Genomic DNA, 72,089 nt, shown 5'->3' with positions numbered 1-72,089 from the left:
AACATCACTAACCCTTAAGCATAACATGCTTCTTTATGTTGCATGTTAGAAGCTCTTTCTAATTCACAAAATCCTATGTTGGGATATGTTGAGTCAAAATAGGTTCTTAACCCGTAGAGTAAAATTGCATTTGGGTTCCCCGCATTTAACGCTTTAAAGAAAACACGGCGTAACTTAAAGTCTCCCCAATGTGATATACCCCACCTATCAAATGAAAGCCTTTTATAAACTAAGGCATTTCTGGAAAGTCTTTCAAATGTTTGACAAGTTAATTTCGCCATAACTAAATGTGCTGATGAATTCTGACCGACTCTAGACAAGATTTCCTCAATCATATCCTCTGGTAGGTCTTCTAAAATATTTGGTTGTCTACCCTTAACGTCCATTTTGTTTTTATACTGTAAAATAGACAAGGATTAGATTCGTAATAACAAACAATACATTCAAATTTTACATAGAACATAAAAGTACAAGCACACTACAATACATTTATTACACAACATGCTCACACCCCTCTAATCTGAATCACTGGTTTCTTCTTCTTCAGACTTGGTTCTTTTTCCTAATTTTCTAGGGATATATGATGTTCCTCTAATACGAGCCGTCATTTTCCACATTGGTTTAGAAAAACCTGGTGGTTTAGAGGTTCCCGGGTTATTGTCACGATATTGAAAATACGGGTGTTGTGTAGTGACCCAAACTTTTCCTTGTTTATATATATTAATTGAGATTGATATTTACATGACTAAATGTCTCCAACGTGTTAAGCAATCAAACTTGTTAAGACTTAATTAAATGAAATAAGTTTCATATAGACAATTGATCACCCATGTTGACCGGCGATTCACGAACGTTACAAAATTGTAAAAACTATATGTTGTGGTATATATATAGACATATATATATGGTTGACATACGATTATGATGATTAAGTATCGCACTATGTATATTAACAATGTGTGATATACATAAGAAATGAGATTACTAAGTTAAGAAACTCGAAATGATATATATATAACGATTATCGTTATGATAACGTCTACTAAATACATATGTATCATATTAAGATATTGATACACTATATTTAACATGATAAAATGATATTTAAATATATCATTAAGTGTGTTAACAATGAACTACATATGTAAAAACAAGACTACTAACACAAGAATTACGAAACGAGACTTATATGTAACGATTATCGTTGTAACGATATTTTAATGTATATATCATATTAGGAGATATTCATACATCATAATATTATGATAATATAATAATTTAACATCTCATTTGATATAATAAACATTGGGTTAACAACATTAATTGAGATCGTTAACTTAAAGGTTTCAAAACAACACTTACATGTAACGATTAATGAAGACTTAACGACTCCAATAGAATGTATATACATGTTGTGTTTTGATATGTATTCTTACACTTTTGAAAGACTTCAAGACACATATCAAAATACTTCTACTTAACAAAAATGCTTACAATTACATCCTCGTTCAGTTTCATCAACAATTCTACTCGTATGCACCCGTATTCGTACTCGTACAATACACAGCGTTTAGATGTATGTACTATTGGTATATACACTCCAATGATCAGCTCTTAGCAGTCCATGTGAGTCAACTAACACATGTGGGAACCATCATTTGGCAACTAGCATGAAATATCTCATAAAATTACAAAAATATGAGTAATCATTCATGACTTATTTACATGAAAACAAAATTACACATCCTTTATATCTAATCCATATACCAACGACCAAAAACACCTACAAATACTTTCATTCTTCAATTTTATTCATCTAAGTGATCTCTCTCAAGTTCTATCTTCAAGTTCTAAGTGTTCTTCATAAATTCCATAAGTATAGTTTCATAAAAATCAAGAATACTTCCAAGTTTGCAAGTCTACTTCCAAGCTTTCTAATCCATTCCAAGTAATCATCTAAGATCAAGGAACCTTTGTTATTTACAGTAGGTTATCTTTCTAATTCAAGGTAATATTCATATTCTAACTTTGATTCAATTTCTACAACTATAACAATCTTATTTCGAGTGAAAATCTTACTTGAACAGTTTTCGTGTCATGATTCTGTTTCAAGAACTTCCAAGCCATCCAAGGATCCTTTGAAGTTAGATCCATTTTTCTCATTTCTAGTGGTTTTATCCATAAAACTTGAGGTAGTAATGATGTTCATAACATTATTCGATTCATACATATAAAGCTATCTTATTCGAAGGTTTAAACTTGTAATCACTAGAACATAGTTTAGTTAATTCTAAACTTGTTCGCAAACAAAAGTTAATCCTTCTAACTTGACTTTTAAAATCAACTAAACACATGTTCTATATCTGCATGATATGCTAACTTAATGATTTAAAACCTGGAAACACGATGAACACCATAAAATCGGATATACGCTGTCGTAGTGAAACCGGGGGCTGTTTTGGTTTGGATAATTAAAAACTATGATAAACTTTGATTTAAAAGTTGTTCTTCTGGGAAAATTATTTTTCTTATGAACATGAAACTATATCCAAAAATCATGGTTAAACTCAAAGTGGAAGTATGTTTTCCAAAATGGTCATCTAGACGTCGTTCTTTCGACTGAAATGACTACCTTTACAAAAATGACTTGTAACCTGTAATTCCGAATATAAACTATAATTTTTATGTATAGATTCATAAAGTTAAGTTCATTATGAAATCATAGCAATGTGATTCACTCAAAACGGATTTAAAATGAAGAAGTTATGGGTAAAACAAGATTGGTTATTTTTGTTTGTTGTAACTACGTGAAAATTGGTAACAAATCTATATTAATCATATCCTAGCTAACTTATATTGTATTATACATATATTCTAATATATTATGTAATCTTGGGATACCATAGACACGTATGCAAATGTTTTGACATATCATATCGACCCATCTATATATATATTATTTGGAACAACCATAGACACTCTATATGCAGTAATGTTGGAGTTAGCTATACAGGGTTGAGGTTGATTCTAAAAATATATATAGTTTGAGTTGTGATCTAGCCTGAGACATGTATAGACTGGGTCGTGGATTGATTCAAGATAATATATATCAATTTATTTCTGTACATCTAATTATGGACAACTAGTTGTAGGTTACTAACAAGGACAGCTGACTTAATAAACTTAAAACAGTAAAACGTATTAAAAATGTTGTAAATATATTTTGAACATACTTTGATATATATGTACATATTTGTTATAGGTTCGTGAATCGACCAGTGGCCAAGTCTTACTTCCCGACGAAGTAAAAATCTGTGAAAGTGAGTTATAGTCCCACTGTTAAAATCTAATATTTTTAGGATGAGAATACATGCAGGTTTTATAAATGATTTACAAAATAGACACAAGTACGTGAAACTACATTCTATGGTTGAATTATCGAAATCGAATATGCCCCTTTTTATTAAGTCTGGTAATCTAAGAATTAGGGAACAGACACCCTAATTGACGCGAATCCTAAAGATAGATCTATTGGGCCTAACAAACCCCATCCAAAGTACCGGATGCTTTAGTACTTCGAAATTTATATCATATCCGAAGGGTGTCCCGGAATGATGGGGATATTCTTATATATGCATCTTGTTAATGTCGGTTACCAGGTGTTCACCATATGAATGATTTTTATCTCTATGTATGGGATGTATATTGAAATATGAAATCTTGTGGTCTATTATTATGATTTGATAATATATAGGTTAAACCTATAACTCACCAACATTTTTGTTGACGTTTTAAGCATGTTTATTCTCAGGTGATTATTAAGAGCTTCCGCTGTTGCATACTAAAATAAGGACAAGATTTGGAGTCCATGCTTGTATGATATTATGTAAAAACAGCATTCAAGAAACTTATTTTTGATGTAATATATTCTTATTGTAAACCATTATGTAATGATCGTGTGTAAACGGTATATTTTAGATTATCATTATTTGATAATCTACGTAATGCTTTTAAACCTTTATCGATAAAATAAAGGTTATGGTTGTTTTAAAAATGAATGCAGTCTTTGAAAAACGTCTCATATAGAGGTCAAAACCTCGCGACGAAATCAATTAATATGGAACGTTTATAATCAATATGAACGGGACATTTCAGTTGGTATCAGAGCGTTGGTCTTAGAGAACCAGAAAATTGAATTAGTGTGTCTTACCGAGTTCGTTAGGATGCATTAGTAAGTCTGGACTTCGACCGTGTTTTTCTACGAAAACGATTGCTTAACATTTTTTTTGGTGGAAACTATATATTATTAACATGTAAATATTATGTGATATATTAATTTCTTAACGTGTTTGATATTGTGTGATAGATGTCTACCTCTAGTACAAATCCCATTGATTAACCTAATAATAATGAAGAGTCGAATATATTTTGGGAAGATTTACAAATTCCCGAAGAGGAACCGGAAGAAGAGGAACCAAAAGAGGAGGAACCGGAAGAAGAGGAACCAGAAGAGGATGAATCGGAAGAGGAGGAACTAGAAGAAGAAGAGGTTCCGGAGGAAGAAATATTGATACCTATAGTAAATCAATTAAATAAAAGAAAATCCTCAACCAACGGACCAAAGTTAATAATGGTCAATGGTGTTTCCGCCGAGGAAGCAAAATATTGGAAAGATTACCAATTTTTTGATGAATCAGATCCCGATGAGGATTCCGATGATGTTATAGAAATTACCTCGACCCAATTTAATAAAGCGAAAGAAAATAATAAGGGAAAAGGTATAAAAATAGAGAAACCCGATTCCAACCCCGATGAACTTTATATGTATCGACAACATCCGTATTTCCTAAAATGTAACAATGACCCGGGAACCTCTAAACCACAAGGTTTTTCTAAACCATTATGGAAAACGACGGCTCATATTAGAGGAACACCATATATTCCTAGAAAATTAGAAAAATGAACCAAGTCCGAAGAAGAAGAAACCAGTGATTCAGATTAGAATGTTGTAATCATGTTGTGTATTATATGTATTTTAGTGTGCTTATACTTTTATGTTCTATGTAAAAATTGCTTGTATTGTTTGTTAATTATCTTTTACGAATCTAATCCTTGTCTATTTTACAGTATAAAAATAAAATGGACGTTAAGGGTAGACAATCGAATATTTTAGAAGACCTACCAGAGGATATGATTGAGGAAATCTTGTCTAGAGTCGGTCAGAATTCATCAGCACATTTATTTATGGCGAAATTAACTTGTCAAACATTTGAAAGACTTTCCAGAAATGCCTTAGTTTATAAAAGGCTTTCCTTTGATAGGTGGGTATATCACATTGGGGAGACCGTAAGTTACGCCGTATTTTCTTTAAAGCGTTAAATGCGGGGAACCCAAATACAATTTTACGCTACGGGTTAAGAACCTATTTTGACTCAACATATCTCAGCATAGGATTTCGTGAATTAGAAAGAGCTTCTAACATGCAACATAAAGAAGCATGTTATGCTTACGGGCTAGTGATGTTCGCTTCTTACCAAAGTGAGAAAAAGAACATCGGATTGCAACTTTTAAATAAAACCTTCCCAGAAGTGACGGATTCAGTAGTTGGGGTGAGAAACAAGGCTTTTAGATTATTACGGGGCTGTTGGACATTATGAATCCCTCGTCCTTTTGACGACATTACAACATGCTGCCTAGCTAATGGTCATAATGGTTATTTTCCACAAGACTAAGGATGGGAAGTCATCTTAATAAAACCAAAATGCATGACTTGTTTCTGGACTTATGAATTACGTGTCTTTATTTCCTTTGCTGAACAACTTGCGTATTAACTAGATTTATCTTCAAAACTGTCATGTATCATAGTGTACTATATTTCATGTTATATGTAATATAGCGAAGTTGTAAGTTTGAAGAATATTTGTATGTGATATATTATTATAATCAGTTTTTCATAAGGAATTGTAGTACTTAAATTGTATATTAGCTACTAAGTATGAACTTAACGGGTAGGTAGTACCCGAATTAAAAATTATAAAATGCTAATATGAAGAAAAAGCTTTTATAAATGAGTTCATATTATGCTACGAGATACTATTGACTACTCTTAATATTCTGTATGATTAAATTGTTTCATTTGACTATTTTGAAGGAAATGGCACCGACTACTCGACACACCTTGAATATGAGCGAAGAGGAATTTAATGCCTTTCTTGCTTCAAACATAGCCGCAGTACAGGACGTGCTACATACCAACAATAACTCTGAATCTAGCAATGCAGCTAACGGCGCAAGAAATCGTGTAGGATGCTCCTACAAAGAATTCACTGCCTGCAAACCTTTGGAATTTGATGGAACCGAAGGACCAATTGGATTAAAACGGTGGACCGAGAAAGTCGAATCGGTGTTTGCCATAAGTAAGTGTACTGAAGGAGACAAAGTGAGTACGCCATGCATACCTTCACAGGTATTGCGTTAACATGGTGGAATACCTATCTAGAGCAAGTGGGACAAGATGCTGCTTACGCACTACTGTGGTCAGCATTCAAGCACTTGATGAACGAGAAGTACCGTCCCAGAACCGAGGTCAATAAGCTCAAGTCAGAACTTAGAGGGTTATGAACACAGGGATTCGATATTACTTCGTACGAAAGACGATTCACATAATTGTGCCTATTGTGTCCGAGAGCGTTCGAAGATGAGAAAGAGAAGATCGACGCGTTTGTGAAAGGGTTGCCGGAGAGAATCCAAGAAGATATAAGTTCACACTAGTCTGCCTCCATACAAAAGTCATGTAGAATGGCTCACAAACTAGTGAACTAGATTGAGGGAAGAATTAAAGAACAGGCGGCCGAAGAGGCCAACGTGAAGTTAGTCAAAAGAAAGTGGGAGGAAAACGGTGATAAGAGTCACCAAAACAACAACAACTATCCCAACAATCGTAACATCAATCGCAACTACAACAAACGGCACAACAACAACAACAACAACAACAACAACAACAACAACAACTACAACAATCATCCTAACAACAATAACAACCGCAACAACAACAACAATCAGAAGCAGCTATGCCAAAGGTGTGAAAAGTATCACTCGAGGTTTTGCACCAAATTTTGCAACAAGTGTAAAAGAAATGGTCATAGCACGACGAAGTGTGAGGTCTACGGACCAGGGGTTAACAGAACGACAGGAATAAATGGTGTCGGAACGAGTAATGGCGGAGCAAGTAGTGTCAGAGCAAGTTATTCCAATATAGTTTGTTATAAATGTGGAAAACTGGGCCACATTATTAGAAATTTCCCGAACCAGGAGAACACGAATGGACAAGACCGCGGAAGAATTTTCAATTTTAATGCGGCAGAGGCACAGGAAGACCCGGAGCTTGTTACGGGTACGTTTCTTATTGACAATAAATCTGCTTACGTTTTATTTGATTCGGGTGCGGGTAGAAGTTATATGAGTAGAGATTTTTGTGCTAAATTAAGTTGTCCATTGACACCGTTGGATAGTAAATTTTTACTCGAATTAGCAAACGGTAAATTAATTTCAGCAGATTATATATGTCGGAATTGAGAAATTAAATTGGATAGCGAAATATTTAAGATTCATATGATACTAGTAGAGTTAGGGAGTTTTGATGTAATAGTTAGCATGGACTGGCTGAAGGAGATGAAAGCAGAGATCGTATGTTACAAAAATGTAATTCGCATTGTACGAGAAGAAGGAGAACCCTTAATGGTGTACGGAGAAAAGGGCAACATGAAGCTACATCTTATTTGTAATTTGAAGGCACAAAAACTAATAAGAAAAGGTTGCTATGCTGTTCTAGCACACGTCGAGAAAGTACAAACTGAAGAAAAGAGCATCAGTGATGTTCCCGTCGCAAAAGAATTTTCCGATGTATTTCTGAAAGAATTACCGGGATTACCCCCACATCGATCCGTTGAATTTCAAATAGACCTTGTACCAGGAGCTGCACCAATAGCTCGTGTTTAACGACCCGTCATAGTACACTTGACGACCATCGTTATCTTGGTCCCACAGCTTGATCATAACTCTATATGAATTTAATAAATAACCTTGCATTCTTTGTTTAAAAATGATTTCCTATAAAGCAAATCTACCAAAATATGTAAGTTTAGAAAAACCATACATTATTACTTAACCAAAAGTTGACCAAAACAAAGTCAACAGCATCCACTATTAAATGTATCAAAATAAAATGCAAGTTATTGTTTAACAAAAGCTGCCATCATAAATATGCAGACTCTCTAAGCACAGCGAAAGCAATCAATCATGAACCTGAGAATAAAACATGCAAGTAACTGTCAACAAAAATGTTGAGTGAATTATAGGTTTAATATTGCAAACAATATTTAATTTAAACCATAAGAATTTTTGTTTGAAAACATAAAAACCCCTTTTTGGACCACAAAATTATATGCTAGAAAACATATAAAAACATTATTTCATTTACCGTGAGCCACCTGGTACCCACTTAACCATTTATTTACCCTTGCCAAACACAATAATTAATATACACCGAACAAGTGTATCTACAACAAATTACGAAGTACTAAACATTCCGATTATAAATTGCTAGCACGATTAGCTCAAAATGGGGTTGTCAAACCCGATAGATCTATCCGTAGGATTCACATTCACTAATAGAAACCAGTGATTACAGTTACCAGACTAGGGAATATTTTGTTCAACTCACAATGAATAATTTAAACCAACTTCCACTTGTGTCCAAAATATAAAATAAATTGCATGTAATCTCATCCCAAAAGATTTAAAATAGAAAATGGGACTATAACTCACCTTAATAGCAAAAGAAGTAACCATACAAATAAGCGAACAGCAATCGAAGTAAAGTGATCAAGAATGATCACAATGCCGACCTATAAATAAAGCAGGTCGATATAAATAACTAACTTTGGTCAAGTCTTAGTATGATAGCTATTGTACATGTTGCAAGTAGACATAGAACAATACTCAACATGCAGCGGTTTGATCGGAACAGTGTACGGACACACACTTTCTATTTTTAGAAAGTTTCTATTTTTAGCAGGTTTCCATTTTTGGAAAGTTTCAATTTTTAGAAAGTTTCTATTTTTGGAAAGTTTCCAAATTTAGAAAGTTTCTATTTTTAGAAAGTTTTAAGTTAGGAAAGTTTCCTTATTTAGAAAGTCAACAAAAGTCAACTAAAAGTCAAAGTCAACCGAAAGTCAACTCAAAAGTCAACCTCGGTCAAACATAGTCAACATTCATTTTAAAAGTATAAGTTATAATAGTAATATAAGTTATAATGTTAATTAAAGTTAAATATGTATAATTATGTCATAACATAAGTTTAATTAAACTAAAATGAATTATTAAAGTTGACATAAGTTTAAATGATATATTTAATATAACCTAAGTATTTAATTAATTACTTAAATATTAGTCATAATATAAGTATTATTAATTAATAATAAAATTTAAATCATATCATAAGTATTATTAATTAATAATGAATTATTAATCATATCATAAGTTTCTAATTATAATTATTAAATCATAAGTATTTAATAATTAAATTATAATTAAATAATAACTAAGCCTTATAATAATTAAATAATTAATTAATACTTATTATAAGTCTTATTATAATAATTTCATAATATAAGTTTAATACTTATCATAAGTATTTTCCATTAATAATAAAAGTATTATTAATCATAAGTTTAATTAAAATGTTAATTAAATCATAAGTAATAATTAAATGATATAATAAATATATATCATAAGTCTTAAATAATAATAATTACTTTTTTTATCATAAGTAATTAAATGATAATGAAATCCATTATTTTTATCATAAGTTTAATAATTAATCACAAGTTTTAAATCAAAAATTCATCGGGTCGTATCTTGAGCCCCGGGTGTCGGTTATCAGCCATGACACCACTTGAAACTTTAATTCAATCAAAATCGTGTTTTAGACGTAACGGGTGATTCGTGGCTCGGATTTAGATGACCCGAACATGAAAGTTCGTCCCACCATTAATCTTAACACACTAACAAACCCTAAAGTCACCAAATATGGTCACAAAGTTGGACCAAACCTGGTTCATACCAAAATCACATTTCAATCTTAACAAAATACCACTTTGATCATATTTAGGGCTCCGGGAATCGAAACGACATGAATCCGGAGTCTAAAATTAATGTCTTGATAAGAGGAACTCATCTAGATACTTTATTTTAACTTTTTTATCAGTCACAATATCAGAAGTACACGAAATAGCTGCTGTCCCAATTTTATCAAACTGAAAACATGTGTTTATGAGTAATTCTATGCATACAAACATCATTACAACAACAAGTAATCATCATACTATTAATATATAATCAAAATACAGAAATATAAAGAAAAAATCAAAAGTTATAGGGTTAGGGTTTATACCTTAATCAATAATCAAGAGGTGTAATCGCGTAGAGAAGAACGCGTAGAATCCGTTTATGCTAATGAATTGATGATCCAAGCTTGATTTTGTTGTAAAATGATGGTGATGGTGGTGGTATAGGTGACGGCTCACAAAGGGAGAAAGGGAGGAGATGGGAGAAAAATTATAAAGGCTAGGTTATGTGATAAAATGTAAAATGAAAGTGAAATCTCAAAAATGAAAAACAAGGAGGCTATACCCCCTCCCATTTTCGGCCGATGGGTATGGGGTGGGCCCCATTTGTGGGCCAATTTTCATTATGATAAGTTCCTAGTGGCCCGAATGCCCGAACGAAACCCGAAACTCGAAAACACGGCTATGCGATTAAATATTCGGAGAGATAACAAATACGCGACGAAAAATAAATATAAATACTATATATAATCATATGATATTAAAATATCATATTTAAAATAATTAGGACTTAAAAATCCTAAAAGCTCGACCGTTGGTTTGAAAACCGAAAAGATTCGCCGGATAGAAATTCGCGACATGTAGAACCGTGCAATTTAAAAATATGAATACAAATATTCATTTAACAAATAATAAAATATATTATTACAAAAAATAATAATATAGGTCATAGAAATGACGTGGCACTAATAACAGTTAACGGTCGTTAAATAGTTAACGGTAAAAGATAACGGAAAAAGTAGGGTCGTTACAGTACCTTCCCGTTACGGAAATTTCGTCCCGAAATTTAAGCAGGTGCAGGGGCTGACTCGACATCTGAGAATAAATGCGGGTACTTCTGCCTCATCTGGTCTTCACGCTCCCAAGTGAACCCGGGACCGCGTCTGGCGTTCCATCTAACTCGAACAATAGGAATTCTGTTCTGCTTGAGAGTCTTAACATCTCCACCCATAATTTCAACAGGTTCCTCAATAAAATGTAGTTGCTTAACAACATGAAGCTCCTCCAGAGAAATAGTCTTATCGGCCTCGACCAAACACTTCTTTAAATTCGATACATGAAAAACGTCATGAACATCACTGAGTTCTTGTGGCAACTTCAAACGATAAGCCACGGGTCTAACTCTCTCAATATTCTCAAACGGTCCAACAAAATGAGGACTCAACTTTCCCCTTTTACCGAAACGTATTACACCCTTTCAAGGTGATACCCTCAACATAACACGATCACCAACCTGAAATTCAATATCGTTCCTTCTCTTATTAGCATAACTCTTTCGCCGACTTCTGGCGGTTCTCAACATTTCCTTAATCTGTACGATCTTCTCGGTAGTCTCATGAATAATTCCTGGACTTGTGAGTTGAGCATCCCCAACCTCATTCCAACAGACAGGAGACCTACACTTTCTACCATACAGAGCTTCAAATGGTGCGGCTTTAATACTTGCATGATAACTTATTGTTATAAGAAAATTTAGCCAACGGCAAGTTTCTATCCTAACCATTATCAAAATCAATTATGCATGCCCTCAACATGCCTTCCAACGTTTGGATGGTCCTTTCAATGTGACCATCTGACTGTGGATGATAAACGGTGCTCATATCCAATTTAGTTCCCAAAGCATCTTGTAAGGACTGCCAAAACCTCGATGTAAATAAACTATCTCGGTCCAAAATATTCAATACGGGAACACCATGTCTCGAAACCATCTCCTTCAAATATAAACGAGTAAGCTTCTTTATTGAATCTGTTTCCTTAATTGGCAAGAAATGAGTTGACTTAGTGAGTCGGTCAACAATCACCCAAATGGTATCATAACCACCCACAACTCTCGGTAACTTCGTAATAAGGTCCATCGTAATACCTTCCCACTTCCACTTGGGAATTTCAGGTTGCGCCAAATGTCCTGACGGTTCTAATGTTCAACTTTAACCTTAGCACAGGTCAAACACTTAGCCAAATACGTAGCCACATCAGCCTTCAAATGAGGCCGCCAATACAACTCCTTAAGATCATGATACATCTTTCCTGAACCAGGATGAATAGAGTACCTAGACTTATGAGCCTCATCCAAAACAAGTTATCGCAGATCACCAAACTCCAGAACCCAAAGACGTCCCACAAAATACCGAGTACCATCGGTTCGTACCCCAAACTGTTTACTCAAGCCTCGGACCTTCCCGTTACGAAATTCTCCTCCTTCAAGGCTTCTTGTTGTACCTCAAGAATCTACCTAGTGAGGGTAGTTCAAATGGTCATACTCAAGGCTCTAAACCTACGAAGTTTAACTCTCTCTTTTCGACTTAAAGCATTGGCCACAACATTGGACCTTCCCGGATGATAGAGGAGTTCACAATAATACTCGTTCAATAACTCAATCCATCTTTGCTGTCTCAAATTAGCTGTTTTTGATCAAAAACATGTTGAAGACTTTTGTGATCAGTGTACACTGTATTTTTGACCTCATAATGATAATGTCTCCAAATCTTAACCACAAACACAATAGCTCCCAACTCTAAATCATGGGTTGTATAATTCTGCTCGTGAATCTTCAACTGACGCGACGCGTACGCAATAACTTTCTTTCGTTGCATCAAAACATAACTAAAGCCCTGATGCGATGCATCACAATAGACGACAAAATCATCATTACCCTCAGGTAGCGACAATTTCGGAGCCGTAGTCAACTTCTTCCTCAGAGTTTGAAAAGCAGTCTCTTGTTCATCCTTTCCCTCATACTTTTTCCCCTTGTGCGTTAAAGTAGTCAGAGGTTTTGCTATACAAGAGAAATCTTGAATAAACCTTCTATAGTAGTCCGCCAAACCTAGGAACTGACGAATCTGAGTAGGTGTTTTTAGAATTTCCCACTTCTCAATCGCCTCATTCTTAGCAGGATCAACTTAAATTCCCTTCTTACCAACAACGTGTCCAAGGAATTGAAATTCTTTCAACCAGAACACGCACTTAGAGAACTTAGCGTACAGCTCTTTCGTCCTCAACAAATCAAGGACCGACTTCAAATGTTCTTCGTGTTCTTGATCACTCTTGGAATAGATAAGAATATCAACGATGAAAACGAATACGAACTTATCCAGATAAGGTCTACACACACGATTCATGAGGTCCATGAACACAGCAAGTGCGTTAGTCAATCCGGACGGCATAACAAGAAATTCGCAGTGAACATAACGGGTACGGAAAGCGGTTTTCGGAATATCAGTTTCTTTAGCCCGCAGTTGGTGATAACTGGAACGAAGATCGATCTTAGAATAAACAGATGAACCTTGAAGCTAATCGAACAGATCATCGATTCTAGGAAGAGGGTAACAGTTTTTAACAGTGAGCTTGCTTAATTCATGATAATCCATACACGAACGAAACGAACCATCTTTCTTCTTAACAAACAGGACAGGAGCTCCCCAAAGGGACGAACTGGGATGAATGAAATATAGTTGCAACAATGAAGGAAGAAATATATGGAGTAGTCACATCGGTGGCATAGATATTTAGGGCAATTCTCTCAAAGGGGATAACGAGGATCATGGACTTCAAAGTAAATTTTCATTACATTTCCGAAAGGAAGACGTACGAAAGGTGTGATATTTTAACAAGAGTGAACTTCCTCGCACAATGAGCGAGTCAATCTAGGATTCATCCTTATTCTTAAATTTATATGCGGATGGAAAGAAATGTGAATCGTGGACTATAAAGAATAGTCAACTCCAGGTGAGATGAATCTCCAAAAATGATTCCGTGCACCTCAAAGTATTGAATCATGGGATTGATGTTTACGAGGGTATTGCGGATAACAACGAATTTTGAGAGTAGAAACTCCTCATACGGTCTAGTGTAATATATATCCATGATACCCACTATACAACAGTTGGGGTAGAAACCCACCTAGCGCCTTTTCTACAATAGGGTGACCACCGAGTGTTCCCCAGAAAATTGATTTATCGATCCGCATTTCGGCCATGCCCAACCATAAGAGTGAAAATTTTATGAGCGCAAAGACTTTCCAACAAATTTTACAAACCGGCATCCAAATTGGTGCAAGAGTTTTTATCAATGAACTTAATGGTAAGTTTCATCCTTAAACGGAGGCTGAGAAGAACTGTGATCCAAACACTCTGTAGAGTAATGCGAAAATTTGATAAAATCAATCAAAGGAGTTTTGAAAAAGCTTTAAATGTTTGATGTGACAACATAAACGGAATGAAGTTCTTAGTAAATTTAGAAGTATGTACAACGTGTACCATTTTTTTTATAAAACAAATTGACTAAATCAAACAGCTCAATAAATGAGTGGTTTTAAAATAATTTTGAAGGTATGATTTAGTATATACTAGCCAAAATAGGTAAAGGTAAATTTATTCATTTGAATCCATGCGTACATATGCGATTTTATAAATTGTATACATGACAAAATGTTTCATTACTTCTATTTGCCCATAAATCCCGTGAGAACCGCCCAATTAAACGAATGTGTAAAACTCCCGATGATAAACTGAGTATATGTAATTCAGAGGTTACAAGTTGAAGTAAGATCGTGGAAGATCGAGTAGAGGACTTGAATCATCGTGCGACATTTGACCAACAAATGTTACGAGGTCATGAAAACCAATGAGTTAAATATTGTTTTGACTATTATCAGGACATAAGTCCTTGGGCCAAAACTCTTCCTGAGCGAAGCTGTTGCTAACAAGCGAGTTATAAATGATAAAAGCATGGGATAAAACGAGTTTCCCGTATCTCAACAATTAAGAAAATGAGTATCTTCCCTACCCATGTAATACATCGAAATTTCTGAATGAGTAGTGTAAAAATTTTCTTTGGCTCGCTTTCTATTCCTCATGTCACAATATTGGGACTTCTTTATGAATTAATGTAATATAATCACGTTGGCCTAACTCCATTATATTTCACTAATTCATAGTTCCATTCCAATAGCACTACATGAGGTCAGGACACGCGATCAACCTCGAATTTCCACACAATTTCTCTAAAACGATTTCTTAAACAATGTGCTAAGGATAGCACAAGAGACAAAACATCCAAGGTAATGAATAGCAATAACGATGACATAGAAATGTCTTCGAAGTATTAAGAATCTCTAAAAGTCAAGAATGACGTTTTCCGGTTCAAAAACCAAAGCACATAGGTACAACGGCACAAAGGCATGTAATATAACAAGAATGTTATATACCTAAACATAATAGCTGACATTGAAATGTCGAGCCTTTAGAAGTCAAGAATGTCATCTCGCGTAATATAACTCAAACGTCATATACATAACCATAATAGATGACATAGAAATGTCGGAAATTTCAAAAGTCCAGAATGGCATCCCTCGGTTTCGCTACCCGAGGTGTTCATATAAGGATAAGTTCGCAAGAGTTGAAGAATACGTTTAAATTGGAATGAGAGTTCCTCCTGGATTAGGAACATAATAGAGATGTATGTATGATAACAATATACATACCAATACGATACAAGTAATCACATATTATAATATATTATAGGCCGGGTTGTAGACTAGACTCACTAATGCACCCTATTGACTCGGGTAACGACATCAATGCAGCCTAATTCCCTTCAACCAGAGCTCTGATACCAACTTTAATGACCCGTCATAGTACACTTGACGACCATCATTATCTTGGTCCCACAGCTTGATCATAACTCTATATAAATTTAATAAATAACCTTGCATTCTTTGTTTAAAAATGATTTCCTATAAAGGAAATCTACCAAAATATGTAAGTTTAGAAAAACCATACATTATTACTTAACTAAAAGTTGACCAAAACAAAGTCAACAGCATCCACTATTAAATGTATCAAAATAGAATGCAAGTTATTGTTTAACAAAAGCTGCCATCATAAATATGCAGACTCTCTAAGCACAGCGGAAGCAATCAATCATGAACCTGAGAATAAAACATACGAGTAACTGTCAACAAAAATGTTGAGTGAATTATAGGTTTAATATTGCAAACAATATTTAATTTAAACCATAAGAATTTATGTTTGAAAACATAAAAACCCCTTTTTGGACCACAAAATTATATGCTAGAAAACATATAAAAACATTATTCCATTTACCGTGAGCCACCTGGTAACCACTTAACCATTTATTTACCCTTGCCAAATACAATAATTAATATACACCGAACAAGTGTATCTACAACAAATTACGAAGTACTAAACATTCCGATTATAAATTGCTAGCGCGACTAGCTCGAAATGGGGTTGTCAAACCCGATAGATCTATCCGTAGGATTCGCGTTCACTAGTAGAAACCAGTGATTACAGTTACCAGACTAGGAAATATTTTTTTTCCACTCACAATGAATAATTTAAATCAACTTCCACTTGTGTCCAAAATATAAAATAAATTTCATGTATTCTCATCCCAAAAGATTTAAAATAGAAAATGGGACTATAACTCACCTTAATAGCAAATGAAGTAACCATACAAATAAGCGAACAGCAATTAAAGTAAAGTGATCAAGAATGATCACAACGCCGACCTATAAATAAAGCAGGTCGATATAAATAACTAACTTAGGTCAAGTCTTAGTATGATAGCTATTGTACATGTTGCAAGTAGACATATGACAATACTCAACATACAGCGGTTTGATCGGAACAGCGTACGGACACACACTTTCTATTTTTAGAAAGTTTCTATTTTTAGCAGGTTTGCATTTTTGGAAATTTTCTATTTTTGGAAAGTTTCTATTTTTGGAAAGTTTCTATTTTTGGAAAGTTTCCAAATTTAGAAAGTTTCTATTTTTAGAAAGTTTTAAGTTAGGAAAGTTTCCTTATGTAGAAAGTCAACAAAAGTCAACTGAAAGTCAAAGTCAACCGAAAGTTAACTCAAAAGTCAACCTCGATCAAACATAGTCAACATTCATTTTGAAAGTATAAGTTATAATAATAATATAAGTTATAATGTTAATTAAAGTTAAATATGTATAATTATGTCATAACATAAGTTTAATTAAATTAAAATGAATTATTAAAGTTGACATAAGTTTAAATGATATATTTAATATAACCTAAATATTTAATTAATTACTTAAATATTAGTCATAATATAAGTATTATTAATTAATAATAAAATTTAAATCATATCATAAGTATTATTAATTAATAATGAATTATTAATCATATCATAATTTTCTAATTATAATTATTAAATCATAAGTATTTAATAATTAAATTATAATTAAATAATAACTAAGCCTTATAATAATTAAATAATACTTATTATAAGTCTTATTATAATAATTTCATAATATAAGTTTAATACTTATCATAAGTATTTTCCATTAATAATAAAAGTATTATTAATCATAAGTTTAATTAAAATGTTAATTAAATCATAAGTAATAATTAAATGATATAATAAATATATATCATAAGTCTTAAATAATAATAATTACTTTTTTTTATCATAAGTAATTAAATGATAATAAAATCCATTATTTTTATCATAAGTTTAATAATTAATCACAAGTTTTAAATCAAAAATTCATCGGGTCGTATCTTGAGCCCCGGGTGTCAATTTTCGGCAAGCCTTACATATATCTCCGCCTAATCAAATCACCCGAAACTTCGGTACACTCAAGAACACACTAATAACAGTCCACAAGTCGTGGTTATCAGCCATGAAACCACTTGAAACTTTAATTCAATCAAAATCGTGTTTTAGACTTTACGGGTGATTCGTGGCTCGGATTTAGTTGACCCGAACATGAAAGTTCGTCCCACCATTAATCCTAACACACTAACACACCCTGAAGTCACTAAATATGGTCACAAAGTCGGACCAAACCTGGTTCATACGAAAATCACATTTCAATCTTAACAAAATACCACTTTGATCATATTTAGGGCTCCGGGAATCGAAACGACATGAATCCGGAGTCTAAAATTAATGTCTTGATGAGAGGAACTCATCTAGATACTTTATTTTAACTTTTATATCAGTCACAATATCATAAGTACACGAAATAGCTGCTGTCCCAATTTTATCAAACCGAAAACATGTGTTTATGAGTAATTCTATGCATACAAACATCATTACAATAACAAGTAATCATCATACTATTAATATATAATCAAAATACAGAAATATAAAGAAAAAATCAAAAGTTCTAGGGTTAGGGTTTATACCCTAATCAATAATCAAGAGGTGTAATCGCATAGAGAAGAACGCGTAGAATCCGTTTATGCTAATGAATTGATGATCCAAGCTTGATTTTGTTGTAAAATGATGGTGATGGTGGTCGTATAGGTGACGACTCACAAAGGGAGAAAGGGAGGAGATGGGAGAAAAATTATAAAGGCTAGGTTATGTGATAAAATGTAAAATGAAAGTGAAATCTCAAAAATGAAAAACAAGGAGGCTATACCCCCTCCCATTTTATGCTGATGGGTATGGGGTGGGCCCCATTTGTGGGCCAATTTGCATTATGATAAGTTCCTAGTAGCCCGAATGCCCGAACAAAACCCAAAACGCGAAAACACGGCTACGCGATTAAATATTCGGAGAGATAACAAATACGCGACGAAAAATAAATATAAATACTATATATAATCATATGATATTAAAATATCATATTTAAAATAATTAGGACTTAAAAATCCTAAAAGCTCGACCGTTGGTTTGAAAACCGAAAAGATTCGCCGGATAGAAATCCGTGACACGTAGAAACGTGCAATTTAAAAATATGAATACAAATATTCATTTAACAAATAATAAAATATATTATTACAAAAAATAATAATATAGGTCATAGAAATGACGTGACACGAATAACAGTTAACGGTCGTTAAATAGTTAACGGTAAAAGATAACGGAAAAAGTTGGTTCGTTACATCGTGCTCCATACAGACTCGCACCCAGCGAAATGAAAGAATTACAAAGTCAGTTACAGGAACTTTTAGAGCGTGGTTTCATTCGACCAAGTACATCGCCATGGGGAGCTCCTGTTCTGTTTGTGAAGAAGAAAGATGGTACATTCAGGTTGTGTATCGACTACCGAGAGTTGAACAAACTTACCATCAAGAACCGCTACCCACTACCGAGAAGCGACAACTTATTTGATCAACTACAAGGCTCGTTTGTTTATTCGGAGATCGATTTACGTTCTGGATATCATCAAATGTGAGTAAAGGAGGATGATATTCTAAAAAATGCTTTTAGGACACGTTATGGTCATTACGAGTTTATGGTTATGCCATTTGGATTGACTAACGCACCAGCTGTGTTCATGGACCTTATGAACCGAGTGTGTGGGCCATATCTTGACAAGTTTGTCATTGTTTTCATCGATGACATACTTATTTACTCAAAGAATGATCAAGAGCACGAAGAACATTTGAGAAAAGTGCTAGAAGTATTGAGGAAAGAAAAACTGTACGCTAAGTTTTCAAAGTGTGCATTTTGGTTGGAAGAAGTTCAATTCCTCGGTCACATAGTGAACAAAGAAGGTATCCAGGTGGACCCGGCAAAGATCGAAACCGTTGAAAAGTGAGAAACCCCGAAAACTCCGAAACACATACGCCAGTTTTTAGGACTAGCTGGTTACTACAGAAGGTTCATCCAAGACTTTTCCAGAATAGCAAAACCCTTAACTGCATTAATGCATAAAGGGAAGAAATTTTAATGGAAAGATGAGCAAGAGAAAGCGTTTCAATTGTTAAAGAAAAAGTTAACTACGCCACCTATATTGTCATTACCTGAAGGGAATGATGATTTTGTGATATATTGTGACGCCTCAAAGCAAGGTCTCGGTTGTGTATTAATGCAACGAACGAAAGTAATTGCTTATGCATCTAGACAATTGAAGATTCACGAACAGAATTATACGACGCATGATTTGGAATTAGGCACGGTTGTTTTTGCATTAAATACTTGGAGGCACTACTTATATGGGGTCAAAAGTATTATATATACCGACCACAAAAGTCTTCAACACATATTTAATCAGAAACAACTGAATATCAGGCAGCGTAGGTGGATTGAATTGTTGAATGATTCCGACTTTCAGATTCGTTACTACCCGGGGAAGGCAAATGTGGTAGCCAACGCCTTGAGCAAAAAGGACAGAGAACCCATTCGAGTAAAAGCTATGAATATAATGATTCACACTAACCTTACTACTCAAATAAAGGAGGTGCAACAAGGAGTTTTAAAAGAGGGAAATTTAAAGGATGAAATACCCAAAGGATCGGAGAAGCATCTTAATATTCGGGAAGATGGAACCCGGTATAGGGCTGAAAGAATTTGGGTACCAAAATTTGGAGATATGAGAGAAATGGTACTTAGAGAAGCTTATAAAACCAGATACTCAATACTTCCTAGAACGGGGAAGATGTACAAGGATCTCAAGAAACATTTTTGGTGGCCAGGTGTGAAAGCCGATGTTGCTAAATACATAGGGGAATGTTTGACGTGTTCTAAGATCAAAGCGGAGCGTCAGAAACCATCAGGTCTACTTCAACAACCCGAAATCCCGAAATGGAATTGGGAAAACATTACCATGGATTTCATCACTAAATTGCCAAGGACTGCAAGTGGTTTTGATACTATTTGGGTAATAGTTGATCATCTCACCAAATCAGCACACTTCCTGCCAATAAGAGAAGATGACAAGATGGAGAAGTTAGCACGACTGTATTTGAAGGAAGTCATCTCCAGACATGGAATACCAATTTCTATTATCTCTGATAGGGATGGCAGATTTATTTCAAGATTCTGGCAGACATTACAGCAAGCATTAGGAACTCGTCTAGACATGAGTACTGCCTATCATCCACAAACTGATGGGCAAAGCAAAAGTACGATACAAACGCTTGAAGACATGCTACGAGCATGTGTTATTGATTTCGTAAACAGTTGGGATCGACACCTACCGTTAGCAGAATTTTCCTACAACAATAGTTATCTTTCTAGTATTGAGATGGCGCCGTTTGAGGCACTTTATGGTAGAAAGTGCAGGTCTCCGATTTGTTGGAATGAAGTGGGGGATAGACAGATTACGGGTCCGGAGATAATACAAGAAACTACCGAGAAAATCATCCAAATTCAACAACGATTGAAAACTGCCCAGAGTCGACAAAAGAGCTACGCGGACAGTAAAAGAAAAGATATAGAGTTTGAAATTGGAGAAATGGTCATGCTTAAGGTTTCACCTTGGAAAGGCGTTGTTTAATTTGGTAAACGGGGGAAACAAAATCCAAGGTACATTGGACCATTCAAGATTATAGATCGTGTCGGACCAGTAGCTTACCAACTGGAGCAACCTCAACAACTCGCGACTGTACAAAACACTTTCCATGTCTCGAATTTGAAGAAATGTTTTGCTAAAGAAGATCTCACTATTCCGTTGTACGAAATCCAAATCAATGAAAAACTTCAATTCATTGAAGAACCCGTCGAAATAATGGATCGTGAGGTTAAGAGACTTAAGCAAAACAAGATACCAATTGTTAAGATTCGATGGAATGCTCGTAGAGGACCTGAGTTCACCTGGGAGCGTGAAGATCAGATGAAGAATAAATACCAGCATCTATTTCCAGAATATTCGTCAACACCTTCAACAGCTTAAAATTTCGGGACGAAATTTATTTAACGGGTAGGTACTGTAGCGACCCGAACTTTTCCATGTTTATATATATTAATTGAGATTGATATTTACATGACTAAATATTTCCAACATGTTAAGCAATCAAACTTGTTAAGACTTGATTAAATGAAATAAGTTTCATATAGACAATTGATCACCCATGTTGACCGGCGATTCACGAACGTTACAAAATTATAAAAACTACATGTTGTGGTATATATATAGACATATATATATGGTTGACATAAGATTATGATGATTAAGTATCACACTAATTATATTAACAATGTGTGATATACATAAGAAATGAGATTATAAGTTAAGAAACTCGAAATGATATATATAATGATTATCGTTATGATAACGTCTACTAAATACATATGTATCATATTAAGATATTGATACACTATATTTAACATGATAAAATGATATTTAAATATATCATTAAGTGTGTTAACAATGAACTACATATGTAAAAACAAGACTACTAACCCAAGAATTACGAAACGAGACTTATATGTAACGATTGTCGTTGTAACGATATTTTAATGTATATATCATATTAAGAGATATTCATACATCATAATATCATGATAATATAATAATTTAACATCTAATTTGATATAATAAACATTGGGTTAACAACATTAATTGAGATCGTTAACTTAAAGGTTTCAAAACAATACTTACATGTAACGACTAACGAAGACTTAACGACTCCATTAGAATGTATATACATGTTGTGTTTTGATATGTATTCTTACACTTTTGAAAGACTTCAAGACACATATCAAAATACTTCTACTTAACAAAAATGCTTACAATTACATCCTCGTTCAGTTTCATCAACAATTCTACTCGTATGCACCCGTATTCGTACTCGTACAATACACAGCTTTTAGATGTATGTACTATTAGTATATACACTCTAATGATCAGCTTTTAGCAGCCCATGTGAGTCACCTAACACATTTGGGAACCATCATTTGGCAACTAGCATGAAATATCTCATAAAATTACAAAAATATGAGTAATCATTCATGACTTATTTACATGAAAACAAAATTACACATCCTCTATATCTAATCCATATACCAACGACCAAAAACACCTACAAACACTTTCATTCTTAAATTTTCTTCATCTAAGTGATCTCTCTCAAGTTCTATCTTCAAGTTCTAAGTGTTCTTCATAAATTTCATAAGTATAGTTTCATAAAAATCAAGAATACTTCCAAGTTTGCAAGTTTACTTCCAAGCTTTCTAATCCATTCCAAGTAATCATCTAAGATCAAGGAAACTTTGTTATTTACAGTAGGTTATCTTTCTAATTCAAGGTAATATTCATATTCAAACTTTGATTCAATTTCTACAACTATAACAATCTTATTTCGAGTGAAAATCTTACTTGAACTGTTTTCGTGTCATGATTCTGTTTCAAGAACTTCCAAGCCATCCAAGGATCCTTTAAAGCTAGATCCATTTTTCTCATTTCTAGTGGTTTTATCCATAAAACTTGAGGTAGTAATGATGTTCATAACATCATTCGATTCATACATATAAAGCTATCTTATTCGAAGGTTTAAACTTGTACTCACTAGAACATAGTTTAGTTAATTCTAAACTTGTTCGCAAACAAAAGTTAATTATTCTAACTTGACTTTTAAAATAAACTAAACACATGTTCTATATCTATATGATATGCTAACTTAATGATTTAAAACCTGGAAACACGATGAACACCATAAAATCGGATATACGCTGTCGTAGTGAAACCGGGGGCTGTTTTGGTTTGGATAATTAAAAACTATGATACACTTTGATTTAAAAGTTATTCTTCTAGGAAAATGATTTTTATTATGAACATGAAACTATATCCAAAAATCATGGTTAAATTCAAAATGGAAGTATGTTTTCCAAAATGGTCATCTAGACGTCGTTCTTTCGACTGAAATGACTACCTTTATAAAAACGACTTTTAACCTATAAATCCTACTATAAACTATAATTTTTCTGTATAGATTCATAAAGTTAAGTTCATTATGAAACCATAGCAATTTGATTCACTCAAAACGGATTTAAAATGAAGAAGTTATGGGTAAAACAAGATTGGTTATTTTTGCTTGTTGTAACTGCGTGAAAATTGGTAACAAATCTATATTAATCATATCCTAGCTAACTTATATTGTATTATACATGTATTCTAATATATTATGTAATCTTGGGATACCATAGACACGTATGCAAATGTTTTGACAAATCATATCGACCCATCTATATATATTATTTGGAACAACCATAGACACTCTATATGCAGTAATGTTGGAGTTAGCTATACAGGGTTGAGGTTGATTCCAAAAATATATATAGTTTGAGTTGTGATCTAGCCTGAGACATGTATACACTGGGTCGTGGATTGATTCAAGATAATATATATTGATTTATTTCTGTACATCTAATTATGGACAACTAGTTGTAGGTTACTAACAAGGACAGCTGACTTAATAAACTTAAAACAGTAAAATGTATTAAAAATATTGTAAATATATTTTGAACATACTTTGATATATATCTACATATTTGTTATAGGTTCGTGAATCGACCAGTGGCCAAGTCTTACTTCCCAACGAAGTGAAAATCTCTGAAAGTGAGTTATAGTCCCACTGTTAAAATCTAATATTTTTAGGATGAGAATACATGCAGATTTTATAAATGATTTACAAAATAGACACAAGTACGTGAAACTACATTCTATGGTTGAATTATCGAAATCGAATATGCCCCTTTTTATTAAGTCTAGTAATCTAAGAATTAGGGAACAGATACCCTAATTGACGTGAATCCTAAAGATAGATCTATTGGGCCTAACAAACCCCATCCAAAGTACCGGATGCTTTAGTACTTCGAAATTTATATCATATCCGAAGGGTGTCCCGGAATGATGGGGATATTCTTATATATGCATCTTGTTAATGTCGGTTACCAGGTGTTCACTATATGAATGATTTTTATCTCTATGTATGGGATGTATATTGAAATATGAAATCTTGTGGTATATTATTATGATTTGATAATATATAAGTTAAACCTATAACTCACCAACATTTTTGTTGACGTTTTAAGCATGTTTATTCTCAGGTGATTATTAAGAGCTTCCGCTGTTGCATACTAAAATAAGGACAAGATTTGGAGTCCATGCTTGTATGATATTATGTAAAAACTGCATTCAAGAAACTTATTTTTGATGTAATATATTCTTATTGTAAACCATTATGTAATGGTCGTGTGTAAATGGTATATTTTAGATTATCATTATTTGATAATCTACGTAATGCTTTTAAACCTTTATCGATAAAATAAAGGTTATGGTTGTTTTAAAATGAATGCAGTCTTTGAAAAACGTCTCATATAGAGGTCAAAACCAAATCAATTAATATGGAACGTTTATAATCAATATGAACGGGACATTTCATGTTGACGGTACATATAAAGTTCATCGGGGTCGGAATCAGATTTCTCTATTTTGATGCCTTTTCCCTTATTATTTTCTTTTGCCTCATTAAATTGGGTCAGGGTAATTTCTTTAACATCATCGGAATCCTCATCAGGATCCGATTCATCGAAAAATTGGTAATTTTCCCAATATTTTGCTTTCTTAGCGGAAACACTATTGACCATTATTAACTTTGGTCCATTGGTTGAGGATTTTCTTTTATTTGACCGATTTTCTGTGGTTCCTACTATTCCCCCCTTCGGAACCTCTTCTTCTTCCAGTTCCTCTTCTTCTGGTTCCTCTTCTTCCGGTTCCACTTCTTCCGGTTTCGTTTCCTCTTCTTTCGGTTCTTCGGAAACTTGTGAATCTTGCCAATATATATTCGACTCTTCGTTATTATTAGATGAGTCAATGGGATTTGTGCTAGAGTTAGACATCTATCAAACAATATCAAACATATTAAGAGATTAATATATCACATAATATTTACATGTTAATAATATATAGTTTCCAACAAAAATGTTAAGCAATCATTTTTAAAGAAAACACAGTCGAAGTCCAGACTCATTAATGCATCCTAACAAACTCGATAAGACACACTAATGTAAATTTTCTGGTTCTCTAAGACCAATGCTCGAATACCAACTGAAATGTCCCGTTCATATTGATTATAAACGTTCCATATTAATTGATTTCGTTGCGAGGTTTTGACCTCTATATGAGACTTTTTCAAAGACTGCATTCATTTTTAAAACAACCATAACCTTTATTTTATCAATAAAGGTTTTAAAAGCATTACGTAGATTATCAAATAATGATAATCTAAAATATATTATTTACACATGACCATTACATAATGGTTTACAATAGAAATATATTACATCGACATATGTTTCTTGAATGCAGTTTTTACACAATATCATACAAACATGGACTCCAAATCTTGTCCTTATTTTAGTATGCAACAGCGGAAGCTCTTAGTATTCACCAGAGAATAAACATGCTTTAAACGTCAATAAAAATGTTGGTGAGTTATAGGTTTAACCTATATATATCAAATCGTAACAATAGACCACAAGATTTCATATTTCAATACACATCCCATACATAGAGATAAAAATCATTCATATGGTGAACACCTGGTAACCGACATTAACAAGATGCATATATAAGAATATCCCCATCATTCCGGGACACCCTTCGGATATGATATAAATTTCAAAGTACTAAAGCATCCGGTACTTTGGATGGGGTTTGTTAGGCCCAATAGATCTATCTTTAGGATTCGCGTCAATTAGGGTATCTGTTCCCTAATTCTTAGATTACCAGACTTAATAAAAAGGGGCATATTTGATTTCGATAATTCAACCATAGAATGTAGTTCCACGTACTTGTGTCTATTTTGTAAATCATTTATAAAACCTGCATGTATTCTCATCCCAAAAATATTAGATTTTAAAAGTGGGACTATAACTCACTTTCACAGATATTTCCTTCCTCGAAAATAAGACTTGGCCACGGATCGATTCACGAACCTATACAAATATGTTCATATATATCAAAGTATGATCAAAATATAATTACAACCATTTTTAATATGTTTTAAAGATTTGAGTTTATTAAGTCAGCTGTCCTCGTTAATAACCTACAACTAGTTGTCCACAGTTAGATGTACATAAATAAATCGATATATATTATCTTGAATCAATCCATGACCCAGTGTATACATGTCTCAGGCTAGATCACAACAGAAAGTATATATACTTTTGGAATCAACCTCAACCCTGTATAGCTAACTCCAACATTACTGCATATAGAGTGTCTATGGTTGTTCCAAATAATATATATACATGGGTCGATATGATATGTCAAAACATTTGCATACGTGTCTATGGTATCCCAAGATTACATTATATATTAGAATACATGTATAATACAATATAAGTTAGCTAGGATATGATTTGTATAGATTTGTTAAACATTTCCCGTAGCTAAAAAGATCAAAAATATCCAATCTTGTTTTACCCATAACTTATTCATTTTTAATCCATTTTGAGTGAATCAAATTGATATGGTTTCATATTGAACTCTAATTTAAGAATCCAAACAGAAAAAGTATAGGTTTATTGTCAGAAATTTAAGTTACATGTCAATTACTAAAGAGGTAGTCATTTCCGTCGAAAGAACGACATCTTGATGACCATTTTGAAAAACATACTTTCACTTTGAGTTTAACCAAGATTTTTGGATATAGTTTCATGTTCATATGAAAAATCATTTTCCTAGAAGAACAACTTTTAAATCAAAGTTTATCATAGTTTTTAATTATCCAAACCAAAACAGCCCCCGGTTTCACTACGACGGCGTATATCCGATTTTATGGTATTCATCGTGTTTCCAGGTTTTAAATCATTAAGTTAGCATATCATATAGATATAGAACATGTTTTTAGTTGATTTTAAAAGTCAAGTTAGAAGGATTAACTTTTGTTTGCGAACAAGTTTAGAATTAACTAAACTATGTTCTAGTGATTACAAGTTTAAACCTTCGAATAAGATAGCTTTATATGTATGAATTGAATGATGTTATGAACATCATTACTACCTCAAGTTTTCTGGATAAAACTACTGGAAATGAGAAAAATGGATCTAGCTTCAAAGGATCCTTGGATGGCTTGAAAGTTCTTGAAGCAGAATCATGACACGAAAACAGTTCAAGTAAGATTTTCACTCGAAATAAGATTGTTATAGTTGTAGAAATTGAATCAAAGTTTGAATATGAATATTACCTTGAATTAGAAAGATAACCTACTATAAATAACAAAGGTTCCTTGATCTTAGATGATTACTTGGAATGGATTAGAAAGCTTGGAAGTAGACTTGCAAACTTGGAAGTATTCTTGATTTTTATGAAACTATACTTATGGAATTTATGAAGAACACTTAGAACTTGAAGATGAAACTTGAGAGAGATCAATTATATGAAGCAAATTGAAGAATGAAAGTGTTTGTAGGTGTTTTTGGTCATTGGTATATGGATTAGATATAAAGGATATGTAATTTTGTTTTCATGTAAATAAGTCATGAATGATTACTAATATTTTTGTAATTTTATGAGATATTTCATGCTAGTTGCCAAATGATGGTTCCCACATGTGTTAGGTGACTCACATGGGCTGCTAAGAGCTGATCATTGGAGTGTATATACCAATAGTACATACATCTAAAAGCTGTGTATTGTACGAGTACGAATACGGGTGCATACGAGTAGAATTGTTGTTGAAACTGAACGAGGATGTAATTGTAAGCATTTTTGTTAAGTAGAAGTACTTTGATATATGTATTAAAGTCTTTCAAAAGTGTAAGTATACATATCAAAACACAACATGTATATACATTCTAATGGAGTCGTTAAGTCTTCGTTAGTCGTTACATGTAAGTGTTGTTTTGAAACCTTTAAGTTAACGATCTCAATTAATGTTATTAACCCAATGTTTATTATATCAAATGAGATGTTAAATTATTATGTTATCATGATATTATGATGTATGAATATCTCTTAATATGATATATACATTAAAATATCGTTACAACGATAATCGTTACATATAAGTCTCGTTTCGTAATTCTTGAGTTAGTAGTCTTGTTTTTACATATGTAGTTCATTGTTAACACACTTAATGATATATTTAAATATCATTTTATCATGTTAAATATGGTGTATCAATATCTTAATATGATACATATGTATTTAGTAGACATTATCATAACGATAATCGTTATATATATCATTTCGAGTTTCTTAACTGAGTAATCTCATTTCTTATGTATATCACACATTGTTAATATACTTAATGAGATACTTACTCATAATATTCTCATGTCAACCATATATATGTCTATATATACCACAACATGTAGTTTTTACAAATTTGTAACGTTCGTGAATCGCCGGTCAACTTGGGTGATCAATTGTCTATATGAAACTTATTTCATTTAATCAAGTCTTAACAAGTTTGATTGCTTAACACATTGGAAACATTTAGTTATGTAAATATCAATCTCAATTAATATATATAAACATGGAAAAGTTCGGGTCACTACAGCATACTTAACTTTATCCTCTTCTGCGCAGTTGCTGATTGCGAACACGGCTTCAACCTTCTCTGTCCACCACTTTAGTCCAACAGGTCCTTCAGTTTCTTCAAACTCATTGGGTTTGTAGGCCATAAAAGCTTTGTAGGAACATCCTACCCGGTTGCCATTGTTTCCTCCACTGCTGGAACCCGATTGGTTATTGTTGTTCATTGCATTCACCACTGCAGCCATATTTGCAGCAAAAGCTTGAAGTTCTTCTGTGTTCAATTGTTGATGTCTAGTAGCTGGAGGAGCCATTTCCTTCAAAAATAGCCGAATGAGTTAATCATATAGAATTTTTAGAAGTAGCCAAAAAGTATTTTGTAGCTTAATATGAACTTATTATTATAAAAGACTTTTCTTCATATTAGCATTTTATAACTATAATAATGTTCATAATTAGCAGCTAACACACAAATTAACTACTAAAATTCTAATATGAAAAACTATGGTAAGTTATTACGTTACTACGTAATAATAAGTTATAGTAATAATAATAAACCTTCCATGCTTATTCTTATTATTATACAATCATAAGGAAAATTACATTGCGGATTTTCTTACAAACTTAAACACACAATATAATACATATTATACAATGCATGGAATACAGGATAGCTGCCGATGGTTCAAAAATGGCGAGATTTCTTAGATGTTGACGTTGTTTCTTTCTCGGCCAAACGTTTGGATTTTCGTTTGGATAGTTCTTTTTCCAATTCCTCCCAATTGGTTCTTTCGGCTAATTGTTTGGGAGCAAAACCAACAGTCGTTATACGAGCTGTCATTTTATAAACTGGTCTTTTAGGTGGTTCAGGTGGATGATCACAAACATTTTGGGTCATAATAGGTTCATCGGGTTTGGGATCGGGTATAACAGCCAAAGATTTTCCCAAATCACGTTGTGGTTCGGTAATTTCCACAACTTCTTCAGGATCCTTTTCTTCGGGTTCCTCCTCTGGATCTTCTTCCGGATCCTCTTTCGGAACCTCTTCTAGCAATTGTGAATCTTCCCAATTTTCCCAACAATTTTCCACTTTAATGGTATCACCAAAAGTTAACTTTTCTGTTGGTTCATAAGTCGTATGCTTTGACTCAGCCTCCGAATCACTTGATAAGTAAATGAAATCTGAATCACTAGAGATGCTTATATGATTGGATGAAGTCATCTATCACATAATAGCAGGCACGTTAAGAGAATGATATATCTTATAATATTTATATGTTAATAATCTTATGTTTCCAACAATTATATTAAGTAATCATTTTTATAACAATTACGATCGAAGTCCAGACTCACTAATGTATCAAAAATTAGTTAGACACACTAATGAAAAAATTTCTGATTCTCTAAGACCAACGCTCGGATACCAACTGAAATGCCCCGTTCATATTAATTATAAACGTTTCATATTAATTGGTTTCTTTGCGATGTTTTGACCTCTATATGAGACGTTTTTCAAATCTTGCATTCGTTTTTACAAAAACAACCATAACCTTTATTATTGAATAAAGGTCTTAATGACATAATTTAGATTGTCTATCAAAGACAATCTCCTCAAATAAATAAGTTTTTACACAACCCATTACAATATGATCAATTATATTACAACAAATACTCTGAATGCAAGTTTAAACAATATAAACAATTATGCCGACTCCAAATCTTGACCTTGGGTTGGCATACGACAGCGGAAGCATTTTTAATATTCACCTGAGAATAAACATACTTAAAACGTCAACAAAATGTTGGTGAGTCAGAGGTTTAATTTCTATATAATAATCATAACATTTAATAAGCCACAAGATTTCATTTAATTAAATGCGCAGGATTATTACAACTGCAAAAATCATTCATACGATGAGTCGCCTGGTAACCGACCTTAACATAGAGCGCTTAAGTTATCTGGCATCATACATTCCACTATTCAAACGTATGACAAGAACCCTTCGAAGTACTAAAGCATTTCCACTATTCAAAAATGGGGGTGGTTGGTGCCCGTAGATCTATCTTTAGGATTCGCGTTAATTAGTGTTTTTCACTAATTCTTAGGTTACCAAGCATAATAATAATAAGTACAGATATCCGGTATAATAAAACAATCATAGAATGTAGTTCCATGAACTTGTGCTTATTTTGTAAAACATTTATAAATTTTTGCATGTATTCTCATCCCAAAATAATTTAGATAGTAAAAATGGGACTATAACTCACTTGTGATGATTTCCGAATAGATGGTGATAAGACTTGTCCTTTTGACAAATTCACGAACCTAATAATAATATTCTTGTGTTAAGATATATATATATATATATATATATATATATATATATATATATATATATATATATATATATATATATATAATTAATATTTCATACTTATGATACTTGTGATAATTTTAATTGTCCATTGTTAGTAGTCTAACGTTCGTAGTCCAATATTCCAATATTCCAACAGTATAAATATATATATAAATATAAATGCATATATTGTGTTAGAATTCACTAACACTATAATATATTGTCTTAATATAATAAGACACATAATATGTATATTGTCTGAAGCAATCCGCGACCCATTGTATACATGTCTCAGGCTCGATCACAACTCAAAGTATATAATATTTTGGAATCCACTTCGACCCACAGCTAACTCGAGATTACTGCCAATGGTGTCTAATAGTTCGTTCCAATAATATATATAGAAGAAGTCAAAATGATATGTCAAAACTTTGTATACGAATCCATGGTGATCAAGTCATATATATATATGGTGCCTTACGATCTTTATTAAGACTATAATATATTGTCGTAGAACTTAATCACGACTATTATAAATTGTATTTCCATAAGTTCGGGAACAAGACATGTATAAATACATGTAGGATACAAGGTAAGTTAGCTAGAATAAGGTTAGCATCCATTTTTATTAATAAAACTGTAGCTAAAAACAAACAAAAATATCCAATTTTTTTTTACCCATAATTTCTTCGTTACAAATCCGTTTTGAGTGATTCGACTTGCCATGGTTTTGTATCGAACCATTATTTATTAATCTAAACAGAAAAAGTATATGTTTATAGTCGAAAATACAGCTTAGGTGTCAAATACAAGAAGATAGTCATATCCGTCGTAAGAACGACATCTTGATGACTCTTTTGAAAAACATACTTCCAATTAGAGTTTAACCATGGATTTTGGATATATTTCATATCCATATAAAATAAGATTTTTCACCAAAGGAAATCTTTTAATTCAAAGTTTAAGATAGGTTTTTAAAATCAAACCCAAAACAGCCCCCGTTCGACTAAGACGGCGTATATTCGATTTTAAGGTGTTCTTCGTGTTTACAAGTTTTATATCCTTATGTTAGCTTGACATACTATCATAATACATGTGTTAAAGTGTTTTAAAAGTCAAGTTAGAAGGATTAAGTTTATTTGCAAACAAGTTTAGAAATAATCTAAACTATGTTCTTGTTGTTATTAGTTATAACTCAAAATAAGATAGCTATATGAATACGAACCGAATAAGATTATGAATAAGGTTACTACCTCAAATCAAATGAGTAAAGTTGCTGGAGAAATAAGGAGAATATCTTGAGTTCAAAGATACCCTTGATGGCTTGGAATTCTTGAAGTGTTCTTGATCAAGCTTTGTTATGATGATTATAACTTGGATTATGAGACCAATACTTGCTGAATTGAATGGAGGTTTGAGAGAGTGTTTGAGTATGTGTTTAGAGAGTAAAATGATGTAGTTAATTGGAATGAAATGGATGGTTATTTAACCTAGATGTTGGCATCAAAATGGGGGCAACAACATGACTCCATGGTTTGTAATTTTATGTATTTAGTCATACTAGTTTCCAAGCCATGGTTCCCACAAGTCTACAGCATGTTTATACATGTCTCACAACTGATTGAGGGCTGCTAAGATTAATGATTTGGTATGTATATACCCATAGTAAATAAGTATAGAAGCTGGGTATGATACGGGTATAAATACCGTATGAATACGAATAGGATTCTTGATAAAATTGAATGAGAAAATGAGTATAGCTATCTTTATTGAGTATAAATATATTGATATATATTATTAAGTCTTTCAAAAGTGTATTAATACAGATTAATACATATACATATACATACATTTTAATTTAGAAGTTATTACAACGTTAATCGTTATATATATGTATATAGTCTTGAAGTCTTTAAGTTAGTAATCTCATTTTATATATATAACCAATTGTTATTATATATAATGAGATACTTAAATATCATTTTAACAAATCATAAGTATATATATATCCATATATACATCATTATATAATTATTTCAATTTATGACGTTCGTGAATCGTCAGACAAACTGGGTGGCCAAATGTTTGTATAAAATTCATTGCAAATAACCAATTCTTAATGAGTTTGATTGCTTAACATATTGGAAACATTAATTATGTAAATATTAAACTTCAATATATTAGCGAAAAAATCCGGGTCGTTACATAAATGAAAAGTTCTCAATTTTTCGCTAGCTTTCCAACGACATGCATATCATATACCTTATCTTAATAGCATATGTATTTAATTCAAGATTCGACATAACCTATCTAATGACAATAACGAACGTATAAGCGTGCATAATCCTATATACTCAAGCACTAGTCAGGGATACACTAATAATATATAAAAGTTAAGTTATGAGGGCTCACGTATCAATATTGAGATTCAATATTGCAGGAAAAGTACGTAGACGCAACGGGGATGATAAACACTATTTTGACTCACGAGCAATACTCCCGAACCATAACCATAACCTCCATAGCTATAACCCATAATTTTCTTAGCTCTATCTCGCTCGAAAAATAATTTCGAAATCACTCGGATAGTACTCCGTCATAATATTTTATGTATACTAATAATATCTTGAAATAATACGGAGTAAATATATATATGTAAATCGATTGAGAGAGTTTAGAAAAAAATATTTTCAAGTTTCTATGAAATAATGAAACCTATTGAATTCTATTTATAATAGATTTTTGAATTATTAAAGTGAATTATTAAAGTATGAATTATTAAAGTGAATTATTAAAGTATGAATTATTAAAGTGAATTATTAAAGTATGAATTATTAAAGTGAATTATTAAAGTTAAAGTAAAGTAAAAAATAAAGTAAAGGTAAAGTTTAAGTATAGTAAAAGTATAAAACTATGTACGTATAATACGCATATAAGCATATATAATGTTAATTTAAATCGTTACATATATTTAATAAAATAAAATATAAATATCGTTATCTTTATCTTTATCATACTAGTTAAGTAATGAGTTGTCAAAAGTGGTTCTAGATATTTATAAAAGTTATATACGTTTTAATTATAAAGTTCTTTTTAAACTGAAAACGTTTTTGTACGTTTGAAACTAAATCAAATAAATATGATAATTTTGTTTTCCAAAACTAAATATATTTAAGAATCATTTTGTTTAAAGGTTAAAATAATGGAAATCGTTATATCATAAAACGTTTTAGAAAAGTAGAATCATATATATTCATAATAGGTTTCAAGTTTTTAAATTACAGTCTGTTGGTGAAGCATGAGATAAAGTCCAAAGGTTAAATAAACGTATGAAATCATCTTAATGAATAATGTCGAGTTACTTAACTTGTCGATATCCAACATCTAAGTTATTTACACTCCACGTTCTTACTTATAAATCACTTTACCATTTTCCGAATGTTGTCAAAAAGAATAGATTTCTTAAATCACAGTGGACCTCATATCACAATGTATCTGATAAATCAATCATTTGATATTATCTTCTAATTCCATCGATAAACATATTGAAACAAATATGTTCGTGTAAAGTATTATACGTTTAATACTTTATTAATATTCTTAAGTTATAATATATATTCATATATATACATATCTATTTATATATAACGGTTCGTGAATCGTCGAAATTTGGTCGAGGTTATAATGAATGTATACAGTTTAAAATTCTTGAGATTTAACTTAACAAACTTTGCTTATCGTGTCGGAATAATATAAAGATAAAGTTTAAATTTGGTTGGAAATTTTTGGGTTTTCACAGTACCTACCCGTTAAAGAAATTTCGTCCCGAAATTTGAATGGGATGGTCATGGCGGACAATAAGTATGTTTTCATGACGTATACGAGTTAGAAATTAGAGTTTTATTATCATCAAGTAATATAGATAAAGTAATTTGATTTTTGTGAAGAGTACGAGTGAAGTTATCACAAAAGAATGAAATGAGTAAATGCACGTTCTTTTTAACCAATGACATAGTCACGATTGATTTCCAGAATTCAAGGAATTTAGAAAAAATCTTCGTAATAAGATTTGGTTCTTCAGTAATTAAGGAAGTTAGGATCCGCTTTGATTAAATGCGATAATCTGTTTTGATTGCTCTGTCTGATATTTTACTATATATCTACCCCCTTCATTTCCTTATTTCCACAACTCACACCTTTTATTCTTTCTCCCTCAATTCATACTTTATAGCATTCGCTAATATGCTCCATCCAGTTCTGATTCTTGATATACTCCTAACTTTCATATCTGTCATTCTTCTTTTTCATCTGCCGCCGGAAGAATCTATTTACTTCTACCATACTCTTGGTTTTATAGTGTTTTTAGTTCTCCCGTGTCTTTATATTGCTATATGCATCGATATATATGGTTTGAAATTTCTGGGTTGTTGTTGGATTTTATATCTTCCCTTATACTTCAAAGTCCCTGCTTCTGTCTTCTATAATCATTGTCATCCACAGTTAATACTCCCTTCTATTTGCTGCGATTTATACTCCAATTTCTATTTTGGAGCTTTGTCCTTTCGTTTCTTCGTCTTGCGATTAAGCATCGCTTGTAATGGTCCAGAATTCGCAGATATAAATTTTGGAATGAATATTGTTAATGTTCTAAGAAGAAAATGGTAATAGCACGGTCTTGATTTGTTAAATTACCAGAATACCCTAGAAAAGATCGAATCATCAAGAAATATTTTCTTGATATTTTAGAGGTTAAATAGAATACAAGAGTCGTGTAACATGGCACATGCTGATGTTATGATCTGTAAATCATCACGTTCCATTTAGAAACTAAGCATGACTTACTGTAATATAATCAAGTTGATCAAGTGTCATTATATTATACTAACTCACACTTCAGTTCCCAACACTACTTCAAAACATTCATACTTTATACTCGAAGGTTTCAGAATTTAGAAACTAAAACAGTTTAATTTATGATGTGATACAGATAATGCGAAGGGATAAATGATTTCACATAAGAATGGTTATGAAAATATATCTTCAGAAATATGGAGGATATTTATAACGGAAGATACGATGATATCTTAGAATATTTAAGATAAGAGGATGATGAAGAATATTGTCTGCAAGGGTTTTAGAGCAAGGAGCAAGGTATTTGTTAAGGATTTCAGCAGACACTAAATCATTTGGATTCTTTGAAGGTAGATTTCGTCCTTGTGATTTATCCACAGCGTCTTTCATACTTTGCTCAATCCGTTTTCCAGTTCCAAACCTTCTCTTTTTCTGAGCTTTGCCAACCCACTATTTTTTATCATCAAACCTTTTACTGTTAAGGTCATTTACAGTTCTTGCTGCTTCATCAGCATTTTTCAAAATTTCGAGAACTAGTTCGCAGTTTAGGGTCTTTTTCAGAAACTTCACATTCGCAGTATGTAAGTCCAGGAGATAGACGTTATATGTATAACTGTTGGCGTCGACATGCTGCGAGATTTTAAAATACTGATCGCTAATTCCCAATGATTCGACATGCTGGGGATATTCTTATATATGCATCTTGTTAATGTCGGTTACCAGGTGTTCACCATATGAATGATTTTTATCTATATGTATGGGATGTGTATTGAAATATGAAATCTTGTGGTCTATTGTTACGATTTGATATATATATATATATAGGTTAAACCTATAACTCACCAACATTTTTTTATTGACATTTTAAGCATGTTTATTCTCAGGTGACTATTAAGAGCTTCCACTGTCGCATACTTAAATAAGGACAAGATTTGGAGTCCATACTTGTATGATATTGTGTAAAAACTGCATTCAAGAAACTTATTTCGTTGTAACATATTTGTATTGTAAACCATTATGTAATAGTCGTGTGTAAACAGGATATTTTAGATTATCATTATTTGATAATCTATGTAAAGCTTTTTAAACCTTTATTGATGAAATAAAGGTTATGGTTTGTTTTAAAATGAATGCAGTCTTTGAAAAACGTCTCATATAGAGGTCAAAACTGTAACAACCCTCACTTTTCGACTTCTAAATTACTGAATTAATCCTAGGGTTATATGTCTGACTATATGTATTAAGAGTTGTTATATACAATTAAATATTGACCGAATAGTAATTTTTAGTCAACAATGTACGCTTAAATAAATAATATATTATTACTTTATATAATTTGACATAATTTAACTAAGTATATAAACTTTGTATCACTTTTATTATTTAGTTAATGTATTATATATTTAACTATATAATAAATCCAATTATATATAAATGTAATAATATTTACAAACTTACTAAAACTATAGTTTAATAATTAAAATCATAATTATTATTAAAAATACAAAATACGTAATTATTTATTATTTTTATACAAAATTTTTATTTATTAATTAAATAAAACAAAAATAAAAAATAAAATATTATTGACAAATATTCTTAGAAAAGCATTAAATCAATTTTTTATTTATATAAAAAAAATCCTTAAAATAAATGAACAAAAATAAATAAATAAATAAATAAATTACTTTTTAATTAAAAATTGTAATGGAAAAACTACTTTTATTATTTTATTTTGTTCATTATCCCATGACCTAACATTTAATATTTTTTTATTTTAAAATCCCATTAAGAATTAAAATATTTCTTTTTATTTTCATTATTTTATTCTTTTTACCTAATTTTTTCAAGTATAAATACCCCTCATTTCTCATTCAAACTCACACCAAAATTTCTCTCATTCTCTCTTTGAAGAATTACTACTAGTAAGTATTCTTTTCTTACTTTTTATTTTTTTTACTTTTTACTTTTTACTTTTTACTTTTTACTTCGGTTATTATTTTTACCGAAACATGTAAATAATGTTATAAATTATACGCAATTAAAAATAAAATAAATAACATGTATACACTATTACTATTACTAGCACCTATAACCTACTACTTATAGTGTAACATAAAAACATTTTGGGATATGTATTAGAGATGTATAGATCTTCGAACTTTTTTGACGAATGGTTTCTATGAGATTCTAGGCAGAGGGTTTGGATTTCCGATTTAATGGGTCCTATGGCTCAAGCCCCTAGATCTAAATTAGCCATTCGAAGGGAAAGGGGTGATTGGAAGCTTATCTAATACGACAAGTATCCTAAAATGGAAAATACTGATAAAAGTAGAAACTCCCTAGTCATAGAAACTTAGTAAAATAAGAAACTTTCTAAAAATGGAAACTTTATAAAAATAGTAACTTACTAGGAATAGAAACTTAGTAAAACAAACTATACTTAAACACATACTTAAACTTAAACATGGGCAAAACACTTAACTACTCTTAAATGTCAATAGGTTGATTTTCCTGCTCACTCGTTCAACTCATTATTCCGAGGAATAACTCTCTCTCTACTTACTAAGGTGAATTCATAGCCCCTATTTATTGCTAGCAAACTTACTTACTTTACTTGGGGTGAGACACATGCTGTTTTTACTTTTTACAATTTAGACACAAGTACCAAACTGTTAAACTATGCTATACCCGGCTATGTCCGACTAAGTCCCTACAGTGATATTTTTAATTGCTGCTGCATGCTTAATTATTGGGGGTAGTCCTATCGGGAGTAACGTCCCCGATACATTTGACCAAGTCATTGTATTACTTAATAATGAAATTAAACCGACAAGGACAGACACAACTTGTCATGGGGCAAACTTGAACGTTTAGTCTAAATATCACGCATTGGCATAACTTTTTGATCCTGCGGGAGATCAACTTTACAAACTAAATCTTGTGGTCTAAAACAACGACAAACTTTTTGTTAAACCTATGAACTTCACTCAACCTTTTTGGTTGACACTTTAGCATGTTTTGTCTCAGGTGCTGTTAGATTCACGCTCTTATACTTACTGCTTATGTGATGCTAATTGGACATAGGATCAAGAGATATCGCATTTATTACTTCTGCATGTGAACATTCACGATATTGTTATTCCTGTCATTGTAACGATATTTCATTTTTCACTGCGTACTCATTAAAGTTAAATTCATCATTTAGTATTGTTCTCATTTATTATAATATGTTGGTATGTTTTGATATTAGTGACATTCCTTCCAGACCCTATTGGGAGGACGTTACAGATTGGTATCAGAGCATAACCAGGCTGTTATAGAGAACCAGGATTGCATATTTATGTGTGCCTTACTTGTTAGCTAGGGTGCCTTAGCAATCTAGGAAACTATAACCTTTCCTGCCTTAGAATTAAAGCACTTAGGATTGCCCCATAATCTTAACGATTATGCTTAAAGATTCTAATCAAAATATCCTTCCTAATGTTAGAATGTCTAATTATCATCAAACGACCAAAATGAATCTTTTCAAGCCAACCGAAAAAGATACTAAAAGGTCTTCCACAGAAAGACCAGTCCAAAGTCCACCTTATGACTTTGGTGGTCCTCCCTCACCAAATTATAGCCCAAATACTACTCTAAAGTTACATGGGTCTCCTGAATACTATCCAACCTCAAGGAATAAAGACAAGAGGAAATGTCTTGAAGAAACTGGGTCGTCAAAGAAAAGATCCCGATCTCCTTCCTACGATGAAGTTGATGCCAAGTACGAGCTCATGAATCTGCGAAAAACTACTGATGACCTTATTCGCCATATTGCAAGGATCGATGCTCAAATGAAGGAAAAAGACCTAGCGATCAAGAAGCTCATGGAGGAAAATGCTGAGATAAAGAAAGAGATTATATACATACAATTTTTTTATCCCATGACCGATGTGGACTTTGGTTTGCACCCTTACAAGAAATGCTCGATGGGGGAAGCAATATCTCTCCTACCTAAGAGAAGATGTTGACTTTAGATTGAAGATGGAGGAAAACTGCGTGAATAATCAACTTTCTATGAGGGACCACAAGTACCATGTAATCAACAATGATGTTTCCAATCTTTATGATAACATCGAGTATCTTTATGAGGAACAAAAGGAGAAGAACGACAAGTTTGAGAAGTTTATGAAGGAGGTTGAGGACGAGAAGAAGAAATATGAAGACTACTTCAATCTTAATATTTCCTAGTTATATTCTATCTATGCAAAGGCTAGGCCTTAAACTATTTCTATCCCCGAATCGTGTAATAAGAAGGCTTGTTTAAAGCCTTGTTCTTAATAAAATAAAGTGTTTCGTTTATATCATATTCATCTTTATTCCACTTAATTTTTTTTCAAACTTATGACCTATCAAGTTTATCAAACTTCTATATGTTATTGAAGATAAAGGTTCGTCCACAAGCTCCTGCTACTACTTCAAACACTCACGTATCTTATGCCTTTATGCATCGGTTTGCGAATCGGAAAATATTATTGGGTTATCACAGTATACGAATTGAAATTCTTTAATCAATATCTGGTTACAAATCTCAACACGTCATACCACCATTATTACATAAATGGATGACACATCATATCTTATCATATATTATCATGTCTATAAACTTTTTCTACCACTTATCCTAAATTTCCTCCGTAAATTACGGAAATCTTTTTGCTATAAATACGTATTCAAGGAGACGAATATATCATTCGGTATTCAATACCCATTTCATATCAAACCCTATTCCAAACATTTTATATGAATTTCTCAAACTCTTCAAGCTCCCACGGTAGCGTAACCGGAACAAACGAACCAATTAGCCATCATCTATTCTGGATGAATTGGGGATGGGTTCGTAGCCGACTCAATCAATGGAGACAAGAAGAAGGTGATCCCTTCCACCAACCGAATTCACCTCTTGGCGAAGAACCTGAAGCGCTTACCAGCGAACCAGTCCGAAACACCATTTTCTCTCTTCTTTCCAGAGTATCCCGTCATGAATATATAATATCGAAGATTCTAGATCTTATTCACCCCTTTGTTCCAACCACCAATCATCCCGGAATAATAGAAGAAGTCAACGAGCTTCGCGCTCGAGTAGTGGCTCTGGAAAATCTGGTGCGAAACCTACGAACACCAGCAGCAGCACCAGCAGCATAACCAGCATCACCACCAGTACCATCAGTATCATCAACATCACCACTAACAGCATCAGCTTCATCAACAACAACATTCGCATCCCCCGCCTCAACAACACACTCAGTACCTCAAACATCAACATGATACGCCCCATAGATACCAAAGAATATTAGCAATAAAGAGTTAAGATGTATTGACTCATTCTTCGTGAAGAATTATATATGTATACCTTATATATATATATGATTTGGAACAATAATTAATCTTGTCGTACTAAGAAATTACGTGAGAATCTCAACTAGTATGTACTACTTGGTTAATTCATATCACTAATATGCTATGATGTACACCCTTCGCTAATGACTTAACAATTGTTAATCACTGCTTCAGCACAATAAACTCCATTTCATAATAAATCAAGTATAACGATGAATGTATTGATTCATAACTTCATTAGCGAAATATTTCGCAACAATTATGAAATCTCTAAGATTTTGGAGATTATTTACTCTCGTTCCAAACCCCAAATCAAATGAGTTTAATATATAATAACTCATTAAATCCATGATTATATCTGAAGAATACATATATGAACGTATATCTTCATAAAGATTGTAAAAACTGTTAATTGTGAAAATATTTTAACGGGTAGGTAATACCCGAGAAATATTTACATCTCACATAAATACACTGTACATTCTTCAATTTCAATTCATAAATCATTAATTATACTCACTGCCTTCACTGTGATACACAATCATTTTCATACAAATTTAATTACACATTCTGAAATTAACATACCAGAATTCAAGTAAAGCTTTAGCAGGTGTTATCTTCCTAAAGATCACTACATTCATGAATTATATTCATTCGTATTCTATGATGAATTATCACATCAAACCACCGAAATTATCATCAACAACGCCTATTCGTTAACCATTAGATCCGTTGACGATTACAATCAGCGTTTAATCATCTAAAAAATAAAATTTCTTGAAACCATCTCGGATTGATAACCAATGATTCAGATATGGTAGCATTAAATACAGAGGAAACAAAAGAATTTTCCTCGTCATTGGAACTAAGAAATTCTGAGATATCACTGTATCTTTCATTATAAATATCCTCTATATTTCTGAAGATATCTTTATAACGATTCTTGTCAGCAATTAATTATCTCTTTGCGATATCTTTATCACATCATAAAGGAAACTATTTTAGTTTCTATATTCTGTAAAGTTCAAGTTTAAATTATGAATGATTTGAAGTAGTGTTGGGAATTGAAGCATGAGTTAGTATAATATAATGACGTCAGGCAACGTGATTATATTACAGTAAGTCATGCTAAATTTTTAATGGAAGATGATGATTCATAGACTTTATAATCATCATTTGCCATGTTACACGACTCTTATCTATTTAAACTCTAAACATATCAAGAAAATATTTTTCTTGATAATTCGGTCTTTTCCGGATATTCTGGTAATATGACAAATCAAATCGTGCTATTACCTTTCCTTCTGCTTTGAATATCATGATTATTTCAAAACTTCATACCTACGAATTCTGGACTGTTACTTGCTTTACAAAAGCATGAAGCTTCGACATATAAGGGAAAATATAAATCCCGATAACAACACTGAAATTACAAACCGTGTATATCAGTGCGTATAGCAATATGAAGACACAGGAGAACTAAAAACACAATAAATCCTAGAGCATAGTAGAAGTAAACAGACTCCTCTGGTGGGAGTTGGAAAAGAAGGATGATTGTGGCGATAACCAATATAATGTCAAAGACAAGAGCTAGATTGAGCATATTAACAAAACTTTTGGAAATATGAATTGAGAAAGAAAGTATATAAGTGGTGAAGATAATGAAACGGAAGAAGCTAATTTATAGCAAAAATTCCAGACACAGCAATTGAGGCAATTCACCGCATTTAATTAAAGAAAATCCTAATTTCCGTAATTACCGGAAAATCAAATCTTATAAAGATTTCGAAGATTTCTTTAATTCCTTGAAATCCGGAAATCAATCGTAACTACGTCAAAAGTTAAGGCGAACATTTAATTTTCTCATTTACTCTTTTACGATAGCTTCGTTTATACTCTTTCTATAATCGAATTACTTTATCCATATTATTTAATGTCGATAAAACTCTAATTCATCATTCTTGTTATACAGAATGACGATCTATATCAAATTTCATGACTATAATTTTCAAGAACTCCTCTCTGTTTTGTCTGCCTAATATTGCAGCATAAACGCTCAAGGTTTTAAATGAGCTCAATATTATTCATAACACATTTCATGTATCCAATTTACTGAAATGACTTGCGTAACATCATCATTTTGAATGATCTCTGCATTAATGATAAAATGCACTTCGTAGAAGAACCTATAGAGATTATGGTTTGTATGACTTAAACGCTTGAAACAAAACAATATTCTATCCTTTGGAAAACACGCAAGGCCCCGAACATACCTGGGAACGTGAAGACCAAATGAAACAGAAATATCCCCATCTCTTCTCAACCGCTGATGCATCCGAGAAGTCAACCTAAAACTTCGGGACGAAGTTTTTATTAACGGGGAGGTACTGTAACAACCCTCACTTTTCGACTTCTAAATTACTGAATTAATCCTAGGGTTATATGTCTGACTATATGTATTAAGGATTGTTATATACAATTAAATATTGACCGAATAGTAATTTTTAGTCAACAATGTACGCTTAAATAAATAATATATTATTAATTTATATAATTTGACATAATTTAACTAAGTATATAAACTTTGTATCACTTTTATTATTTAGTTAATGTATTATATATTTAACTATATAATAAATCCAATTATATATAAATGTAATAATATTTACAAACTTACTAAAACTATAGTTTAATAATTAAAATCATAATTATTATTAAAAATACAAAATACCGAATTATTTATTATTTTTATGCAAAATTTGTATTTATTAATTAAATAAAACAAAAATAAAAAATAAAAAATAAAATATTATTGACAAATATTCTTAGAAAAGCATTAAATCAATTTTTTTATTTATATAAAAAAATCCTTAAAATAAATGAAAAAAATAAATAAATAAATAAATTACTTTTTAATTAAAAATTGTAATGGAAAAACTACTTTTATTATTTTATTTTGTGCATTATCCCGTGACCTAACATTTAATATTTTTTAATTTTAAAATCCCATTAAGAATTAAAATATTTCTTTTTATTTTAATTATTTTATTCTTTTTACCTAATTTTTTCAAGTATAAATATCCCTCATTTCTTATCAAACTCACACCAAAATTTATCTCATTCTCTCTTTGAAGAATTACTACTAGTAAGTATTCTTTTCTTACTTTTTATTTTTTTTACTTTTTACTTTTTACTTTTTACTTTTTACTTCGGTTATTATTTTTACCGAAACATGTAAATAATGTTATAAATTATATGCAATTAAAAATAAAATAAATAACATGTATACACTATTACTATTACTAGCACCTATAACCTACTACTTATATTGTAACATAAAAACATTTTGGGATATGTATTAGAGATGTATAGATCTTCGAACTTTCTTGACGAATGGTTTCTATGAGATTCTAGGCAGAGGGTTTGGATTTCTGATTTAATGGGTCCTATGGCTCATGCCCCTGGATCTAAATTAGCCATTTGAAGGGAAAGGGGTGATTGGAAGATTATCTAATACGACAAGTATCCTAAAATGGAAAATACTGATAAAAGTAGAAACTCTCTAGTCATAGAAACTTAGTAAAATAAGAAACTTTCTAAAATGGAAACTTTATAAAAATAGTAACTTACTAGGAATAGAAACTTAGTAAAACAAACTATACTTAAACACATACTTAAACTTAAACATGGGCAAAACACTTAACTACTCTTAAATGTCAATAGGTTGATTTTCCTGCTCACTCATTCAACTCTTTATTCCGAGGGATAACTCTCTCTCTACTTACTAAGGTGAATTCATAGCCCCTATTTATTGCTAGCAAACTTACTTACTTTACTTGGGGTGAGACACATGCTATTTTTACTTTTTACAATTTAGACACAAGTACCAAACTGTTAAACTATGCTATACCCGGCTATGTCCGACTAAGTCCCTACAGTGATATTTTTAATTGCTGCTGCATGCTTAATTATTGGGGGTAGGCCTATCGGGAGTAACGTCCCCGATACATTTGACCAAGTCATTGTATTACTTAATAATGAAATTAAACCGACAAGGACAGACACAACTTGTCATGGGGCAAACTTGAACGTTTAGTCTAAATATCATGCATTGGCATAACTTTTTGATCCTGCAGGAGATCAACTTTATAAACTAAATCTTGTGGTCTAAAACAACGAAAAATTTTTTGTTAAACCTATGAACTTCACTCAACCTTTTTGGTTGACACTTTAGCATGTTTTATCTCAGGTGCTGTTTGATTCAAGCTCTTATACTTACTGCTTATGTGATGCTAATTGGACATAGGATCAAGAGATATCGCATTTATTACTTCTGCATGTGAACATTTACGATATTGTTATTCATGTCATTGTAACGATATTTTATTTTCCGCTGCGTACTCATTAAAGTAAAATTCATCATTTAGTATTGTTCTCATTTATTATAATATGTTGGTATGTTTTGATATTAGTGACGTTCCTTCCAGACCCTATTGGGAGGACATTACAAAAACCTCGCAACGAAATCAATTAATATGGAACGTTTTTAATCAATAAGAACGGGACATTTCAGTTGGTATCCGAGCGTTGGTCTTAGAGAACCAGAATTTTGCATTAGTGTGTCTTATCGAGTTTGTTAGGATGCATTAGTGAGTCTGGACTTCGACCGTGTTTACTTGAAAAATGATTGCTTAACAAATTTTGTTGAAAACTATATATTTTTAACATGTGAATATTATGTGATATATTAATCTCTTAACGCATTTGATATTATGTGATAGATGTCTACCTCTAGAACAAGTTCCATTGACTCACCTAATAATAATGAAGAGTCAAATGTAAATTGGAATGATTCGTGGACTAATTCACAAGTTCCCGAAGAGGAACCGGAAGAAGAGTCGGAACCAGAAGAAGAATCGGAACCGGAAGAAGAATCGGAACCGGAAGAAGAAACAGAACCAGTGGGGAAAATAATAAAACGGTTAAGTAGAAGAAAATCCTCAACCAACCGACCAAAGTTAATTATGGTCAATGGTGTTTCCGCCAAGGAAGCAAAGTATTGGGATGATTACCAATTCTCCGATGAATCGGATCCCGACAAGGATTCCGATGATGTTATAGAAATTACCCCAACACAATTTAATAAGGAAAAAGAGAACAATAAGGGAAAAGGCATAAAAATAGAGAAATTTGATTCCAAACCCGATGAACTTTATATGTATCATCAACACCTGTATTTCTTAAGTTGTGACAATAACCCAGGAACCTCTAAACCACCAGGTTTTTCTAAACCAATGTGGAAAACGACGGCTCGTATTAGGGGAACATCATATATCCCTAGAAACTTGGCAAAACGAACCAAAATCGAAGAAGAAGAAACGAGCGAGTCGGAATAAGATAGTTGTATTCGTGTGGTGTAATATATGTAATATAGTGTGCTTATGCTTTATGATATATGTAAAAATTGCTTGTATTAATAAGTATTTTTTTTATGAATCTAACTCTTGTCTATTTTACAGTATAAAAACACTAAATGGATAGACAACCCAATATTTTAAGAGACTTACCCGGAGACATGATTGATGAAATCTTGTCTAGAGTCGGTCAGAATTCCTCGGCACAACTATTTAAGGCGAGATCAGTTTGTAAGACATTCGAAGAACGTTCCAAGAATGCCTTGGTTTATAAAAGGCTTTCGTTCGAAAGATGGGGGATATCACATTGGGAAATCCATAAGTTACGATGTGTTTACTTTGACGCATATATTACGGGGAACCCAAATGCTATTTTACGCAACGGGTTAAGAAATTATTTTGACACAATATATCCGAATATAGGACTTCGTGATTTAGAAAAAGTGGCTAACATGCAACATAAAGAAGCATGTTATGCTTACGGGTTAGTAATGTTCGCTTCTCACCAAAGTGAGAACAAGAACATCGGGCTACAACTATTAAACAAAACGTTCCCACAAGTGACGGAGTCGGTAATTGGGGTAAGAAATGAGGTTTTTAGGTTATTACGAGACTGTTGGTCATTACGTAACCTTCATCCTTTTGACGATGTTACAACATATTGTCTTACTATCGGTCACAACGATTATGTTCCACAAAACCAAGGATGGGAAGTGGTATTAGTAAAACCAGAATGCATGACTTGTTTCTGGACGTATGAATTACGTGTCTTTATTACCTTTGCTGAACGCCTTATTTATTAACTAGAATTATCTTCGCAACTACTTTGTATCAAAGTTTTATGTGCCATATTTCATGCTATATGTAAAATAGCGGTATTGTAAGTTTGCAAGTTATTGTATAAAGGTTTGAATATGTTATATATATATATATATATATATATATATATATATATATATATATATATATATATATATATATATATATATATATATATATATATATATTTTTTGTGATTAGTTTTTCATATAGAATTGTAGTAGTTGAAATGGTATGTTAGCTACTAAGTATGAACTTAACGGGTAGGTACTACCCGAATTAAAGAGTATAAAACGCTAATATGAAGAAAGAGCTTTTATAAATAAGTTCATATTACGCTACGAAATACTATTGACTACTATTGATATTCTATATGATTAACTCGTTTCATTTGACTATTTTGAAGGAAATGGCACCGACTACTCGACACACCTTGAATATGAGCGAAGAGGAATTTCGTGCCTTTCTTGCTTCAAACATAGCCGCAGTACAGGCTGCGCTACATACCAACAATAACCTTGGATCTAGTAGTAAAGGAAATCGTGTAGGATGCACCTACAAAGAATTCACTGCCTGCAAACCTTTGGAATTTGATGGAACCGAAGGACCGATCGGATTGAAACGGTGGACCGAGAAGGTCGAATCGGTGTTTGCCATAAGTAAGTGTACTGAAGAGGACAAAGTGAAGTACGCTACGCATACCTTCACAGGTACTGAGTTAACATGGTGGAATACCTATCTAGAGCAAGTGGGACAAGATGATGCTTACGCACTACCGTGGTCAGCATTCAAGCACTTGATGAACGAGAAGTATCATCCCAGAACCGAGGTCAATAAGCTCAAGACAGAACTTAGAGGGTTACGAACCCAAGGATTTGATATTACCACGTACGAAAGATGATTCACAGAATTGTGCCTATTGTGTCCGGGAGCGTTCGATGATGAGGAAGAGAAGATCAACGCGTTTGTGAAAGGATTACCGAAAAGAATCCAAGAAGATATAAGTTCACACGAGGCCGCCTCCATACAATAGGCATGTAGAATGGCTCACAAACTAGTGAACCAGATTGAAGAAAGAATTAAAGAACAGACTGCTGAAGAGGCCAATGTGAAGCAAGTCAAAAGAAAGTAGGAGGAAAACGGTGATAAGAATCACCAATACAACAACAACAGCAATTACAACAATAATCGCAACAACTATCCCAACAATCGCAACATCAATCGCAACAACAACAAACGGCCCAACAACAACAACAACAACAATAATAACCGCAACAACAACAACAATCAGAAGCAGCTATGCCAAAGGTGTGAAAAGTATCACTCGGGGTTCTGCACCAAATTTTATAACAAGTGTAAAAGAAATGGTCATAGCACGACGAAGTGTGAGGTCTACGGACCAGGGGTTAACAGAAAGAAAGGAACAAATGGTGTCAGAACGAGTAATGGCGGAGCAAGTAGTGTCGGAGCAAGTTATGCCAATGTAGTTTGTTATAAATGTGGAAAACCGGGCCACATTATTAGAAATTGTCCGAACCAGGAGAACACTAATGGACAAGGCCGTGGAAGAGTTTTCAATATTAATGCGGCAGAGGTACAGGAAGACCCGGAGCTTGTTACGGGTACGTTTCTTATTGACAATAAATCTGTTTAAGTTTTATTTGATTCGGGTGCGGATAGAAGCTATATGAGTAGAGATTTTTGTGCTAAATTAAGTTGTCCATTGACGCCTTTGGATAGTAAATTTTTACTCGAATTAGCAAATGGTAAATTAATTTCAGCAGATAATATATGTCAGAATCGAGAAATTAAACTGGTTAGCGAAACATTTAAGATTGACTTGATACCAGTAGAGTTAGGGAGTTTTGATGTGATAATCGGTATGGACTGGTTGAAAGAAGTGAAAGCAGAGATCGTTTGTTACAAAAATACAATTCGCATTCGATAATGCTAAAAACGAACATATATTTCATAGCATTATTCCTCAAGAAAGACAAGCTTTTAGTTGCAATTGTTCTATTTACAAGTGATATTCGATTAAATAATAAAAGGTGAAGACAAAAGACAGATTCGACGAATTGAAGACGCAAACGACCAAAAAGCTCAAAAGTACAAAAGACAATCAAAGAGGTTCCAATTATTGATAAGAAACGTCTCGAAATTACAAGAGTACAAGATTCAAAACGCAAAATACAAAATATAAAATTGTACGCAAGGACGTTCGAAAATCCGGAACCGGGACCAGAGTCAACTCTTAACGCTCGACGCAACGGAATAAAAATTACAAGTTAACTATGCATATAAATATAATATAATATATAATTAATTATATTAATTATATATATATATATTATATATATATTATAAAACCGTCGGCAGAGAAACTCCAAGGGTGTGAGCTGTAAATACATTCTCCGCGACTCGCGGAGTTTGAAGAGGTTTTCACCGCGAGTCGCGGAGCCCCAAATTTCAACTCTGCCTATAAAGCAAACCGAATTCTGATCAAAAATTATAATCTTTTCTTCCTCATTCATACGTAAAATTTATATTTATATTTATAATTTATATTTTAATTTTAATTATAATTCTAATAATAAGGGTATGTTAGCGAATGTTGTAAGGGTGTAAGTCGAAATTCTGTCCGTGTAACGCTACGCTATTTTTAATCATTGTAAGTTATGTTCAACCTTTTTATATTAATGTCTCGTAGCTAAGTTATTATTATGCTTATTTAAAACGAAGTAATCATGATGTTGGGCTAATTACTAAAATTGGGTAATTGAGCTTTGTACCATAATTGGGGTTTGGACAAAAGAACGACACTTGTGGAAATTAGACTATGGGCTATTAATGGGCTTTATATTTGTTTAACTAAATGAAAGTTTGTTAATGTTAATATAAAGATTTACAATTGGGCGTCCCTATAAATTACCATATACACTCAATCGGACACGATGGGCGGGGTATTTATATGTACGAATAATCGTTCATTTAACCAGACACGGGAATGGATTAATAGCCACTAGAATAATTAAAACAGGGGTGAAATTACATTCAAGGGTAATTGGTGTAATTGTTAACAAAGTAGTAAAACCTTGGTTTACACGCAGTCGATAACCTGGTGTATTCATTAAACAAAGTATTAAAACCTTGTTACAATTCGAATCCCCAATTAGTTGGAATATTTAACTTCGGGTATAAGAATAATTTGATGAGGACACTCGCACTTTATATTTATGACTGATGGACTGTTATGGACAAAAACCAGACGGACATATTAAATAATCCAGGACAAAGGACAATTAACCCATGGGCATAAAACTAAAATCAACACGTCAAACATCATGATTACGGAAGTTTAAATAAGCATAATTCTTTTATTTCATATTTAATTTCCTTTATTTTATATTTAATTGCACTTCTAATTATCGCACTTTTATTTATTGTTATTTAATCGCACTTTTAATTATCGTACTTTTTAATTATCGCAATTTTATTTTATCGCATTTTTATTATTCGCAATTTCATTATCGTTATTTACTTTACGCTTTAATTTAAGTCTTGTATTTATTTTATATTTTACATTAGGTTTTAACTGCGACTAAAGTTTTAAAATCGACAAACCGGTCATTAAACGGTAAAAACCCCCCTTTATAATAATAATATTACTTATATATATATTTGTATTTTTAATAAAAGTAAACTAATATAGCGTTGAGCTTTGTTTAAAGATTTCCCTGTGGAACGAACCGGACTTACTAAAAACTACACTACTGTACGATTAGGTACACTGCCTATAAGTGTTGTAGCAAGGTTTAAGTATATCCATTCTATAAATAAATAAATATCTTGTGTAAAATTGTATCATATTTAATAGTTTTTCCTAGTAAAATATAAACTATTTTGTATACACCTCGCATAACATCAAGTATTTTTGGCGCCGCTGCCGGGGAGTATCTTAAACGCCGGAAGCGCAACGCTAATATAAAAAAAAAAAAAAATTTAGTTTACTTTTATTAAAAGTCGTTTTTGTAAAAATACGTTTTAAATATTCGAAAAATATAAAAAAAAAACAAAAATATAAGTATTTTTAAGATTTTGTTAAATATTTAAGTTTTATAAGTTTCTTTATTTTTATTTTAGTTTATAAAAATATAAGCTTTATTAACTATCTTTTATTTATAGAAAAGAATTAAAAACAGAAAATAAAAAAAAATAAAAATAAAGAAAAAACGCGTCGATTCAAACTGTGACAGAATTGAAATTCTGAACCCCGCGACTCGCGGGGTTTTCTTTATAAATTACCGCAACTCGCGGAGCTTCTCTGACACGCGAACAAAAAGCCCTAATTCAGCATTAATTACGGTAATTATTAATTAATTATTATTAAACCCTAATTATGTAATATTATTATAATTAGTTTTATTTTTACTTTTACTTTTTATTTAATTTATGTATTTAGTATTAATTAGTTTTAATTAAATTGTAAAATTAATAGTTTAATAAAATAAATAATAATATTTTTATAAAAATTGTACTTTTTACAACTTTTTGTATATTTTTATATTTTGTCCCTTTTTAATCGTTGTAGCGTAATATTTGTATTTTTAGCTCATATTTAATTTTAAACTTAGTTTTTGCTATAGTTATTTTTACTCCTAGATTTTTAGGCTTTGCCGTAGAATTCCTTAAGTGGTTTTTCTTTAGACTAAGATTTAGGTGCTTTAGAATTTTGACGCCTTTTTAAGTTTTAGTTTCTTTTTAAGTTATTTCCATTTGGGATTTAGTTTTTCCTGTAAGCTTTAATATTTTTAGACCTTTTACTATGTACCAATTATCATTCCAATTAGTAATTTCAATTTGCTATTATAATTTTAAGTTAGTTGTAGTAATAAGGTTAGGTTAGTTAAGTATTTTTAAGTTTTGATAAGTTTCTTTTATTTTTCCGTCACCTTTTATTTTTCAACCATTTTTCGTTTTTCGACCTTTTGCGACGAACTCTTTTTCTCTCTTATTTCTCGCCATTCTAGTTTTTAGGACTTAGAATTTTTTCTACTTCTTATCTAAATTTCTTAAAATTACGAAAATTTATTTTAAGTGGTTAAATTGATAGACATCAAAATTTTCTGGTTCGTAGTAATAGTTGGATTTGTATGTGGACCGGGTTATTGGAGCCAAACAGTCCTCAATTATATTGAGACCAAACGAATCCTGCCCCTCTGCTGCATCTTTTGGCTATTCGAAACGTGGGCAAAATCAGAAAAGTCTATTGATTGGATAACTTATTATAATTTTTCTTTCCTTTTTAAAACTAATAGGATATTCAGTGAATGCACCGAGCAAGACGTTCACCACCTTTTGTACGTTCACCACCTGTAACTAGATCAAGACATTTAGCAAATATAACCGCCGTTGATTTTTCTTTAGAATCGTCATCCAGTCGACCAAGTACTTCAGTTCAAATTTCCGATAATCCATTTTTTGAACCCAACCTCACAATTGAGAATCCGGAAAATATTCAGGAACGATTCGTAGATCCTGAACCACTAAACTTTCCTCCGGAACCACCAATCATTCAAACAGAGATTGTTGAGGAACGAACCATTAAATCAGAATCATCTAGTGATACCGATTCAACAAATTCAATTATGGAGAATCTGGAACCTTTAAGTATGGAAGACCGAATGAGAGCTAAACGCACTGGCCAAGGTCACGCAATTACTCATCCAGACATTAATGCGCCAGATTATGAAATCAAAGGACAAATTCTACACATGGTGACTAATCAATGCCAATTTAGTGGTGCGCCGAAGGAAGATCCAAATGAACATCTACGTACCTTTAATAGGATCTGCACACTATTTAAAATCCGAGAAGTGGAGGATGAACAGATATATCTCATGTTATTTCCCTGGACTTTAAAGGGAGAAGCCAAAGATTGGTTGGAATCGTTACCTGAAGGGGCGATTGATACATGGGATGTTTTAATTGACAAATTTCTTAAACAATTCTTTCCTGCATCTAAAGCCGTAAGACTTCAAGCAGAAATTGTTACGTTCACACAGAAGCCAAATGAAACTCTATATGAGGCGTGGACAAGATATGGAAAGTTATTAAGAGGATGTCCGCAACATGGTTTAGACACCTGTCAAATAGTACAAATATTCTACCAAGGATGCGACATCACTACAAGAAAAGACATAGATATAGCAGCTGGTGGTTCTATTATGAAGAAAACCGAAACTGATGCTTACAAAATTATTGATAATACTGCTTCCCACTCACATGAGTGGCACCAAGAAAAAGATATCATTAGATCATCTAAAGCAGCTAGAGCCGATTCTAGCCATGACTTAGATTCCATTTCCGCAAAGATAGATGCTGTGGAAAGACGAATGGAAAAGATGACTAAGGATATTCACTCAATACGAATTAGTTGTGAGCAGTGTGGAGGACCACATTTGACAAAAGATTGTCTCAGTATTGAATTAACAATGGAACAAAGAGAGAATATTTCATACATAAACCAAAGGCCTGGAAATAATTATCAGAATAATTATCAACCGCCAAGACCGATTTACAATCAAAACCAGAATTATAACCAAAATATTCCATACAACAACCAACAAGGTCCTAGCAATCAACAAGTATCCAATAATACTTACAATCAGCAAAGACCTAATTTTTAAAACAAACCACCACAACAAACCGATGATAAAAAGCCGAATTTAGAAGATATGATGACGAAGCTAGTTGAAACTCAAACGCAGTTTTTCACATCTCAAAAACAAACAAATGAACAAAATGCTCAAGCATTTAGAAATCAACAAGCTTCTATTCAAAATCTGGAACAAGAAGTAAGTAACCTAGCAAGGTTAATAGGTGAAAGAAAACCGGGAAGTCTACCTAGTGATACAAACGCTAACCCCCGAAATGAAACAGCTAAAGCCATTACCACAAGAAGTGGTACAACACTTAAACCACCTGAAATACCTGTAACTTCTAATGAAACTATTCCTACTCCACAAGAACCACAACCTGATCAAGATAAGGAAAAAGAACCGGTAGTTGAAAAGGATAATGAAGATAACACAGTTAAAGATAAACCTTATGTTAAACCATACCAACCACCACTTCCTTACCCGAGTAAAATGAAGAAAGAAAAACTTGAAGCCGAGCAATCCAAATTTTTGGATATGTTTAAACAGATAAATGTAAATCTTCCTTTCATTGATGTGATTTCAGGAATGCCTAGATATGCTAAATTCTTGAAAGATCTAATCTCAAATAGAAAGAAAATGGAAGAATTCTCGGCTGTTACTATGAATGCTAATTGTTCAGCAGTGCTGTTGAATAAGATACCAGAAAAATTATCTGATCCAGGAAGTTTCACAATTCCATGTTTTCTGGGTAGTCTTAGTTCAATAGAAGCATTGGCAGACTTAGGTGCTAGTATAAATCTAATGCCGTATTCACTATACGCTAAACTAGACCTTGGAGAATTGAAACCAACCAGAATAAGCATACAACTAGCCGATAGATCAATAAAATATCCTAGAGGGATAATGGAGAACATGCTAGTTAAAGTTGGTACTTTAGTATTTCCAGTAGATTTTGTTGTTTTGGACATGGAAGAAGATTCTCAAGTTCCTCTCATATTAGGAAGACCATTCTTAAACACGGCTAAAGCAATGATAGACGTGTTCTGTAAGAAATTGACCCTAAGTATAGAGGATGAGAGTGTTACCTTTTCAGTTGATAGAGCAATGCAACAACCACAATCTGCAGATGATACATGTTATTATATTCAAACTATAGATGCACATGCAGAATTATTAGAAGAATTTCCAGAATTACAAGGAACATGAGAATGTTCTTTAGGAGAAGGTAATGAACCAATTGATGAAGCTGAAATGTTAGCTACACTAATAGCTAATGGATATGAACCAACAACAGAAGAAATTCAAATGCTAAAAGAAGAAGACAGATATCGATATAAATCATCGATAGAAGAACCTCCGAAATTAGAGTTAAATCCACTTCCAAACCATTTGGAATACGCTTATTTACATGGTGAATCTGAATTACCTGTAATAATATCGTCTTCTCTTACTGAAAATGAGAAATCACAACTCATTTCTGTGTTGAAAGCTCATAAACCAGCCATTGCATGGAAGATTCATGATATTAAAGGAATAAGTCCTTCGTATTGCACACATAAAATCCTTATGGAAGAAGGTCATAAAACGTATGTGCAACGCCAACGAAGACTAAATCCTAATATGCAAGATGTAGTTAAGAAAGAGATTATTAAACTGCTAGATGCAGGTTTAATTTATCCAATCTCTGATAGTCCATGGGTAAGCCCAGTTCAATGCGTACCTAAGAAGGGTGGCATGACTGTCATTACAAATGAGAAAAATGAGCTTATTCCTACTAGGACTGTAACAGGATGGCGTGTATGTATTGATTATAGAAAATTAAATGACGCCACCAGAAAAGATCACTTTCCTTTACCTTTCATAGATCAAATGTTGGAAAGATTAGCCGAAAATAGTTACTATTGTTTTCTAGATGGATTTTCCGGATATTTTCAAATTCCAATAGCACCCGAGGACCAAGAGAAAACCACATTCACGTGCCCTTATGGTACTTTTGCTTACAAAAGCATGCCATTTGGACTTTGTAACGCCCCTGCAACCTTTCAAAGGTGTATGATGGCGATTTTTCACGACATGATAGAAGAATGCATGGAAGTATTCATGGATGACTTTTCAGTCTTCGGTGATACATTTAAATCATGTCTAGTTAATCTGGAACGAATGCTAATTAGATGCGAAAAATCAAATCTAGTACTTAATTGGGAGAAATGCCATTTCATGGTTAAAGAAGGCATCGTTCTTGGACATAAAATTTCAAAAGAAGGAATTGAAGTGGATAGAGCTAAAGTAGATGTAATTGCTAAACTTCCACATCCCACCAATGTTAGAGGAGTTAAGAGTTTTCTAGGGCATGCCGGTTTTTACCGACGTTTCATAAAAGATTTTTCTAAAATTGCCACTCCTATGAATAAACTCCTAGAAAAGGATGCTCCATTCATCTTTTCAGATGAGTGTATCAAATCTTTTAATATTCTCAAAGAAAAACTCACTAATGCGCCGATCATGATAACACCAAATTGGAATCTACCAGTTGAACTAATGTGCGATGCAAGTGATTTTGCAATGGGAGCCGTTTTAGGACAAAGGATTGAAAAACGATTTCAACCTATATATTATGCTAGTAAGACATTACAAGGAGCACAAACGAACTATACAACTACTGAAAAAGAACTCCTTGCTATTGTCTTTGCTTTTGACAAATTTTGATCATATCTCGTTCTAGCAAAAACGGTGGTCTATACCGACCATTCTGCTCTTAGATACCTATTTTCAAAACAAGATGCTAAACCAAGATTAATCCGTTGGATCTTACTCTTACAAGAGTTTGATATTGAAATCCGAGATAAAAGAGGAGCAGAAAATCTCGCCGCTGATCATCTTTCTCGTCTTGAAAATCCCGAATTAGAAGTTCTAAATGAATCAGCCATACAAGACAACTTTCCTGATGAATATCTATTGAAGATAGATTATAAAGAAATCCCATGGTTTGCAGACTATGCAAATTATTTAGTATGTGGATTCCTTGAAAAAGGATTATCGTACCAAAGACGAAAGAAATTCTTCAGTGATATAAAACACTATTTCTGGGAAGATCCACATTTGTTTAAAAGTTGTCCCGATGGAATAATACGCCGATGTGTATTTGGAGATGAAGCTAGTAAAATTTTAAACCATTGTCACACAGGACCAACAGGAGGGCATTATGGGCCTCAACTAACAGCAAGAAAAGTTTATGAAGCTGGATTCTATTGGCCTACAATTTACAAAGACGCACACCTTCTTTGCAAATCCTATGATGCATGTCAAAGGGTCGGAAAAATAAGTCAACGTGATGAAATGCCACAAAATGTCATCCAAGTATGTGAAGTATTTGACATTTGGGGTATTGACTTTATGGGTCCATTTCCAAAATCTCATAATAATCTATATATACTCGTAGCCATTGATTATGTATCTAAATGGGCGGAAGCACAAGCTCTCCCAACTAACGATGCACGAGTTGTAGTCAACTTTTTAAAACGTCTTTTTGCAAGGTTTGGAACACCGAAAGCTTTAATAAGTGATCGGGGTACTCATTTCTGTAATAATCAACTTGAGAAAGTTCTTAAAAGATATGGAGTAACTCATAAAATCTCCACCGCATATCATCCACAAACAAGTGGACAAGTTGAAAATACAAACCGAGCTTTAAAACGTATTCTAGAGAAAACCGTAGGATCAAATCCGAAGGAATGGTCCATTAAATTGGAGGATGCACTCTGGGCTTTTAGAACAGCCTACAAAACTCCAATTGGAACCACACCTTTTAGACTTGTTTATGGAAAAGCATGTCATCTTCCAGTAGAAATTGAACACAAAGCATTTTGGGCTTTGAAGACATGTAATCTTGATTTACATGAAGCTGGACGTCTACGATTAAGTCAACTGAATGAATTAGAAGAATTAAGACATGAAGCATACGAAAATTCGTTAATCTATAAAGAAAGAACGAAGAAATGGCATGATAAAAGAATCAGAAGTTCAAAAGAATTTAAAGAAGGAGACAGAGTTCTTCTTTTCAATTCACGATTCAAGCTATTTCCTGGAAAATTGAAATCAAGATGGTCTGGACCATTCATAGTCAAAAGAGTTTTCCCATACGGAACGATAGAATTAATAAATTCAAATGGGATGGAATTTAAAGTTAATGGTCACAGAGTTAAACATTACATACATGGTCCGATGGAAGTCGACAACGAAGTTAATCACAATTTCGACACCACAGCTAACTAAGTGTGGGGAGAATCAAGTCTTTAAAGGATAATATGTATTTCTGTTAGAGTTAGATTGTCTGTTTTCGTGTAGTTCTCGAAAATGGAACACGTATGGTCTTTCCCTAGCAGACCCTAAAGAACTAGTCTTCTCCCCCCATTCTGAATTTTTATTTTTTTTAGGTTTTTACAAAATGAAGACTGCCTGTGAACTAAACCATGGTCTAATGCTACACGCTTTGATCACTAAACGTAATAATGACATACTACCGAGCGAATTAGTATCAGTAATCAGAGAAAGAATGGACGGAGTTAGAAAAGAATCCAGATGCGAAGATAATAAGTTACAATTTGGTAAAGGAAAATCAAAATCCGCAGCGAAAAGAAGAGCACGACACCTAGAACGATGTCACAAATGCGGAAAATGGTCACATGGAGGTAAATGTTCAAATAATCAAACCTATTCAAATACCGAATTTGTTACTTTATGCAGAGACGGACCGTTCATATGTTTAGAAGAAAAGACACTGAATGCTCGAGGTTACGCCTATGTAGCCATGGAAAACCAATTAAACCGACTATCTTATGAATGGGATAGATCATATAACTAAGAAATCTATTTCACAGGTATGTCTGTACAGTTTTTATTTTTATTTTTAACCTTTTGATAATAAACGCTAATTTGTTCGCTAAAAAGTATTAAATTGGTATTAAATAAAATTAGGTTTGGCGACCGAAATTATTGATATCATTCAAAAAATTTATTACATCACTGCGAAATTTAACGTTTATTCTTAAGGTATAAATATCTTTAATCAATCAACCCAAAATATTTCAAAAATTCGTCATGAGTTAAATTAGGTCTTGGAACCGAAATTACTTTACTGAAAAGAGGGGCGCATATTTTTGATAATATTTGATTGATTAAAGTGGGATAAAAAGACAAAAAAAAGATTTTTAAATTTATTTTTACCATGTTTTTAATCTTAATATTTAAATCTTAAATTAATATTGTAAACTTTATAAAAACAATATATTTAAAATTGTAAATATTTGAAAAATTAATATAAGTTTGGTATGAATTTATAATATGAATTTTTAAATTAAGTTTGGTGTGAATTTTTAATTTTTAAAATATGAAATTTTAATTTTATGCATTTCAAATTTTAAGTTTGGTGTGAATTTTTAATTTTTAATTTTTAATTTTGAATTTTATATTTAAGTTGTGTGAAATTAAAAACAAAAATTTACTTTATCTCATTAAGTTAAGAATATGATTTTTAAAATTCGTCGTAAGTTGAAGACTAGGTCTTTGAACCGAAATTGCTTTACCCGAGGGAGGGACGAGAACTTTTATTATCATTATTTTTAATCTTATTGAATTAGAGTATGCCAAAAACATTGAAAAAACCCAAAAATCTTAGCTTTTAAAACAATCGCTACTAAAAGACAAATTTTAAAATTTTGTCGAAGGACGGACTAGGACATCGATCCGAAACGACCTCGTCCTAAATAACAAGGGAAACAAAATTTTAAAATTAATTACTAAATTGTTTTAATAAGTTAATGATTATAAAAAAAAATAAAAAATAAAAAATATACCAAACTCCGCGAGTCGCGGAGTTTGGAGGGTAAATCCCCGCGACTCGCGGAGGAGCCGGATTACAAAAAAAAATAAGAGCTGCAAACTGATCAGTTTCATACTCCTCAACCCAAAAATAGCTGCGAAAACTGCACCCGAAAAACACGAAAAAAACCCCCCAAAATCACAATTTTTAACCGTTAATCACCAAATCTTTTGCTAAAATCATGTTGAGAAGGATGCTATCTAAGAATTACTCAAGAAAAACGGTAAATTTCTACACCTAAACACCATTTAATTCGAAATTAAGTGTTCTTGAGCTATTTTTTCCCCAATTTGATTTTGATGCTTTTTAGTGTAATTAAGCTTAAATTGTTTATGTATTATGCTTGTATAACCTAGATTGATGCTGTTTAACATGATTAGAAGCCTTAAACTTCAAATTTTGAGTAATCTAGGGTTTGTGTTCTTGAGCAAATTTGGGGCTTTTTGATATAAACAGGTTATGGCCGATTTTTGTCATGAATTGTTGCTAAATTGAGTAGTGTAACATGTCTAGGTAGTTAAATGATCCAAACTTTGAGCCTAAACATGATTTTGAGAATTAAAGTGGACTTTTTCAAGTCTAAAATTCATGAACTTGATTTTTGAAAGATAATGCCATTTGAGACTTGTTTGATTGCTAGTAATGATTATTTTGACATGTTATTTGAGTTGAATGCTTATGAACTTGGCGAAAATTTTCGTATATGCTTATTTGAAAAAGTGTAGATTTGATAAAAATGTGAAAATAAGCTTAAGTTTGATATAAATTGATAATGTCATTGTAATTATTTTGATTGATGATTTTGCTGACACTAATGCATATTTGGATGCACAAAAATTGTGTTTGATGTGTTTTGCAGAATGAAAGGGGTGAATCTTCATCCCAAGCCCGCAATGCTCCTGCTGAGAATTTGGAACAACAGGAGGTGGATAACTACTACAAGCAGGATATACCTCATCCAGTCATGACCTTTTCTGATATGCACTTGGAAGAGTTGCACCCGAACCTGAGATTTGACAGACTTTGGATAGATTATCCAAAATATCAAAGGGGTTTGCATACTCTTCATTCTAAGGTTGTTGAGGTACCGAGGGTCATAGAATGGGGACCCTTAGAAGCTGTAGAATTGGCCGGGCCAATTAGGGAATTACTTGTACAGAGGTATGGTAATTCTTCTTTTAATGACTGGATATGTTTATTCACCATACGTAGACCTGTATATAAAGTATAGTGTGAAGAATTGTTATGTAGTATAGAGTTGAATGATCGGGTAGCTAGTTTAACCGATCGTTCTTTTATTAGATTTTTGTTAGGCGGTTCGATGCGCCACATGTCTTTACTGGACATGGCTCAGGCTTTACGTATATATACGCCTGAGGAGTTAGCGTCTGCCGATTGTAGAGGATTGATACTAAACGGTAGAAAGATAGATGAGAATTTTGATACACACGGTGTGTGGAGTCAAATGACAAGCCATCACCGTTTCAAAGGGGGAAATTACTCTTATTTGGATATAGATAGAGCCGAATTAAGAGTGATACATAGGTTTTTAGCTAATTCGATTACACAAAGGGGTAAGAACAAAGAAAAAGTAAATGAACAGGATTTGTTTTACCATATGTGTATTCGAGACCCACAAAGCGCTGTAAGTATACCATATTGTGTGGGTTATTATTTATCAGCTATGGTTCGGGGGATGCGACCACATAGCATAATAGGAGGTGGTATTTTTATTACTTTGATTGGTGAATATCTCGGTGTGGATATAAGTCGGGGGGGATTATTACTAGAAGAGCCGGAACCTCGCGATACTATAGGTTTAAATGTATACCATGGTGCGAAAGTTTTGAAGAGGCGAAATAACGCCGCAGTACGATACCATGGTAGACATCCACAGGTGGAGAGAAACCAGCAGCAAGGTAATGTAGGAGGGGGGAATGAGATGCAAGAAATGCATAGGTTTATAGCTTCTCAGGAATACGAAAATGCTAGACAGAGAGCATTTGAAGATTGGCAAGTTCATCAGAACCAGATCATAGCTCATTGCCAACATATAGGTAGAAACTATATTCCTACACCGAAACCCATCTTCCCTCCTTGGTCGATAGAGATGCAGCCACCATATCCTACGTATGACCCTGCCGAAGCATTCTATAGCACTTATGGTTATGCCTGGAACCCCTATTGGTACCAATATCATCCTTAGTTTACTTATTATTTTTTATTATTTTGTAATTTGTAATTATTGATACGTTTAATACTTTTGTTAATATTGTAATCATTTTTATAATTATCTAACTTTTATTCTTAGATTTTAATAATTTTTGAATGTGGGGTAATATACCAAACATCAAAAATATGTATATATGTTTGCAGTTTATCTTATGTACACAACAGGGTAAAACAACGCATTTTCAAAGACTGGCATTAAGTTCAGCAAAAGCAACTAATTTTGACGACAAGATGCAAAATATATGTGAAATAACAACAAGACGGAATGAACAAATGATGTGCACCATTTATCATTCAGCAAACAAACGCCAATATATTTGGAAACTTTGGTAAAAATTTAATCATTTTCACACAAATCACCCTCAATAATTTAAATTGTTACTGATTTCTTGCAAATGAGGGCATTGCAAGATCTTAAGTGTGGGAAGGGGTTAAATTCTTTCGGATTTTAAAATTTTTATACTTTATACACTTGGTTACCATTAAAAATACTAGTAAAGCAGTAGTTGTATTAGAATCTAGTGCTCTCTGATAATAAAGAACAGCCCTAGTCTTATATACTAACTACCCAATTCTAGAAAAAAAAAAAATTCAAAATTTTCAATTAAATGAACTCAAAATCATGTTTATACATATTTATGAACGATAAAACTAGGTTTTAACACCGAAATTATTGTTACCTCGGAAAGGACATAAATTGAGAAACAAACTAAAATGTTAAAATTCATTTAAAATGGAATAGAGGACGATAAAAAGGAAAATAAAAGCCAAGTGTGGGAAAATTTACCAAGTTATCTTAAACATATGTCACATATATCTGTAACAAATAACTGAAAATTCTTTTGCTTTGGACTAAACTAAACTGTTTTACCCGATGAAAGAAAAGAAGAGATAGATCTACACGATGAATCAATTCCATCATTAAAAGGAAGTAAAGTCTTCCAAAAAAGACACGCGCTTCTTGATTTAGGTCATGAAGTTGTCGTCCAGACCAGTTGTAGGTTGACGAAAAATCTAGAAAAGTCATCACTAAAATCAGCAGGAAATCCACGGACCTCAGCATTAAACAGGGTCGCCAAGTGGTCAGATTTATCCTAACCATGAGAAGGATTTATCTCGTACAATGGGGGGGCACCATGCAAATTAGCTGGATAAGACTAATGAATCAGATCCCCAGAAAGGATAATCTCCTTAAAGATTAAAAATCAGCTTTTAAGACTGATATTACTCAATCCTAGAGATTGACCTTAAAGATTGAGAATTACAAACTCATGGAATTCGATGATATCTAAACTCGAGCTTAAACGAGAAAATATTTTGATCAAAATTATAAACCGATTTGTTTTCTGAAAACCCTATTTTCAATGCGTTCATTACCATTGAACGTAAAATCCTAGGAATTCACCTGGAATTCATTAGGTCACCTGAACTAAATCGGGTGTCAACCGTAAGAACGGTGGTTGCATAGCATGGTCAAAGACAGGACCTTGTGCCAGGCCGAAAAATTATAAGGGTGAGCTTTACTATTGCTCCTACCAAGGATAGTAATTGCGTCCGACACGTTATAGACCATAATCAAAAGCATGTCACGGGACATTGCCTTAACAGTTGCTTGTTCAACGCTTTCCTTTACAACCGGACGGTAGTTTACCGAAAGGTAATATACGGGACAAGTAAACTGGACGTGTTGCTTTCCTAATACAAGGTTAGCAAGTGGGTGACACAAAATCATAAGTTTTGAGCTAAAATTTTCAAATCTGAAACCCACCAAACCCACACAAATATTTTGCAAACACCGGTAAAGGGTTATTCCGGAAAACTTATCTAGAGTAAAAACTAGATTTAATTTTCAAAAGATCAAATGTTTTCATAAAGATCCAATTTCCTTAATGGATCTAAATTTTTATAGTCATGTGGGACTGTAAACCATATTGTTACTACCATTGTTTATACCGCCGTATAGAAATCACTGATGTACAAAGTGTGAAGAATAAAGAAGTGATTCTAGTATTTCAAGACGATATTGCTTGAGGACAAGCAACGCTCAAGTGTGGGAATATTTGATAATGCTAAAAACGAACATATATTTCATAGCATTATTCCTCAAGAAAGACAAGCTTTTAGTTGCAATTGTTCTATTTACAAGTGATATTCGATTAAATAATAAAAGGTGAAGACAAAAGACAGATTCGACGAATTGAAGACGCAAACGACCAAAAAGCTCAAAAGTACAAAAGACAATCAAAGAGGTTCCAATTATTGATAAGAAACGTCTCGAAATTACAAGAGTACAAGATTCAAAACGCAAAATACAAAATATAAAATTGTACGCAAGGACGTTCGAAAATCCGGAACCGGGACCAGAGTCAACTCTTAACGCTCGACGCAACGGACTAAAAATTACAAGTTAACTATGCATATAAATATAATATAATATATAATTAATTATATTAATTATATATATATTATATATATATATATTATAAAACCGTCGGCAGAGAAACTCCAAGGGTGTGAGCTGTAAATACATTCTCCGCGACTCGCGAAGTTTGAAGAGGTTTTCACCGCGAGTCGCGGAGCCCCAAATTTCAACTCTGCCTATAAAGCAAACCGAATTCTGATCAAAAATTATAATCTTTTCTTCCTCATTCATACGTAAAATTTATATTTATATTTATAATTTATATTTTAATTTTAATTATAATTCTAATAATAAGGGTATGTTAGCGAATGTTGTAAGGGTGTAAGTCGAAATTCTGTCCGTGTAACGCTACGCTATTTTTAATCATTGTAAGTTATGTTCAACCTTTTTATATTAATGTCTCGTAGCTAAGTTATTATTATGCTTATTTAAAACGAAGTAATCATGATGTTGGGCTAATTACTAAAATTGGGTAATTGAGCTTTGTACCATAATTGGGGTTTGGACAAAAGAACGACACTTGTGGAAATTAGACTATGGGCTATTAATGGGCTTTATATTTGTTTAACTAAATGAAAGTTTGTTAATGTTAATATAAAGATTTACAATTGGGCGTCCCTATAAATTACCATATACACTCAATCGGACACGATGGGCGGGGTATTTATATGTACGAATAATTGTTCATTTAACCAGACACGGGAATGGATTAATAGCCACTAGAATAATTAAAACAGGGGTGAAATTACATTCAAGGGTAATTGGTGTAATTGTTAACAAAGTAGTAAAACCTTGGTTTACACGCAGTCGATAACCTGGTGTATTCATTAAACAAAGTATTAAAACCTTGTTACAATTCGAATCCCTAATTAGTTGGAATATTTAACTTCGGGTATAAGAATAATTTGATGAGGACACTCGCACTTTATATTTATGACTGATGGACTGTTATGGACAAAAACCAGACGGACATATTAAATAATCCAGGACAAAGGACAATTAACCCATGGGCATAAAACTAAAATCAACACGTCAAACATCATGATTACGGAAGTTTAAATAAGCATAATTCTTTTATTTCATATTTAATTTCCTTTATTTTATATTTAATTGCACTTCTAATTATCGCACTTTTATTTATTGTTATTTAATCGCACTTTTAATTATCGTACTTTTTAATTATCGCAATTTTATTTTATCGCATTTTTATTATTCGCAATTTCATTATCGTTATTTACTTTACGCTTTAATTTAAGTCTTGTATTTATTTTATATTTTACATTAGGTTTTAACTGCGACTAAAGTTTTAAAATCGACAAACCGGTCATTAAACGGTAAAAACCCCCCTTTATAATAATAATATTACTTATATATATATTTGTATTTTTAATAAAAGTAAACTAATATAGCGTTGAGCTTTGTTTAAAGATTTCCCTGTGGAACGAACCGGACTTACTAAAAACTACACTACTGTACGATTAGGTACACTGCCTATAAGTGTTGTAGCAAGGTTTAAGTATATCCATTCTATAAATAAATAAATATCTTGTGTAAAATTGTATCATATTTAATAGTTTTTCCTAGTAAAATATAAACTATTTTGTATACACCTCGCATAACATCAGCATTATACGAGAAAAAGGAAAACCCTTAATGGTGTACGGAGAAAAGGGCAACATGAAGCTACATCTTATTAGTAATTTGAAGGCACAAAAACTAATAAGAAAAGGTTGCTATGCTGTTCTAGCACACGTCGAGAAAGTACAAACTGAAGAAAAGAGCATCAATGATGTTTCCATTGCAAAAGAATTTCCCGATGTATTTCCGAAAGAATTACGGGATTACCCCCACATCGATCCGTAGAATTTCAAATAGATCTTGTACCAGGAGCTGCACCAATAGCTCGTGCTCCTTACAGACTCGCACCCAGCGATATGAAAGAACTGCAAAGCCAATTACAAGAACTTTTAGAGCGTGGTTTCATTCGACCAAGCACATCACCGTGGGGAGCTCCTGTTTTGTTTGTCAAGAAGAAAGATGGTACATTCAGGTTGTGTATCGACTACCGAGAGTTGAACAAACTTACCATCAAGAACCGCTACCCACTACCGAGAATCAACGACTTATTTGATCAACTACAAGGCTCGTCTGTTTATTCAAAGATTGACTTACGTTCCGGGTATCATCAAATGCGGGTGAAAGAAGAAGATATTCCAAAGACTGCTTTTAGAACATGTTACGGTCATTACGAGTTTATGGTCATGCCGTTTGGTTTAACTAATGCACCAGCTGTGTTCATGAACCTTATGAACCGAGTGTGTGGACCATACCTTGACAAGTTTGTCATTGTTTTCATTGATGACATACTTATTTACTCAAAGAATGACCAAGAACACAGTGAACATTTGAGAAAGGTGTTAGAAGTATTGAGGAAGGAAGAATTGTACGCTAAGTTTTCAAAGTGTGCATTTTGGTTGGAAGACGTTCAATTCCTCGGTCACATAGTGAACAAAGAAGGTATTAAGGTGGATCTGGCAAAGATAGAAACTGTTGAAAAATGGGAAACCCCGAAAACTCCGAAACATATACGCCAGTTTTTAGGACTAGCTGGTTACTACAGAAGGTTCATCCAAGACTTTTCCAGAATAGCAAAACCCTTGACTGCATTAACGCATAAAGGGAAGAAATTTGAATGGAAGGATGAACAAGAGAAAGCGTTCCAGTTAGTGAAGAAAAAGCTAACTACGGCACCTATATTGTTATTGCCTGAAGGGAATGATGATTTTGTGATTTATTGTGATGCATCAAATCAAGGTCTCGGTTGTGTATTAATGCAACGAACGAAGATGATTGCTTATGCGTCTAGACAATTGAAGATTCACGAACAAAATTATACGACGGATGATTTGGAATTAGGCGCGGTTGTTTTTGCATTAAAGACTTGGAGGCACTAGTTATATGGGGTCAAAAGTATTATATATACCGACCACAAAAGTCTTCAACACATATTTAATCAGAAACAACTGAATATATGGCAGCGTAGGTGGATTGAATTGTTGAATGATTACGACTTTGAGATTCGTTACCACTCGGGGAAGGCAAATGTGGTAGCCGACGCCTTGAGCAGAAAGGACAGAGAACATATTCGAGTAAAATCTATGAATATAATGATTCACAATAACCTTACTACTCAAATAAAGGAGGCGCAACAAGGAGTTTTAAAAGAGGGAAATTTAAAGGATGAAATACCCAAAGGATCAGAGAAGCATCTTAATATTAGGGAAGACAGAACCCGGTATAGGGCTGAAAGGATTTGGGTACCAAAATTTGGAGATATAAGAGAAATGGTACTTAGAGAAGCTCATAAAACCAGATACTCAATACATCCTGGAACGGGGAAGATGTACAAGGATCTCAAGAAAATTTTTTGGTGGCCGGGTATGAACGCCGATGTTGCTAAATACGTAGGAGAATGTTTGACGTGTTCTAAGGTCAAAGCTGAGCATCAGAAACCATCAGGTCTACTTTAACAACCCGAAATACCGGAATGTGAAATGTCCCGTTCTTATTGATTAAAATCGTTCCATATTAATTGATTTCGTTGCGAGGTTTTGACCTCTATATGAGACGTTTTTCAAAGACTGCATTCATTTTAAAACAAACCATAACCTTTATTTCATCAATAAAGGTTTAAAAAGCTTTACGTAGATTATCAAATAATGATAATCTAAAATATCCTGTTTACACACGACCATTACATAATGGTTTACAATACAAATATGTTACAACAAAATAAGTTTCTTGAATGCAGTTTTTACACAATATCATACAAGCATGGACTCCAAATCTCGTCCTTATTTAAGTATGCGACAGCGGAAGCTCTTAATAATCACCTGAGAATAAACATGCTTAAAACGTCAACAAAAATGTTGGTGAGTTATAGGTTTAACCTATATATATCAAATCATAATAATAGACCACAAGATTTCATATTTCAATACACATCCCATACATATAGATAAAAATCATTCATATGGTGAACACCTGGTAACCGACATTAACAAGATGCATATATAAGAATATCCCCATCATTCCGGGACACCCTTCGGATATGATATAAATTTCGAAGTACTAAAGCATCCGGTACTTTGGATGGGGTTTGTTAGGCCCAATAGATCTATCTTTAGGATTCGCGTCAATTAGGGTGTCTGTTCCCTAATTCTTAGATTACCAGACTTAATAAAAAGGGGCATATTCAATTTCGATAATTCAACCATAGAATGTAGTTTCACGTACTTTTGTCTATTTTGTAAATCATTTATAAAACCTGCATGTATTCTCATCCCAAAAATACTAGATTTTAAAAGTGGGACTATAACTCACTTTCACAGATTTTTACTTCGTCGGGAAGTAAGACTTGGGCACTGGTTGATTCACGAACCTATAACAATATATACATATATATCAAAGTATGTTCAAAATATATTTACAACACTTTTAATATATTTTGATGTTTTAAGTTTATTAAGTCAGCTGTCCTCGTTAGTTACCTACAACTAGTTGTCCACAGTTAGATGTACAGAAATAAATCGATAAATATTATCTTGAATCAATCCATGACCCAGTGTATACGTATCTCAGTATTGATCACAACTCAAACTATATATATTTTAGAATCAACCTCATCCCTGTATAGCTAACTCCAACATTCACATATAGAGTGTCTATGGTTGTTCCGAAATATATATAGATGTGTCGACATGATAGGTCGAAACATTGTATACGTGTCTATGGTATCTCAAGATTACATAATATACAATACAAGTTGATTAAGTTATGGTTGGAATAGATTTGTTACCAATTTTCACGTAGCTAAAATGAGAAAAATTATCCAATCTTGTTTTACCCATAACTTCTTCATTTTAAATCCGTTTTGAGTGAATCAAATTGCTATGGTTTCATATTGAACTATATTTTATGAATCTAAATATAAAAAGTATAGGTTTATAGTCAGAAAAATAAGTTACAAGTCGTTTTTGTAAAGGTAGTCATTTCAGTCGAAAGAACGACGTCTAGATGACCATTTTAGAAAACATACTTCCACTTTGAGTTTAACCATAATTTTTGGATATAGTTTCATGTTCATAATAAAAATCATTTTCTCAGAATAACAACTTTTAAATAAAAGTTTATCATAGTTTATAATTAACTAACCCAAAACAGCCCGCGGTGTTACTACGACGGCGTAAATCCGATTTTACGGTGTTTTTCGTGTTTTCAGGTTTTAAATCATTAAGTTAGCATATCATATAGATATAGAACATGTGTTTAGTTGATTTTTAAAGTCAATTTAGAAGGATTAACTTTTGTTTGCGAACAAGTTTAGAATTAACTAAACTATGTTCTAGTGATTACAAGTTTAAACCTTCGAATAAGATATCTTTATATGTATGAATCGAATGATGTTATGAACATCATTACTACCTTAAGTTCCTTGGATAAACCTACTGGAAAAGAAAAAAATGGATCTAGCTTCAACGGATCCTTGGATGGCTCGAAGTTCTTGAAGCAGAATCATGACACGAAAACAAGTTCAAGTAAGATCATCACTTGAAATAAGATTGTTATAGTTATAGAAATTGAACCAAAGTTTGAATATGATTATTACCTTGTATTAGAATGATAACCTACTGTAAGAAACAAAGATTTCTTGAGGTTGGATGATCACCTTACAAGATTGGAAGTGAGCTAGCAAACTTGAAAGTATTCTTGATTTTATATAACTAGAACTTGTAGAATTTATGAAGAACACTTAGAACTTGAAGATAGAACTTGAGAGAGATCAATTAGATGAAGAAAATTAAAGAATGAAAGTGTTTGTAGGTGTTTTTGGTCGTTGGTGTATGGATTAGATATAAAGGATATGTAATTTTGTTTTCATGTAAATAAGTCATGAATGATTACTCATATTTTTGTAATTTTATGAGATATTTCATGCTAGTTGCCAAATGATGGTTCCCACATATGTTAGGTGACTCACATGGGCTTCTAAAAGCTGATCATTGGAGTGTATATACCAATAGTACATACATCTAAAAGCTATGTATTGTACGAGTACGAATACGGGTGCATACGAGTAGAATTGTTGATGAAACTGAACGAGGATGTAATTGTAAGCATTTTTGTTAAGTAGAAGTATTTTGATAAGTGTATTGGAGTCTTTCAAAAGTGTATAAATACATATTAAAACACTACATGTATATACATTTTAACTGAGTCGTTAAGTCATCGTTAGTCGTTACATGTAAGTGTTGTTTTGAAACCTTTAGGTTAACGATCTTGTTAAATGTTGTTAGCCCAATGTTTATAATATCAAATGAGATTTTAAATTATTATATTATCATGATATTATCATGTATGAATATCTCTTAATATGATATATATATATACATT

This window comes from Rutidosis leptorrhynchoides, chromosome 9, assembly GCF_046630445.1.
Source record: "Rutidosis leptorrhynchoides isolate AG116_Rl617_1_P2 chromosome 9, CSIRO_AGI_Rlap_v1, whole genome shotgun sequence".
Classification (NCBI taxonomy): domain Eukaryota; kingdom Viridiplantae; phylum Streptophyta; class Magnoliopsida; order Asterales; family Asteraceae; genus Rutidosis; species Rutidosis leptorrhynchoides.
Note: the sequence above shows the minus strand (reverse complement) of the source record.